Source organism: Trichosurus vulpecula, chromosome 2 (genome assembly GCF_011100635.1).
Source record: "Trichosurus vulpecula isolate mTriVul1 chromosome 2, mTriVul1.pri, whole genome shotgun sequence".
Lineage (NCBI taxonomy): Eukaryota > Metazoa > Chordata > Mammalia > Diprotodontia > Phalangeridae > Trichosurus > Trichosurus vulpecula.
Window position 1 is genome coordinate 178679576 of NC_050574.1, and position 72089 is coordinate 178751664.

General features: G+C 35.1%; 1 protein-coding gene across 1 annotated transcript; it reads right to left on the reverse strand.

Moving 5' to 3' along the window:
• Nucleotides 1-1276: 1276 nt before the first annotated feature.
• On the reverse strand, nucleotides 1277-58910 carry PSPC1 (paraspeckle component 1). The gene is made up of 9 exons (XM_036747816.1): nucleotides 58230-58910; nucleotides 53234-53535; nucleotides 44936-45031; nucleotides 43884-44080; nucleotides 31893-31977; nucleotides 29805-29910; nucleotides 10147-10204; nucleotides 6616-6785; nucleotides 1277-4192 (listed from the first exon to the last, which is right to left on the reverse strand). The coding sequence occupies exons 1-9, from the start codon at nucleotides 58908-58910 to the stop codon at nucleotides 4007-4009; spliced, it is 1881 nt and encodes a 626-aa protein (XP_036603711.1). The 3' UTR covers nucleotides 1277-4006.
• Between the last annotated feature and the right edge of the window lie 13179 nt (nucleotides 58911-72089).

Here is a 72089-nt window from a genome sequence, read left to right on the forward strand (position 1 = left end):
TAACCAGTTAGTAGCAGAGTTTAGACAGTAAGCTGAATATAGAATCTTAATACAAACTCCTTAAGTTCATACTTATTTTGAGAATACTGAAAAAAACTAAAAGCCAAAATAACTAAAATATTATATGAAATAAAATGTGTATTTTTATATTATTCAAGACAACCAAAAAACAAGAGATCTTGACATATAACAGAATGTTTAAATTTAAACCTAAAAATTACCTTGATGAATTAACAATGATATGTATCAGTTATAAAATGAAATCAAAATCAATCTTGCAGTAGTATTTAAACACTTCATCATATCTTATGCAGGGATGAAAAAATACACCATAATATGCAGATGTTATTTTAAACAGATGTCTTGAAATAAATTAATATAAATCAAAAATCACTGTTTTAACATTAGGACCTATAAATCTAGAATAGGGGCTTTTTGAAAGTGAATGCCACCCTACTTTATCTTTAATGTAAATCTATACTGTTATATCCTATGCTACTCTATAAACATTTTATGAAGATAACGAATTTTACCATTTTTGGCTATTTCAAGCATCAATGTTTACATTTCAGAAAATTTCAAGACAGCCGTAGACATATACATTACAACCACCCCATGGCTCTCCTAACTGCTACCCTTAAAAACTACTTGTATTTTGTCTATTTGACCACTCAATTTCAGGCATTTTTTCATTTCCACTCGAACATCTGCAGCACTCTCACTCATCAACTACATTCTTTTTAATCTACATGTCCCTTAGTCACACTGGACTAGACGCAAGGTCAACCCAGACCTTCCTGGTTCAATTGGCTACTGTTGATCACAGTAATAATTAAGTAAATTTCAGGCTCTTCATATAGATAAATATAATAGCTAAAATATAAACTTTATACCTTCATTACAGATATGATCTTGAACTAAATGTCAAAGGAAACTTTAAAGGACAACTTAAGAGGAAATACACCATACAAACAGCAGAGCCCTTATTAAAGTAGCCACTGATATTAATTACTATTTCTGGGGAACTCATCTAAGAAAGTCCTACTTATGAAAAATTTAGTAAAATTTTGATGCTGTAGGCAAGCAGTTAATGTGAACTGAATCTGCAAAGTTTTTGTTCCCAGTATCGACACGCTCACTTTTTTCTGATTTCCAGGAAATTAAATTATTAAAAGGCCAAAAAATTGGTGACCCTTCACGCAAAAAAAAAAAAAAATTGCATTTACACACACAAAAATGATTTTAATGTCAAAAGTAACAAACAACACAGGAAACATTTTTTCCACCTAAAATAAAATAGTGAGAAGAATGGATGTATGTTTATTTTGACCATGTTAATTATTACAAAATGTAAAAAAAGCTGTATATTTCAAACTTTAGAACACAACTACTACAAAGTACACAAAGAAAAGAACTGCCACACTATGCCAAAATTTGATTTATCTCCTTTAGTAAGTAGGAAGGAATGTTGGCAGCAGATAACAAATTCAAGTGACACTTTAAGTTAACATTGCTAAATTTTCTATTTCTATACTATCACTTCTTACAACTAAAAGACAAAGGCAAACAAAATAAGTCCTTAATTCCACACATTTTACTAATTCAGGAAGAAGATAAAAATTTAACAATAAAGTTATTCAATTATACAAGGAGGTGGGTAACGATCCTAAAAATGCATAAACTAAAAGTTCATGGGTGCTCCACTGGACTGGCACTCAGACGCAGACTGTCCCCAGGATAAACTTGGTAAGTACTGAAGAAGGACTTTCTCCGTGAAGGGCCACAGGCTGTGAAGAACTCTACTCCGGAAGCCATACTTGAGCCCAGACATTATGATGTTCAGGAGATGTAACACCCACTTTTTGCATTGGCTTTCAAATGTTCTTGATCAAATCATACAGAATCTCAAAGAATGGCACCCAGGCTGACCTGGTACTTAACAGCCAGGAACAGAATTTCACCCCACCCTTAATAAAATAAGACACTCACAAAATCACCTGGTATATAACAAACGCATGCAAACAATAAGGTATGTTTAAATGCAAGAGTATTATAATTAAGACAAAGCTTTAAGGAAAAAAACTTCTAAAGTAAACAATTGCCCTTTCTTCATACCTAGAGAAAATAACCCAAGTGGTAAATATGTTTGGCTAGTATCACTTATATTTCTTATCCATCAATGTGTTCAAATAATTGTCTAAGACAAAGTGTTTGCAGACAATCCTAGTGCACACTTACAAAAAAATGTTTCAACTATTCAACAGGGCCTGAATATTAAAATTAAGAAAAAGAACATGACATTTTTAATTGCCAAGAAAAGTTTAAAGCACAAGAGCAATGGATCTCAAATGTATCTTTTTTTACTAACTACATTTAAAAAGTTGATAGACCTCTTCCGAAAAGTCAGCTTAAAGTTTAAATCATATAAAGAATCAAATGGAAAAAATCATTCCATTTCTAAAACTGCTATAGAGGGTGGCTCAAAAGGCTTAAGTTTTGATAGATTAAAATTACATTAAGAATTTTGGGCCACCCTATACAATGATATGATACTGCAAATACCATGAAATAAAAGCCAGTAGGTTAAGGGATTAGAATTTTTTGGTATATGATTTGTTATTCCCAAAACTCAACTTTTTTTCAAAAGCAAGAAAAAAAATCATTCTGAAACACATTAAAAAGTTGTTTTACAAGCACCTATTTAAGCAGTTGTAAACCTACCATTTTAAGCAAATATTTAAATTTAAAATGAAAGCAATATTTTGTAGTAGGATAGGCTCTTGTAAATTTGATTACAAAATTGAAAATGATCTAAATGGCAAGATGACATAAGAGCTGACCATTTCCCAGGTATGGTTGAAGGCATTCGTAGACACTAAGATCATTTATCACAACAGTACATTATTAAAGTACTGGACACCATTATTTAAGACCCTGCCAGTCTTAAAAACAAAATGCTCAAAATCAAATGCTTTCAGTACCCAATAGTATAAATAGACTTGATATAAATCCAATTATGATCTATCAAGAAAGTTTGTTCTAATCAAAGATCTAATTGAAATTTTTCATAGCAAACCCTGAAACTACCTCCCATCTTAACCTCTCCTCAATCCTTGACAAAGCCAAACCTTTTTTCTTTTTTTTGGGTGTTGGTGGTGGTGAAATTGCTGCATTTGCTATGTACACAATTTGTTTTTAACAAATGCTGAAGTGTTGACATTGACATAAAGTTAATTATTACAGGACCAAATATATTTTCTAGATTAAAACTAAATTTATCTATATAAGCAAAGGAGATTGGCCTTCAAGCAGCTTTAGCCAAGAATCAAAATATTTATTTGGAAAATTGAACACAGGACAAAGATTTTCTTGATATTTCTAGTCTAGTCTAACTTTTAAACCACAGACAGCATAACCTTGATTTTACAGAACACATTAATGGTTTATACAAATGTATACTTCTTCAGTTGTTGCACTATCCATCTTTCAACCCCTTTAATGTTCAACCCCTTAATACATCAGGTATTAACCACATATCTTGCAAAGTTCAGTACTACTTGCTAGTTTACAACTAAAAAGCATGAAATCTTCTTGCTTTTTGAATAGATGGCATTATTAAGTTAAAGCAAACAAAAAGTTATTAGTACAGCAAAGTTTGATAATACTTTAAAGGAGTATACTACTAATAATATTTCAAATTATTCAAAGTGATTTCTTTATTGAGATCAAGTTATCTGCACAAGTTTTACAGTACGATCGCATGTTTATATTTAGCTAAAGTCACAAACACATTTGACTTTCACAATGATGAGCATCATCATTTCCACTAGACTACAGAGCTTATGTAAGACTAAAGAAAAAAAAATACAAAAACTTCAGGTTTTACAAAAGAAACTTTGAAAAGACTACATTAACAATAAAACCATTTCTTTCAGAAAACAGGTAAAATTATAAAGGCATACCACTAAATTTTCTTCTCTCTAAATTGCAAGGACTGAAAGATTCTTTAGTATCTGCGACGTTTGTTAGGTCCTTCAAAGTTTCCCCCTTGGCTTCCTCTACCAAAGCCACCAGGACCACCACTCACAGGACCTACACCACTCATTGGGGTCTGAGGGGTTTCAGTACCTGTTCTACTTCCCATAGGTGAACCCATCTGAGAGGGTGGTCCTTGGGAAAATCTATCATTATGCTATTGCACCACATAATAAACATCAAGTCCATTTAGAATACAATAAATATTAAGGTATGAGAAAATTATCATAATCCCAAGTGGTGGTGTCATGAAGTTCAGCAGAAAGTCCAGCAGAATCAGGATCACACATAGAAGGAAGAAAGGAGCATTTTAATTAGTCACTATGCAAAAGGCAGCTGAAGAATTACACATTGCTAATTCTTTGCCCCAATTTCATTAAACAGAAGAAAATGAATTTTTACGATGCATGGAATACTAACTTCATACTTAAAATTATTTCCTTCAAAATAGGCTTACAAGACATCTCTTAATGTAAGAGAAATCTGTATTTCTGAGAGTCAACAGAGCAAAAAGTAAAAAAGTATTTTGTAAATAAATGATCAAAAATACTTCATTATATATTCTATTTAAGTAAAAATCACTTCAACCCCCCCTATGTATCATAATAAATAGTAAAGCCTAAAGCATATGGCATTTCTCAAAAACTACTGAAAAATTAATTGACAAAAATACCTAGTAGTTAGTAATTTCTACACTAAAATCTGTATCACATGCTGTCACATTTCTATGTTAAAATAAAACAAAACAAAAAACAACAACAACAAAAAACACCCCAGCATACAAACACATTTTAAACACTAATGCTGGAAAGTATAGTCTTGAATACTACCTTGGCCTGGATAGAAAAAAAAGATTTAAGACGACCAAGGCAATGTAACACTTAGGATTAGAAGCTGTCCAACTAAAGGCAAAAAAAGAAAACAAAACAAAAAAAAAAAAAACCAAACCCACAAACCTAAAAATGGCTCTTATGCTACTGAATACAACACTTAGTTCCTATAGTTCCAGGCATATTAAAAGTTCACTCAACACATCAATTATGTTTCATTATACAGAGGCATCATAGTATAATGCAAAGACTAGACTAGGAGCCAGAAACAATTGGGTTCAAACCCTGCCTCAGAGACTTAAAAATTATCTGAGGCAAGTGGGTGATGCAATGGATGGAGTGCTAGATCTAGAAATCAGAAAGACCTAAGTTCAAATTCAGCCAGAGACACTTACTAGCTATGTGACCCTGGGCAAATACTTAACCTTTATTTACCTCAGTTTCTTCAACTATAAAATGTGACAGTATCTACCTCACAGAGTTGTTGTGACAATGGAATGAGAAAATATCCGTAAAGTGCTTTAGCAAAGTGCTTAGCACTTGTATGTGCTTAAAAAAAAATTATGTGACCACAGGTAAGTCACACCCTCTCTCAGTCTCTGTTTCTTTAACTATAAAATAGGAGTAAAAAGAGCAACTCTACCTCAAACAAGATACCTGCAATGTGCTTTGTAAACTTTAAAGCACCATAAAAATACTAGCTATTATTACAGTAATGCAGCACAACTTAAATGCATAAATTACAAAAAAAAAAATTAAGTATTATAATATGCACTGTGCCTGCATAAGGATATACGGAGCACTGTTAATACTACAAAAATGATGCTTTTGACTGGTTGCAATTTTGGCACAGAATAACCTTTATTTTGTGTTGATAAGAACTATACCATTTCAGAAAAGTCTATCAGCATACCCTAACCAATCCTGTTAATGCAAATTTCCCTTATCAAATACATGTTTTATACCTATACTGATCTAGAATAAACTAAAACCATCAAATTAATTCTCTCAAAAATAAGTTTTAAAATAAAGTATGTATATTCTGGTTACTATTGTGAACATGTAATAAAAATGGCAACAAATGAAATTAAAATTTTAAGCCCACCCAAAGATATCTTCACACTCTAATGCTTGAAAACATTAAAATCATATTCTTTAAAATTTACTCAAATATAATTAAGAGTAAGAAATGCAACAATAGTAACATACAATCTACATGTCCAAGTAAAAAAAAAAACAACAGTTAATTCATATTCTAATATGAATATCAAAAATAGTTTCAAGTTATTCTAAATATACTCTTTTGGTCCCGCAACAAAAGTAAAGGCTATTTGTTGACAGATTAATAAAAATATGGTCAAGTAAAACTCTTAAAATACTTGTCCATTATTTTTTGATATAATGGAAATGTTTTAAATGAGAGTAACAGGCCCCATTATATTTACAGTAAAATGTATATGTAACAAGGTAATTCTAGTCTTCTTCATTGCTACACAGGACTTCTGATATGCACATGCAAGATACTATAGCACAATAGTCAATCTCATTTAAAGAGCACCTATTAGAACTGCTACTTTCTTAACAGTATTGGAATAATTAACATTCTAAAATTATTTTGCCAAATTTGCCTGTCCAAAAAAAAAAATTAAAAAAAAAAGATGCCAAATTATGTTAAGTGTGAAGTTATCTTTGGTGCAGAAGTGTATCATGATATAGCTGAATAGTTAAAATAATTTTTATGATACATTACCACTGCTCCATTATCTGGCATCATTGGAGTTCCCATATTTGCAGCTCCTTCTGGTCCCAAGGCAGGACCAGGACCCAGAGGTGGGCCAGGTATAGTTCCTCTGTTGTTCATATTCATACCCATCATTGGAGGAGGACCTTGGTTACCAGCAGGTGCTGGGCTAAACGCATCTATGCAAAACAATCTATACTTAGAGCTGTCCTATCTTAGATTTTACATGCATTTAAAATAAAGAGATCTACAAATTGAAATTTTTTTATCGATCAAAACCATTTTTCTTCAGAGGTTTGAAGTTTAGCTCAATTATTTGCTCTGAAATGGATTTTTTCCCCTCAATTATTGCCTCCAATGTAAAGAAAGCTAATCAAGCATCAAATTTATTGAAAACTAAAATGCAGTGCAGCAGCAAGAAACTCCCTTATTTAAAAGACAGCATATAACATTATGTGAGTTTCCCCATTTTAGTAAATTTCCTACAAGTAGCACCAACACAATTTTCTAACAGTAGTTAAGGTACATTAAAGTAATAGCAAAATAATATCAAGTATCCACTTCATACATCTTACATACTATGTGGGAAATATGTTTTAGAGGCATAACAATGGAGGCAAATTACTGGGAAAAAATTACCATGACCTAAGATATCTAACAGGCAAAACAAATTTCTGACTAGAAAGTATCAAAAATAATGCTATTTTTATGGTAATTGCATAATATTATTAGAAAACAATCTAAGTACAGCCACACTGGAGTTCAAAAGTAACAAGTGATTTTTGTGAATGATATGGGAAAAAAATACTATATCCTACATAAAGCTTAAAAAAAATCTGACAGAATTTCAGGCGAGTTTCTAAGTTTATTTAAATAAGCTATAGACAAATACAAATGAAATATTAATGTAACCAACTCATCAAAAGGCCCATAGTTGCAAACTCTTTTCTTCTCATGGAATCCAAGATAGCACATATTACTAGAAATGTGTTAAAATCTGGGGCTTGTAATTTTTATGTTACATAGTTATTGCCATAATAGATTGCCATAGAATTTAAGCTATAAGTGAGGTATAATAACTATACCCCAGAACTGTAAATACAAGGACTACATACAGATATAATATTCTGTTTGTTATCCTTTCCTTTTGTAAAACGTATAAAGAGACTTCTATTAAATACTGACAATATAGGCAGTTCCCAACTTACAGGTAAAGGTCTATTAGTCAATCAAATGATACTGACATGATTTTCCTTTATAAACAGCAGTAAAGAGGTTTTCAGGATAGCTCTCCAAAATAACCTATTTCAGACCCCATGTATAACTGCTATAAATTAGAATATTAATATTAATTGTGGGTACTACTTTTAGTGTGAACTCCTCTCATTCCTAGACCTATTAAAACAATCCTTGTCCCACTCTTCCCCAGAGAGCTATTGTAATAGCAATTTGAACTAATTTACAAATTTATGATCTGAAAGACTACAGCCACTGTCCTATTATCTAAACTAGAAGTATTTTCATTTTAAAAACATAATCGTTAACCTAGTGAAGCAATAGGGATATTTCAGGCTGTAAAGCAAGTGAAAAAATAAAAACAGAAAACATGATTTAAACCTGGCACAGGATCAGATCAACTCCACCTAAATTATTGCTGCTTTCCTCAACTTTTTCACTCAACTCCACTTGGGAGCACAAAGATTCTTTAAAACATCCAATTATTTTCATTAAAGGTCAAATGGCACTGCAAGTAAGGTTTCCTGAAGCATAAGGAAGGACGAAGTTATACATTCTGGATAGGTTATTCTTTCTAACTTACAAGTAAATTAGGGACTGCCTATATTTTAATTTTAAAGAAAATACTGCTGAAAAATTTAAGAAATCAGATTCTCCTTCCTGACAACAAAGATCAGTGACCTATGTGGCATTTAAGAAATGGAAGAACTGATAAAGAATCTTATCTCTGTATTATTTTACCCTGTGGAGCTAAAAACAAGAGATTTTTATGGAAAAAAAGAAGCTCTTCTATAAAATTGAGCCCAATATTTTATATCACCTAGTCAATGAATCAAATGCAATTTGATACAAAGTTCCATTTGAAGTAATAGAATGTTACTATACTGAAGATGAAAGATTGCTTAAAAAATAGTCAGGAGTCACATCTCTACCAGACACAACCAGTCAGTAAAAAAGGCTCCCTAACAAAGAACTGCTATGAAACATAACTAGCAATTCATATTGTCTAAACTGACCAACTAAACTGAATTCTACAAACTACTATGTCAAATTTACTAGATATTTTCCTACTCTCCTGCCGTTAATCCTGTCAACCTAGTCAATGCTAATGGGCTATAATATATGAACACTTCAAGAGGAATTCTGACAGACTGTACTAGGTTTAAAAAAAAACAAAGAACTAGAAGTGCTTACAAAAGTATTTACTTACAAAAATAGAAAATCTAAATTTTAATATCCAAGAAATAGATTATAATAGAATATAATATAATAGAATATGATAGAATAGAATAGAATAGAAAAAGATCTTAGATTTTTTGTATTTTTGTGTATTTATTTTATATATTGTGCTATTCATCCCACCTATTAAAAACAATTTCAAAGAAACAAAATCTTCACTATTTCAGGGGCCTCTGCATTTTCCAAGGTTATCTAATATTAACAACTTGAATTTATAATGCAGTCTCATCTTAAGGTCCATAATGATCTGTCCCTCAACAAATTCTGAAATCAGCCTCCATTTCAAAATTAATCTTACTGTATTATGTAACTGTAAAACACAATTTTTTTGTTATTTTATATTCTTCTTTTTCTCAAGCTCTAACAGGAAAATAAAGTTCCCCAAGGAAAGGGTCCAATAAATAGGTTTTCAATTGACTCTGGATGACAGGTTTTTAATAAGCAATAGCAATAGTGTTATGATACAAAGCTACTTAAGAGTCAAAAAGAAGTAACAAGACAATTCTCGACTATGAACTTAATTCAATTTGAAATTGATGAATTTACAGGTTCTCAGAAGGATCGCAGTAGGACTTGCTCGTCCCAACAGAAAAGATCAAAAAAGGGAGGCTGAATGTAAAGACTATCTGAACTCCATCCCATAAACCCTGGAAGACTTAACTAATGTTACCAGAAAATATTTATGTAGATTTGTCATTTATAATTTATTTTTTAGAAAAGTTATATAGTCAACTTAATTGCTTTCAGAAGGTTAGAGGAACTAAACTGTATGAAAATGAAAGCTTGTAAGAACTACTGAAGCCCACCACCTCCCCCCCCCAAAAACTGATTCATTGCTTTTCAATTTAAACAAAATGCATTGTTTTCTTCTGGGTATATTACCTTAAAACATTTAATTGCAATTGATTGTTTAGGAAATACACCTGATTTCACTCTCAACACAAGAGTACTAATTTCATGAACTTATTAAATAGTCTGTCATTAAAAAGTAAACACCATAAATAACAAATACAGTCCCAAAGAATTTTAAGTAAGTTACAGAAGCCTTTTGCTTCAAATCCCTACCTCCCATGTTTATTGCTCCACGGGGACCCAAATCACCCATTCTCATTTCCTGTTCTCTCTGTAAGTAAACATAGTTGTCACAGTCAACCTATCGTTCTTATGATTTTATATTTCCCATCTAAAATAAAACAAAAGATTAAATTGGGACAGCATTTTCCATTAACAAAAGTACAAAAAATATTTGCAGTCAATTACTATTAGAATCACTAATTAAACCTAAAAAAAAAATTCTAAGATTTTAATACACATTATTGCAAATGCCAATATATTGTTCACACTACAAGAATAATTCCATGAAAATGTCAACATCCTCTCAATTAGTTTTCCTACTGCTACAATGCTCACTTTTTCTAATCACTCCAAAACTTATTTCCTTCCTTCTCATGCAATGCAAAACCAACTATTGTTTAGTAGTAGGAACTTCCATTACAAGTCACGGAAGTAAAATTGGAAATCCCTGATTCCATGCTTAAATTTAAAAAATTGACATACAACAAAAATATTCTCTAAGCACTAACTTGAAAACAAAATCCCTTAAAATTTTAAAAGAAATAGAATTTATCCCTTAGCTTTACTTCAACTATCTTTTTCAGCTAAGGAGAATGATCATGATTCTTCCCTCTTGTAAAAAGTTAAATGAATAATACTTTAAAGATAGATTTTCAAGATTTTGTTCCCTTCGATATGCTGAGATTTATTTGCACCACTAAAATATAGTGTAGCCAACCACAATAACACGGGAATCTGTGGGTGCTCAGCTATTGCAGAGCAAGTCATAGAAACATGTGATTAATTTTGAAAGGTGCAAGTACCAGACAGAAAACCCTTCAAAAGGAACACTAGATCAAAGGAAGGAAGCAGCCAGCACAATTCCTTGCTGTGCTTCAGCTTTGCTGGTTAAGTCTAGACATATGACAGGAATAAATCTTCCAGACCAACTTTTCCTTTCAAAATATGCAGGAAACTATCTAACAACACCATTTGTGTACTGGACTCCAGTGATACTAAATTTGTGTCATTTATCTAGTTACAGAATAACTATCTACAAAGCCCTTTCATATTAGGCCATAAGACAGACATCATTTTTTGTACCGTAGCTACACGGGGCCAAAATACTTGAAAACCAGCCTCCATAAAGCAATCCCCTCCAAAATTCCATTTCATATGAAAAATGGCTTAAAACAGCAGTCATGCATAGATGTTTATACATTTCCAGTGATGTACTAAAGGAGCTACTGCATTTAAAATGCTCTAATTTCTAGAAATTTTCTTCCCATAAAATACACAGGTAATATGTATCAAATACTCAATAGAGCCTAGCAGGGACTCCAACCAAGGTCATAGTCTATTGGTAGAAGAGCATGGTTAATACATCATTTATTTAGCATCATAGAGGAACAATGTATTTAGATAGCCATCATTTTTCAAGAGTGCATAATAAAGTAATGAGCCTTTTAAGAAATATTTTTAGTAACTTTCTTGAAGTGTTTCCTAATTACTTCTGTGGGTACACTGAACAAAATTTAACATTTATATAAAGACACAGTCATCAGTTGTTAAATATTACATGGTACAATGTGTGACTAAAAATAAGACTTTTAGTGTTTTGATTTAAAATTGAAAAGATTAAAAAAAATTTTTACTGCCTATATCAGCTACCCCTGTCACCCAGAAGAGAAATAAACTAGAGAATAAAGGAATCAACTCCTTTGCACTCCAGAAAATATAAAATGTATGGGACTTATAAAAAGGAATTTCTTAAGAATCAAAAGCTTTTTCACGTACAGTTTTGCAACAGTAAAAAGTTTGACAGGGGTAGAAGTGTATTTTTCATTAATTCATTTATTATTGCTCTATTTTTCAACTTTATTAATTTTTTAGGAAAAAAAATTTTGTATTTATTTCCTAGGACCTAGTATTTTCTTTGATCAATTCTTAAACCTATTATCAATAAGGACTCTTAATGACAGAAAGTATTGAATTTTGTGAAAAATCTCGTTACCTTTACACGTATGCTTGACATCTTAAAAAACTCTTTTCCTTAGACTTTTTAAACTTAGATATTACCATATTTAGTTTTTAACTATATAGAAAAGATATAGAAATATGAAGTTTTACAGATAATACATTTTTCTTATGACAAAGGAACCAGGACTGACTGCAATAATTTCAATGTAGATTCGTCATGCAGGTCTTTAAACTGGTTTGTTTACAACAGTATTCCCTTATGAAATTCAATATTTTGTTTTGAATGCAGATATAAATAACTAACTTGAATCGTTACGTCCCATTATATCTAAGGATGTCCAAAACTAAGTCTTCAAAGTAAATAAGCCTAATTTCTGGCAAAAATTTACTGAGAAGAAAAAGTTTAGATGATAGCTATTTTACAGAGAATCACCCTAAGCAAAATCAATAGTATATAATAACTATAATTCTAAATCATTTTATACTTGTTTAATATCCACAAAACCAAGAAAAAGCCAATCCTCCTTCTGCTAATATCATTTAATTAGTCCTCTTCAAGGCTAATGGCCACTTCTCTAAGTGGATTGCTGCAGGATACTTTTTGGTAACCTGGAAAGGGGACAGAGTACAAGTATTGAGTTCAAGTGCTTTTCATCTGGGATAAACACCTATCTAGCTATAAAATAGGAAATTTCATCAAGCAGGAGTTGAAAGTGTTTTTCATTACATGTAGGAATTTAAGTCAAAGCTATTCCTAATGTGCATTATACAAAAGCTAAGAAACAATTCTATTTTTAGTAGTGGACCTGCATGACATACACCCAATACTTAAATTCTCAGAGGCCTTTATCATCATTTTTTTTCCTTTAGTACTTACGCTTTTCAAAGTTTGTTAAATTAAGATGTAATCTGCAACACTTTTTTTTTTTACAATGAACAACTGAATGACAAACTATTAAATGTTTTCATCATCTTTCCAATTCTCAACAGTGAGAATCAGACCAAAAAGACTGCCCTTTTACAAGTAAGAAAGCTGTAATTAAAAGAAAAATACTTCCAGGGGGCACACAAATTCCATGCTGAAATAGCAAGCTGAGAAGAAAATTCAAGATGACAGGTTATTTGTCAGACAACACAATAGCTGAAAATAATGGGGGAAGGAGGGGAAAAGCCTCAAAAATTATTTTAAAGGTCAGTTAACATTGCTACATTGTTAAATTTATAATCAAGGGGCTGCAAATGGTATGAATGTACCAGAAAGATTCAGAATCACTAAAATCTTTTTACACCTTAATTCAAATTACTGAATACAGAAAGCACCCCCATAAGGCTACTTGACCATCATTTTTATAGCAATTTTAACATCACATTTTGAATAACAAAAAGCCTCATGTCAAGCAACTGAAAACAACAAAAAAACCCCCAAAACTTTTCAAATGTAATACAGATTTTCAAAACAAAATATCACAAGCAAACCAGAAATACTACATTGGGTAGTTATTAAAGATTTTGCTCATCTTCAAGCTTTTGTTATTAACAGAACTCTCAATACTACTTATTATAAGACTCTGAACAATATTAGCTTCTTATTTACTTTATAGGAAGCCTGTCTATATTATTATTCTGACAAGGCTTAGGGAGCTTCAGAACGGTTGCTATACACTCATGGTAACAAATCAAGACTGCTCTCGACTGTCAGTGGCAAAAAAGTCAAAACACCTACGAAATGATGGGCAAGTTGTATGAATTCCATATGTAACAAGAGACATTTAGTTACTGAAAAAAAAAAATCAGAGCTTGATTCCAACTCAAACTACTCAATTTTTATGCTAGTGACTTCAAAAAAAACCTTTATTAATAAATGTATCAATATCTCAGAAGTAATACATGTGCCCGCAATTACTACAATCTTCACTTACGTAGACTACGTGGTAAGTTTAGGGTACTTAATCTACTTGTCTTTTCTTCTTTAAGGAATTAAAATTTAAGAGGAAGAAAACACGATCAGGACTATTATAGGAATTTGAGGTCAAAGAACAGAAATGAAAAATCTTTAATACTAAACAAGATCCTGCAGACCTATAAAGAATGCTCTCCCCCATCCACTTAAAAAAGCAATAAAAGGGGGCAGCTAGGTGGCGCAGTCAGTAGAGCACCGGCCCTGGAGTCAGGAGGACCTGAGTTCAAATCCGGCCTCAGACACTTGACACATGTACTAGCTGTGTGACCTTGGGCAAGTCACTTAACCCCAACTGCCCTGCCAAAAAGCAAAAAAAAAAAAAAAAAAAAAAAAAAAAAAAAGCAATAAAAATTTTCATCAGAAAAGAGCAAAAGTACTACTCTATAATATACTCTATATCAATGTGAAGAAAAACTATTATTCTGTGTTAAAACAGGTGGATCATCAATACAACTCAACTCACCTTTCTCATGAGAAGTTATCAAAGGATAAAAAACTGAGAAATAATGAATAGTAAACTGGGGGCAATGTTTTATAAGCTAAAAATACCTAAGTAAAATCATTGTATGGGCACAAGTCAAATAACATGCCTATTGCTAGCCAAACCAAACTTGTACATAGAAAATTCTTTACTTATCAAAATATTATAAAGCAAACTTTCTGAAAAACAAAACACTCTACCAACTTTGGCATTACATCTCACCCCATTCAAAAAAAAATTAAAGAGACGACAAGTTAATGTCTTATTTCCATATTCATACTAGGAATTCTATCTAACAGGATAAAGAACCACTGGAAAATAACCCCATACAATATGCGTAAACCCCACGATTTGATTTGAAAATAATCATATTTAAAGTAGGGTTTAAAGTCCATACCTGTCAAAATGGAAGAGTAGAGATGGACAATTCTGTCAAGCAGAACTGCATCTTGCCCCACCCCCTACAAAAATAATTACTTACCCATCTACAATTTTTGCCACTTGCTTCCTTGTTACACCATGAAGGAGAAATAGAGCCACCCAATAGAAAAGAAATTGGAGAGGACTAAGGAGCGCAAAGTCAGCTATTCTGCTTGACTTATAACATAAGAATCTAGTACATGAATAAATAGGGAAAGGAAGATTTTCACACTCAGTGGTAAACCAGAAAGAGAAGGCTAAGCACATTAAGTATGTTACACAAAAAAGTTGTAGGCATAATTAGAAATATCACGCTTGTATGTTACTTGGACTGAAAAAACACATTTTCTTTCAGGAAAAAAACCCTTACATATTTTTAGTTTTGATAGTTAAATTTTTTCATTAATTGGTTTATTAAAATAATTACACAAAAATATTAGAAATCCGTAGGCATTTCTACAGACAAAACTAAGCCTATCTTATGGTGGTTTTTCTTCCAACTTTTTGATTATGTCAACTGAGTTTAGTAAATAAAATCACCCACTTCCTGACACAGCTAAATTAATACTACTATCAAAAAAATTATTCTTTAAAACAGATAGCATTTATCTTCTAAATATGAAAATTATGTTATCAATCTGCATTCTGAAGGCAATGCTTGGTACCAAGTCACGAAAATAAGCTTAGAGTAGGGAAAAAAAATTGTTTTAGTAAAATTATGACTTAGAATCAACCCTAATATAAACAATTTATTTTATATCATGAAGGAAAATAAGCACTTAAGGCAAAACAATTTCAAAAACAAATTCTTGATTTTTGAAGTAATTCTAATGAATAATATTAATGGCTTCTCTCAAAGACCAGTATGTATCCTTATACCACTGATGCAGAAGTAGTGACTGTTTGCATTTTATGATATTCAGTTACTTTTTTTAAATTTCGTTGAATTACTAGATGTCTCACAAGGATTAAGTTTCAAGGCTACAGTAATGTAAATGAATAAAATTATTCTGCTCTAGTTAATGAAGATGCAGGTCTCTAAATAGAAGGCATGATGGTAAGCTTATTCTGGACCACTTTCAAAGGAAATCAGAGTAATGCTACTATAAGAAATATACAATTCACTGCACCTGGAATTGAATGATAAATGTTTACTTTAGTTACTTTAATAAGTAACAGTATGAAATTTGTTCTTAGCACTTATTTCTAAGTATTAATAGAAACAGGAAAAGTACATACCATAAAGCAAATAAATGGTGATTTTTAGCAAAATTACAATTCCATTAGTTTAAAAGACTTTAAAAAAAAGTAAAGTTTTTTAAAAAAAAAATCTTATGAAATAAAATCTACACCCAAATTATAAAATGTGACAAAAAAGTATTATCTCACAAAGAGATTTTCCATACAAGTATGCTAATAATAGGGAAGGAGGGAAAAAGAACAGACACAAATTTTTTTTATGAATCTTGTCCACACACCTTAGGAAATAAGAAAACGTATAAGTGGATACAAAAACATTCTTACCCACTTTTATTTTAAAATAACACCTATTCATTTAACTATTCCTATAAATATTGGCTCATTGTTAACCCTCTCCAAATTGTTACCCTCCCCAAATTTACTAGCCATCTTCCCACTTAATATTATTAGACTATTCTCTACTCTCTTCATTTCTTACCTACAAAGTCAGGTAGTAGCCAGAAAGCTTTCAAGTTACCTTTGCTTGTGTAAGAAATGACACTTGACAGAACAACTCAATTTCCAATTTAGTTTATAAAGTTAGGAAAACTTTTCATCTACATAAATTGGGTTTTATAGACACACACATATATATAAAAATATATATTTATACATATACATACACATATATATTGTGTATGTATATATATATAGATATTTGTGGGGGACAGGGGTGCACCTAGTTCTGAGGTTTCATTGGCATAGGGAAACTCCTTGTGCCAAAGCAGACTGTCACTACTCTTAAACAATAATTTTAAAGAGCAATTTGGAGTATCTGAAGGTTAAATGACTTGCCCAGGCTCACACAGCCAGTATGAGTCAAAAGGCAAAACTTGAACCAAAGTATTCTTCATTCCCAAACTGGCTCAATTTGCAATACTGCCTCTCAACTTAATAAACTACAGTGCCCCTCAAAAGGATAAAAATATAAAATATAAACTAGCCAAAGTATATTAATAATATTACTGCTGCAATAAAGGTGTTTTTCCCCTAAAAAATGAATTAGAATATGTAAATTTATAAACTAAATTAAACTTTAATTACCAAATACATATGTTTTACAAGCACAGGAGCACTACAAAAAAACATCAGCTAACTATCTGGCTGTAGTGAAATGCTTAAACAAGAATTTGCAATACTGATGAATACTTATTCATAATCATGTGACATTTATGAAGTCAATAGCTCTTAAGTACAATTAAAAAGCCAACTCCTATTCCCCCCACCTAAGATTTGACATTATTCACAATTTACAACATGATAATACTATACCATCAATAAGGGATATCCACTATCTACAATCATCCAACATAGCTTCTTATTCCTCTTAAATCTCATTATTGACACATTAGGAGTGACACTATAGTGTCATCTTCAAGTTGTAAATGCTGTGGATGATGTTGAAAATGGAAGAAAAGATGTTATGTTTGAAACAGCCTTAGAGGGAAAAAAATGTATTTTGAATTATTAATCAACATTTCCACAAAAGGCTAAGCAACTTCAAATCATAAGACAACATTTACCATAAATCAAGTTAAGTGAAATATTAAAGAAATGAAACCCTACTATACTGTATTCACATTTAAGTATCTACATTTTACAAAAGTGACCAAGTAATTTTTGAATTTTCTTTAAAAAGCCTAATTTCAAAAAGGAGTTAGCAGGTGTTCCCTTCAACTGTATCATTTTCAGAGTTATTATTTAAACACTAAAAATATCCTTCCAACTCTTTGAAATAAGCTGAGTCTACACAATGTTCTCTGAGCTGTCTTCAGTGGTGGTAAGCAAATCACCCAAAAGTAGGAGAAAATTTTGTCAACAGCCAAAATCCTTTCAGAAGCAAACATTCTTAAGTAAGTGTTAAATATAAATCATGATATTATTTAAAAAAAATTAAAAATTAAAGTAATAACTGGTTTTCTTTTATAGACTGTACAGGGGCTCTGAAGACAATTTGAATGAGCAATTACCAAACTGTTTTGAGCAACAACTCTCTGTTGAAACAGAAGAAAACATTATTTCACATAAATGTGAATTGTTAGTTCTCTTCTGTTTCTTCATCCATGTCATGTCCATTAATCTTGGGTTTCCCCAAATTTCTGGACCCCCTTCTTTTGTGACTATTTTGTCTAACCATGCAGATGTTTCACAGGTAAGATAGACATCCAGCCCTAGACCCTCTCCTGAGTTATAGTCATGCATCACCAACTTCTTTTTCAACATTTTGACCTGACTGTCCTGTAATTGCCCCTTTCAAAATAGACTTCATTACCTTTCCCCAAAACATTATCCTTTCTGCAAAGATTCCTTATTTTTGTCAAGGATACCCACCACCTTTCCTCCAAGTCATCAAGGTATGCAAACTTTTGTGTCATCATCACACAGCTACTTTTAAAGTCCAGGTTCTTACCACCCCCTCACCTCAATTACAAATGATGTCTATAAGTGACCTCCCTAACCAGTCTCTCCCTACCAAATCCATCTTTCATTGGGTTGCCAATGAGATTTCCCGTAAGTGAAGATCTCACAGACTGATGTTTTTTTAACAAGGTAAAAGAGGCCATTTTTGGCCTCATTTCTTACCTAGCCTTAACCAATGATTGGGCATTGCTTCAGTCAAATTGAGACCTGTTAAAGACCTCAGCTTAAAAAGGCCATCTCCAGTCATCCTGATCTATATCCCACCATCAGACCCAGATGGCTCCAGAGGAGAAAGTGAGGCTGGTGACTCTGCACAGCCCTCCTCCATTTGAAGTCACAGCATTACCTCCCTAATGTCATGGTCCTCTTCGGGAACAAAACACTGCCCACTGGGGAACAAACTTCCTATTGGGCAGCACGGCTTCTCTTTCTTTCTTTATTCTCCATAGGTGTTCTGCCCAAATTTTGCTTTTTTTCTGAAAAACCAGCCTTAACCCTAAATCACTCTGGCTCTCCTTGATTGGCCAACAGTAAGTCCCAGGCCAAGGCCTATATGGTCATTAATGGTATAGGCCCTGACTGACTCAGAATGAATATAAACAATAATTGTTTCTATTTTGGACAGAAACCCTGGGAATCTCCCCCTCATTTCTTATTAAGCCTTAACCACTGAATGAGTGCTGCCTAAGTCAAACTGAGACTTGTTAAAGACCTTAGCTTAAAAAGGTCTCCCACTTCATCCAAGGCCATCTCCAGTGGTCCTGATCTATATCTGGCCACTGTGCCCAGTTGAGAGGATAAAGTGAGGCTGGTTACTTTGAACAGCCCTCCCTCATTTAAATCCAATTTACTTCCATGTCATGGCATTACCTCGCTGATGTCATGGTCTTCTTCAAGAACGAAGGAAAAACAGAAGCAGCAGACCTCACTAAGCTCAATAAGATACAATGTAACCCTATGACCTCTAGGATCAAATATCAATTCCCCTTCATTTGAGAGTTTTCTAATCTACCCCCATCACCACCTTTTTCAGTCTCTTATACCGTACTCTCTTCCACACACTCTACAATCCAACTATCCTGGCGGACTTGCTTTTTTCTCCTCACTTTCTTCAAAACCCAATTCAGATCTCACCTTCTGTAGGAAGCCTATCCTAGTCTCTCAAGTTGCTACAACTTTCCTGAGAGCTCCTTCCATCTTTTTTATATGTATCTTATTTACATATTGCCTACCCTCCATCCACCCAATTTGAATGTGAGTTCCTTAAGAATTTGAATTGTTTTTGCTTTTTTTTTTTTTTTTGCATTCCCAGTGTTTACAACAGTGCCTAGCACTACACTAAACGCTTGTTTACTAACTAGGAAATGAAATGTTTAAGTAGCTTACCTACAGAACTTCATCCAAACTATGGCAAAAGCTGAAAGTCCAGTATTAAACATTGATGATCATCAGAAACTAAACTGTATATTATCAAAAGGGGGGTGGAGGGACTCCTTGGGGCAGCTAGGTGGCAGAGTAGAACATGAGCCCTGGAATCAGGAGGACCTGAGTTCAAATCAGGACTCAGACACTTGACACACTAGCTGTATGACCTTGGGCAAGTCACATAACCCCAACTGCTCTGCCTTCCCCCCTCCAAAAAAAACACCAACCAAAAAAACCCATATTTTTATGCATACCCATAATGGCCCTTATTAACATATATTTTGATTGATTTCAAGTTCCAAGGTATTCACACATTCAAGTGTCACAAGTGTTTATTATTCATTAAAATGTAATAATGTTAGTATACCAAAATGGGGTTTGCAGGAAATATTTATTATAGTGTTGATTTCCCAGAAAAAGTCAATAGTCATTTTTAGTGATAAAAGTAATTAAACACAAGTTTTGTGAGCATTTGTTTTTCTTCAATTTCAGGACATTAATCTGAAGTTGAGAGTCATTTAAATTGAAAAAAACAAACTATATGAAGGAACACAAGACACTATAAAAAGTTTGACTGTTTTGACTTTTGTTTTAAGAGATAGGTAACATAAGCCTTACCTTAAAACAGCGAACTCACACAAAACAGAAAGACTCAATAAACGTAGGGACCAAGAATATTTAGTCTAGAAAACAAGTAAAGATAAAAGCTGCACCATTCATATTTGCAATAAGAGCTTTCACTTGAGATATTTAAAAAATGAATTATAAAATCAAAAAAACATGCAAAACTTTCTTTGAAAATTTACTATCTGGGGAAAAACTGCAATACAGAGCCAAAATTATTACCAGATTATCTTTCTGCAACAATATACATATATCACTTAACTCAGCTACATCTATCCTAGCTATTACTGAAGAAAGTTCGCAAGTTCTAAATCAAATTCTTTCTTTTAAAGTTCTAAATCTTTCCTGGCTATATTACTGATACACTAAACTCTCAGATAAATTAGTACTATAAACGATTAAGTCTCTTTCAAGACAATGATATTTAACATCTTCCTTATAAACATATTCATATATCACAGAAACTTTAGGATCATTTAACAGCTATAATCAGGATTTGAAGTAGGGCAAAAAAAAAAAAACTGAAATGTGCAAAAACTTTTTCTCACTTAAGTCTTAACCAAGTTCTTGTGAGTCAGTTTAAAATCAGGAGAAAAAGTGAAAGGGAGAACACTGGAGAAGAAAGTAAGAGAACTAAAAATGAACCAGAATCTCACAAAATTCCCATTTTTTCCTAGTTCTAAAATCCTATTAAGAGTCTGTACAGGAAACTTAGGTTCACAGAATTCAATTACGTTAGCCAACCAATGAAACACCCAGGTAGGAGTAGAGCCAAAGTTCTCTTAAGACTCTTAGAACACTACTTAACTAAAATTATCATTTACCTACCCCACAAGCGGATATAAATAAGTCAGGTTTAGAGGGCCTAACACTAAAATACAAATGAATTTCCACATTAACTGATAAAGTGTAGACTGTGATAATAGTCCTGGCAGCCTCCTCTTATACTGTATGGTTAAACTCTTCACTGTAAAAAAAAAAACCAAAAAACAACAAAACTGCATCAAGTCCAAATTCCTGTCTACATTTCAAATCCCTCAGTAAGTCATGCCCCTACAAAATAGCTATTTGTACTACTTTACAAGACAAAATGTGTATTCCAATAAAGCTAGACTCCTCAGTTTCTTAAAACTATAGTATTTATTTATTTCTTCCCTCTGCACCATTGCAAAAACCACTACTCTACTATCCTCCTTCTCACTGGGCTTCTATAAAATATTCTTCATTCAATATCTAAGTTATTACCTTCTTCATGAGACTTCTCCAAGTACTCTAGCTCCCACCAATTTCTTTCTACTTTTTCAGTATTTTAATTAGTACCTCAATTTAACAAATTAGTAATTGTACATTAGTAATTGTATTTCATCACGCTCCCCACTTAAGAGTTTTAAAATTCTAGACACCTTTTATTATAGCAGGCATTTTAACTAATTTCTGGCACATTTAAATGGATAACAGGGGTCTTCTAAGTTACTTTACTTTATTACAAAGTAAAAGTCTAATACACTAATATAATCACATCATTTTCAATTTAACAAAAAATTTACTATTTATGCTCCAGTCCTATAGTCAAATGAAATTGTAAATCAGATACTTTTTATGCAAGCCTTGTTTTCAAATAAAATGTCATAAATTTATTATCCATCCTTTAGTGCTGTTGGTGGTGCCTTAAATATAGCTCCAACTAGTCTTGGATCCATTCTGTCATTCAGAATTGTCATTAAAAGCTCCAGAAATATCATATTCACAGATTTTTAGTTATATATGACTTCAAGGTTTCCAAGGAGTTTTACATACTTTCTCAAGCTCTATGAGAATAGGGATTATTTCACTCTTTGTAAATGCATACCAAATACCTAACAGTACCTGGCACATAGAAAATGTTTAGCTTATTGAAAGATCTATTCTAAGAACCAACCTGTGAGCTAGGTACTTGGCTGGTATTATAATCTCATTTTACAGATGACACAACTGAGGAACAAAAAGTTAATGTAATTATTTGATTTGTCCACGGTCACAAAGAAATTAAGTATCAGGAGACACAAATCTCCCCTGCCTGAATCCAAATACAGCACTCTTTGCATTGTATCATGCTGCCTTTCTGATGCTTTATAAAATCTGTAAGAGGTCATCTTCAATATAGATCAGAAAAAAAAAATTAAGCCCCAACTGTAAAGATGTGATATATTTCACTGAATCTGCCAAGGGAATAGCCATTAGAATGATTATGTGCTATGAATATAGGGAAGTAGAGGAACAGGACAGAAGTCTGACTAAATACGGTATAAGGTTAGAAGAGAATGAGAAAGATAGAAAAAGTGTAATAATTATTCCTGAGTTTATCTTCCTGGGATTATAAATTTTTTTAACAGTACAGAAGATAATATGATCGTATCTTTTAAGGTCAAGTAATCAAACCTTAAAGACTTTTACCACAGATAATTACCACTGGATAATTAAAAAATAGTATAAAAATAATCTTTTTTTTCCTTGGGAAAATATTTATGCTGAATTTGACTTTTTACAACTACGTTTCCCCATCTCATCCAAGATATAGGGGAAATCTAATGGACAGCCAAGTCACAAAGATTCACCATAATGATGCTGAACTTAGTTCAGCCACACAATGAGCACAGCCCACTGAATCTCGAGAGATCTTTTAGCCTGAGTCTCCTAGATAGCTGGGATTACAAGCCACACAACTAAGTTTGAAAATTGCCTAAGCTTCTCATTTTATCTCTTTCAGTATCCTCGCTAGGCCCTTACAAGTTAGAGAACAGAACAAGGTCCAATCAAATGTATTTTAAAGACTGTCATAATTCTCATCACATAAAGCATCTACCCTGGAATTTAGAAAACTAGAAGGAACACATTTAAATAAACAAGTTGCACATGACAATTATTTTTCATTCTTCTTCATTCACCTACTTCAAGGTGTTCCTGTGGCATTCTGTCCCTTATGCCCTACATGTACCTACATGTTATACCTATGGGAAGTACACCCCTTTAATTCTCTTGTCAAGGTGAGATTCGGTGCTGTCCACTATTTAATAGCATCAGAAAATTGAGAGCTGAAATGCAACCAGAAATGAAATGGAATTTACAAAATGGTGAAAAGAAAAAGAGGAGACTTTAAATCACTAGCTCGAGTCAAATAATTAAGTAGAAAGTCAGAAGTCCAGGACTTCTAACCACAGTTTTTTCTACTGTAGTATATATAAAGGATGAGGATTTTCTGCTATGCACATCCAGAAAAAGAACTAAGGAATCAGAATGCAGATCGAGGCATACATACTATTTGCTTTCTTTTTAGTTTCTCCTTTCTCGTGAGTTCCTTCCTTCCATTGGTTCTAATCCTTTACAACATGGTTAATGTGCAAATATGTTCAATATGAACATATATGTAGAGCCTGTATCAGATTGCACATAATCTTAGGGAGGGAGGAGAGAAAATTTAGAACTCAAAATCTTATGGAAGGAAATGCAGAAAACCAAAAATTATTAAGTTGCTTTTTTTTAAAAAAAAAAAGGATGAGCATTTTTCATTGTTGCTATTTGATTTCTTTCCCCAAGTGTTCCCAAATTCATCAAGTATTGAATCAAACTAAAGTCTCCTATTCTTCAACACATATCCTCTTAACAAATTTGTTATAATTAACATTGCCAAAATTTAAATATTCCTAATTCACAATCTCCAGAAACCATTAATTTGTCTTCCTAAATCCCTAATATGTAGAATTTACTATTAAGTTAGGACTAGTTGAATAAGTTATCAGAAGAACCAGAGGTAGGGAAAAAGACATTTTTGGTGTTCTGAAATTACACACCACAAGCAAATGAAGTCACAAATGTAAAGGTCTATGAATCCTTCAGCCATGTTGCCCAACCCAAACTAAAAGTGGTTAGGATCACTGTTGACCATAGGAACAAAGTACAGCTCTCTCACAAATTTGATGATTCATCTCTTGCCTGAAAGGAGGTAATTATTGTGTCAAAGAAGTCCTTTTCTCACAGCTCCTGTTAAGACTAAATAAAAATCTTGTTTATGTTAAAGTATATAATTAGACAGATAACATCATTAAAAATTTCAAAAATTAGCCAACAGATATCCTACTAGTAAAAAAACTTGGGAATAAAAAGAAAAGATACATTTGGACTCTATTATTTTGGATTTAAATAAACTGCTCTTTTTCTAAATCAATATTAACATGTGAAAGGCATTTCATGAGATCAAACTGTACTATATGAACTCTATATATACACACACACACAACATATACATACATATACACATGTATATGTATGTGTATGTATTTAAAACTACAGCAAAAACAAAAACACTTTTTAGAAGGTAGAGGGATCATAGGACCAAAACTGAGCAAGGCAACAATTCTACTTTGTATTGTCAACATCGTTATTTTTCCACTCACCCACCCCAAAATTCGACTTTTACAAATACCACTTGACTAGAGTCTTAGGATCTCAATGACTACTGAGACAGGAATATTGATACTAATTACAGTAACATTAAGGCTCAGTGCTCAGCTTCTCATTTCCAAGAGCTAGTTTCAAATTTTACACATCCAACTAAAGTTTATTTATCACAAATTACAAATTAAAGTTAGAAACCTACGATGAACTATTCTATTAGTTAAGAACCTCTAAAAAGTTTGACACACCTCTAAAAGACTGCTTTATGCTTTACCATTTGTCCTCAATTTAATGTTTCAAATTGTATAGAAAATAAAAGGTGAAGATATTCTCAAAGACAATTTTTGGCAAGTTACGTTTGAAGTCAATTGCTATTTGTGTCTCAACAACAATCCCTTCAAAAATGTTTCCTGCTCAAAAATTCAAAGGAAAAATATTTTAAGTATATGAATGCCAGAAACAATAAACAATGAAAATGATAAAATGTTAAGCTTCAGTCATGTTTTATATAAGTAAACCATTAAAAAAGTACTTACCCTTAACTATACTTTTATAGCAGGAGATATGCACATTAAAATATTACTCAGCTCTCTCAGAGTTTCTGGGAAAATGCATCTAAATAAGTTGTAGAGCATATCTAGCATAGCTTTACTTTAATTCTATTCCAATGACTAACTTACTATGACAGAGACTGAGCTCTCAAAGCCCATGTAAAGGGCCTACGTTATGACAACATGAACCTTAGAAAAATACAGGTCCTGAGATGGATTTCATTCTCTGTTGTTCCATGACCAGCATCATTTGAGAGTTTCCACTAATCCATAAAAATTAACTACAAAGCGATAGATTTTTGGAGGGGATGAGTGGTAGGGGAACAATGAAATTTCTAAAGATGGGGTTGATGGGAAATTGTGCCAGAATCAATGAAATTAGATTGTTGAATTAATATCTAAAATATAATAGTTGTCTGACAAACAACAATGCAGAAGAAAAAGGTCCAACTGGTCCTCATTCTTGTATATAGTTAAGTAATTCTTGACAACCTTCTATGACATAATAGAACATAAAAGATTATTCTGTCAGAAGGTTTTTTCAAATTTTCCCCAAAGAGGACAACTGCTATAGCTTCCAAGATCTATAAAAATAGCTATCAACTTAAACTGTGACCTGTCCACATAAATGTGGTGATTTCTTCAAAATAATATATAATTTCAGACGAAGCAATGTATAGCCACTAATAAAAGGATTAAATCTCTTACCAACAAATAGGGCTAGAAACTCAAAAGAGAAATGTATTTGACTTATAAAACACACACTTGTAAACTGGAAGATGAGCTAATATTCTCCTCACTGCTGAAAAAAACCAAATGATAGGGAGTATCTCCATCATAAGCTTTTATCATGTCAAAAATAAACTATCCTTACTCCCTCTACAGCTTTTTAATGGAGCACGAGAGCTCCATCCATATAATTCTGGCATTTCATGTGAAAATGCTAATTTACAAGTATATTATCTTTATTGTTAATGTAGTTTTTGCTAACACTACTTTTGCCAATTAAAAAGGCACTACAAGAATGCTCATTTCCCAGGATCAAAATGCCCTTTCTTCCCTTTCCCTTATAATATCCTCCCATAATTCCCCACCACAAAGCCCTCAGTTTCCAAATAGGTTCAATGCTTCAAACACACTGGGTATAAACAAGCATGTTATAGGTTTAATACATACACCACAAGATTAATGTTGCAGGAAACCATTCTTTAAGAGACCTTACACTTACAGAATACCTGTATTTTTGCAAAATCATATGAAACTAGTAAAATTTAATTAGAAATCTGATTCAAATCACTCATCACTGTGGGAAAAGTTGTCAGAGAACAGGAAATAAGGAAAAAATTCTCATCACTGAGCCAACACCATGAAACCTAGAATTATGCTTTTTTTGTCCAAGAGAAATTGAGATGTTTTACATATAATTCCTAAAAAGTTGCTTACACTCAAGAGATAAAACCTTGGACATTTCCCTGGGTTATAAAAAATTTAAAATATGACATAACTTAGGAATAGGACAAAGCTTTTACTTATCTTTGAGACCTCATTCAAATCTTCAAAATATCTGTGACAACCTTTCAAAATACAGTCACTGAAAAACATGAAACCGCGGCTTGAAAAGACCAACAGTGCAGGCCATCAAAAAAAAATTGGGGGCGAGGGGAAGTAATTTGTGAGGATTTTTACTGTCCCTCACTACCTCAAAAGGAAAAATACAAGTTAGAGAGACAGATGGTACCTGTAAGAAATTAGGTTTCAGTTACTTATATTGTGAAAGTTTAATACCACAATTAAGACAATCTATAGACATTTCTGCACCACAAAGTACAATTCAAAGTACTACTTTACAAGAGGAATAAGTTATACATTTTTAAAAAGGGAAAGAGGCTTATTATATAAAACAAAAACAAAGCCTATTTGGAGGTTTTAACTCAATCTGAGAACTTACCATTTGGTTCCTCTCCTTTTAAAACTGAACAATGAAGAAATAAGATAGCACATGAGGGCCTATTTTCAAAGTTTTAAAAAATAAAAGCATTCAAAACACTTACCAATTCTTTTCAAATACAATTTTTCCATAACGAGCCAACAGTAGATATAAAAACTGTACACATCTTTTTCTTGGTGAGAAACTTAGAAGATCTTGTAATTATTGTTAGCTACAGAAAATACTCTCCATTCAAAAGATAACGGTACCAGGGCAGAGAAAAAAAATGACCCAAATGATACACATGAAGTTAAATATTCACTTTTAATAATACAGAAAAAACTAAGACCAGAATTCCCTATTTAATTCTAATGTCATAACACAGCATTAAAATTAAATCATAATTATATACTACGGAAAATACTGTTTAGTCAGAAAATTTTTATGGGAATGTATTTCAAACATTTCAATGACTAAATATGCATGATTGTATATTTATACATACTCACAAATGAGGCTATTTTAGTCAAGAAAATGAATGAGGCTAAAGAAGTGAATATGGTTCTAAAAGTGTTTTTATGAATGTATATGCTATACAAAGGCACATACACTAATGCAAAATTATGCTCATATGCAAAACAGTAATTGAATGATCTCTAAGAGAATCACTATTTAAATGTCTGTATAGAGAAATTTCCTTTTTTTTAAATAGAAATGATAGCTAATGCCATGTGTTCGATATTAAAATGTTTAAATTATTATGCTTTCACACTTCAAATAAGTATAATTTCTGTTTTTTTCAATCTTAATACAATTGAAAAAAATGTACAACTATATCCTCATTTAACTATATTGTTTTAGCAAAACATCAAAATGATAACCCCCTCGAAATAATATATTATTTGTAAACTGTCCTTAGCCACAAATTTTAAGTATGCAAATTTTTTTAAAATTCTAGATTTTATTAGTTTAAGGTCATAATACATTGAGCCAGCTTAAAGCTGAATAAATTAACATTAGTTTAAAGCCCATCAGATGTTAGTACTATTTATACCATTGCGTTCTATTTTTAGACAATATTCAAATACTGCTTCGATATCTTTTCCAAATGCTAAATAACATCCTCACAACTATCACTTATTGTCAACAATGACAAACTTAATTGATGTTACCACTTCTGAAACGCCTTAAGATAGGATTCAAGAAAATCAAATAAAAAGATAAAACTATACATATCAAGTATCAATCACATTTTAAGTGGTTTATGGCTGATTATTTTAGGTTTTGACTAAAAAGACAGCATTTACTTTTCCAAAATGTAATTTTAAAAAATTAACAAAAAAGTACTGCCTTCCTTGCTTGTATATTACCATCTTTACTTTGATTTAAAATTATTAAAAAGTAACCACTTACATGTTTTTCTCCTCACATCAAAAAGAAAAATTTGAAAAACCTAATAAATTATCTATGATAATATATCTAAGCTTCCTTTCTACAGATGCTGTATATTTTTTAAAAACACAATAAAAAGACCTGTAAAAGTATTAAAATGTTACCTCAGTTGAATAATATGGACTTGATAAAAAAACTACACTGGTAAGACATTAACTATGTATTTAGCTACAAAGAGCCCCCAAGCAGCCTCTAAATTTACAGTCCATTAGCAAAAGTCTTCAAAGTCATGATATAGCCAATATTTTATTAAATTAAAATTTATTTCTATGAAATTAGCAACATATGGAGTAATTTCACTTTTAAAACACAAATAGTTTGAAGGAGTCAAAATATAAAACAATGTGTTTAGTGGTTTTTAATTCATATTAAATTCTGTCAAAGAAAAGCCTATAGAATTGTTGAGTGGAACAGCCAAAAACGGACTTTTAATCGATGTTATGTCTGGTAAGTAATAAACAAAGCAAGTAGAAAAGAGTACCTCTGCACAACTACATAAAAAGTAATACTAGTTTATAGTGGAAATCAGTAAAATGCTGTAAATTCAACTTGTAATAAGTCATGTAAAGAGATGCATAATAAAGAAAATAGCACACCACCCTTGTAAAAGTATTTTCATTGAAACACTGGGAAAAAAATTTACTTCTAGCTATAAATAAATACCTATTCATGGAATAAACCAGGTATTATACAGCATGATCAAGTGTATCCTCCAGTCAGATGAAGATTACCATTTTAATTAACTAGTATTCTACTTACATTTTCCAAGTAGTTTGGTTTAAATCCTTCTTGCTGTCTTCGAAGTTCCTCTTGTTCTCTATGACGTATCATTTCTTCTTCACGGCGGCGATGTTCTTCTTCGTGTCTAAAGGAATTCACATATTTATCTCTTAATACTGTGAATTCTATCTCATGATTTAACATTTCATCTGAACATTACATCTTGTAGCAATGCAATTCTATCACTTGGTATGTATTCCTTTACTCTGGTGACTCAAAGGAACTATAGCACTCATTAAGCACAGAACTATTGAATAAACAGCCTCTCTACTTATAAGGAAAAATTACATGCCCACAATTGAAGGTGGAAAACACACACACTTATTCTCCTCATTCTCAATTCCTCAAAACTCTCTATTTTGTTACTACCATCATTTCCCAATATTCACATCGAATTTAACATTATCTTTAACTCTTCCCCCTCCCCCTCGTAACTAAAATACAATCAGCGTCTAAGATTTATGCTACATTTCTACATCTTTGCAATCATTCCTCTCTTCCTCATTATTCAACTAGCTGGGAATTCTAGTTCTACGGGAAATAAAATCTTACATGTACAAAATACTATTAGCTCCTGGTCTTAAAATAGTTGATTTTGATGATTTCAAATAGGTCCTTTTCCAGGTCTTTGCTTTTGAGATTTTTAACAAAAATGTATGTTTTCTTTTGTCATGGCACCTCTTGATACTATGTTGTGATTTTTAAAAAATTACTGATATGCCTATTTATGCTAGTTGACTCCCTAATGTTCAGTCATCACTATAAATGCCAAACTGCACCATTTAAAAAGAATGTAGAAAGGCATCAGACCAGGGTTACTACTGTGAATACTAAGGACTAGTCATATCAGGCAAAGAAAATCAACCATATGTTAATTCATGGAGAATATTCCTTTGGACTAGATGAATACAACACCACTTCAATCACACAGAGGAATAAAGCATGTTTTCTTCCATCATGATAGCAATCAAGTAAAAATTTCCCTCTACGTATTTGGTTAAACTTGTTCTCCACCGAGTGTGTAGAAAGTTGAATTTTATATGTAAGAACTATATTACGGAAGCATTCAACCAGTTGTTAGAATAATGTTCTTTCCAGTATTTCACAATACATGACATGAATGAAGGAAAGATGGGAAAAGACTGAAGGGTCGTAGAGGATAAAGAGAAAGAACTACCAACACAGTGACCTAAAGGAAACGTAGCAAGCAAATGTAGCTTAAGATTAACTATAGACTTATCACCCATCATGACACTTATAAGAACTTCACACTTGCCAAAATGAAGTAAATGGGAGCTGTACTTTTCCATACCTCCATGCCTTTGCTTAAGTATTTCTCTTCTTCCGCCCTTACCTAGTTGTCCTTTCAAGTTCCTGCACAAATAAATCCTTCTTCCCACCTTCCCCTAAGCCTGTAATAATCTTTCCCTTACCTCTCTAAACATTTTTTGCCTGACCAATGGTACTTAATATATTTAATCTTACATTATAACTGAACATGTAAACTTCCAAGATACTACTATGACATCAGGGAACATTTATTATTTATTTCTGTCATCACTGAAAACAAATGGGTATTAAATACAACGAAATGCAGCCTTTGCCAATTTCCTCAAAAAGCCAAAGTACTCAAAAAGATATCAAAATTCCCTTAAATCTTTCAAATAAATAACTTGATGATACAATAGCCAATGTTCCTATGGTATTTTAAAGTCTTAGTAATTTAACACGCAATTCATATACATCATTTGTCATAGCAAAAAGAAAAAATATTTTAAACCTTTAATTCAAAAATCTGAGAAATTAATTTATAAACATGAACCGATGTCAAGAATCTCATCCTTATCACTTATTTTTCATTTCTTTCAAGCCAGAAAATGAATCAAGGGCAGACTTCACTACTATCTACACAATTCCTTTATCCCTTAAAGCATTACTTTACCCAAATTTTGCAAGCAGATTTTACATAGTATTTTTACTTTCTAAAAATATTCAAGCATATTTTAAAGTTCAAATATTATGTTGAAGTAGGAATTCATTGGTTTAAAAAAAAAAATCACCATTTACCTCAACTGTATCTGCTTGCGTTTCTGAAGCTCTTGATTTCGAAGTTCTTCCAAGCGTCTCAGTTCTTCCTGGCGCCTCATAAGATCTATAAAATATTCATTTTAAAATTATCTATTATGTACAGTCAAGAAGTGATTGTAAATTCAATAAAATTTAATTGTATAAAATCAGTTTTATCATTCAAAAGCACTAGAATAAGCAACTAGAATTTTTAAAAAATTATGATACAACCTTCACACTTGTTCCATTTTTCTCAGCACAATGCTCTGCACAAAGCAAAAACTCAGTAAAAGCTTAGTTCTTAGTAAAATTTTTGTCTCCAATAGCTTAACGTGAATTACATCAATTCTAACCAGCTTGAAGATTCAATCATATTCACCTCACATAAAATTGTTTTTTGTCAAATCATAAGGATAACAGATAGGACTAGATGACTTTCTAAAGTTCTTTCAAGTCCATTTTCTTTAATTTATTTTATGTTTTTATTTAAGTGTGCCCAGAAACATTACTTTCAAATTAATTTCAAATTTAATATTAGAGTGATTAATTTTGATAATTCCTTTCTATGAGCTACTCATTAACTGAGTAACCCAGCCAAAGATAGCAAGTTAGGAGAATAAGAAAAAAATCTACTACCCATGAACGCAATGAAGGCGAAACTTTAGAGCTGACCTCCAATATAACGAGAAACCAAGAAAAATGACAACTATTAATTCCAAAATTATTTTAGTAAAATTTATCTATGCTTTCTACAAAACATAACAATAAGAATCTTTTCATTAATTGACAATCTGTTTTCTTTGTAAAATTCCTTTACAGATTCCTAAGATTAGAAATGGTGCTAAACATATGGGCCTCAGCAGGTATAGAGGAGACATCAGCGTTCATAACTTCCAGAAAAGATAATATACTATTGAACCAAATTGACCTTGTCACTGAAAACTACCCTACCATGAATGAAAAAGAAAATAGCTTTTAAACATCTGTATTTCTGACTGGATTCCTTAAACTTACCTTGCCAGCTTATACTTTACATTTTTGTATTCTTGCCATTTAAAGCCCTATTTTACAAGTCAACTAAAAAAAATCTTTTTAATCAACAAGCACCTCTGATACGGGCTTGATATCCAAGATTTATAGACAATAGACATATATCCAAAAGCCATTTTCCAATAATGAAATGGTCAAAAATAAACACTTTTCAACAGGAGAAGTGCAAGCTGCGTAACAACCATATAAAAAAATGCTCTGAATCACCAATAAGGTAATGCAAAGCAAAATAATTCTAAGGTTTCACCTCACATTTGGCTAACTGGCAAAGATGACAAAAGATAAAATAGTTAATGTTTGAAGAATTGCGAAAAGACAGGTATACCAATGTATTCTTGATGGAGTTGTGGATTAACAGAACCATTATGGAAAACAATTTTTGGAATTAGGTAAATAAAGTGAGTAAAATGTTCATACCCCTTGATCCTGAGTCCAATGTTATGAACACCCCCCTCTCCCCCCAGTCATTGACAAAAAGGTTCCATATACACCAAAATATTTATAGCAGCATTTTTTGTGGTAGCAACGAAGTGGAAACATAAATACCCATCAAGGTAAAGCAAAATAAACTATGGGTATACAAACTTAACAGAAAAACTTTAAATGGAAAGAATATCCACCATAAAACAACTGAACATGAAAGCTGTGAAATTATAAATTATAAATAAGTTCGGCCCTGAAGAGATGAATTATGGTTTCCTCTCTCCTCCATCTTCATCACAAGAATGCTGGCCTACTTGCATTCCCTCAAACATTATGCCCCATTTCTAGTTTTCATGCCTTGGTACTCACTGTCCCTCATTCTAGGAATGCTTTTCCTTCTCACTTCTTGACTCTAAAATTTCTCTTACTTCCTTCAAGGATCAGCTAAAATCCCACCTATTTCAGGAGGTCTTTCCCATCACCTCAGCCACTAATGCTTTTTCTTCTCTATCCATTCCCCCTACACCAATCCATCTATATACTGTATGTATCATTTTCTATGTAATTCCTAGTTCCTCCTTCCTGTCCCACCTGATGCTAATGCCTTGCTGAGGAGGGGGGGAATGTGTGTGTAACTAGTTGTTTACATATTGTCTCCAACATTGGAATGTAAGCTCCATGAGGGCAAGGAATCCTGTTTTACTTTTCTACTTCTAGTGCTTGGCATACATTTAATAAACACCTGTTCACTGAAATTTGAGAAGAAATCTCCTCTTATCCCCGAACTTTTGCAAAGGTAGGGATTAAAAAAAACATACAATATTATATAAAAGTCAGATTTTTTTTGATGAGTCAACTGGTTTCAATAAATTTTCTCTCAAAAGAAAATTTATTATAAGCAATGACTACCTAGAAGAGGAGAAAAGGGATGCAAGGTGAAATACAAGAGATATAAAAACAAAAACTATAAAAAAAAATTTTTAATTCTTCTGACATATAAAATAACATCATACAGAAGGATAATTTTCTGTTCCTTTTCACATTTAATCAAGACTTTTCTTTAATAGTGGAAACAAAAAGTTACCCCAAAATAATCATTTCATGATTGGATGATGCAATAATAGGAAAGATTTGGCACAAACAAACCTGATGCAAGACAAACTCATTTAACGTTGACATTCACTCATAACTAAACTAGTATAGTTTCAATTAATAATACAAACTATCCATATAAATTCAAAATTTACTTAAATAGTACCTTGTTTTTCAATTCTATTTTGAGAGTTTACTAAGTATACCTACATAAGACAGTTAATTATAAAGCTCTTAAAAAAAATCTAAGTAAGTTTCAAATGCTCTAACAATGGTTTGAAAAGGACAAGTTTGATTTATTCATAATGCTTAAAAGGTATTATTAGCTCATGAAAACAAAATTAACTTTTCCTCAAAATGGGAAAATTCCAAACATTCACAACAATGAGGAACTTAATAGAACTGGTAATTTTACTGGGATAACACTAAGGATTTTTCTCTTCAATGATGACTAAAAACAGTATTTACACAAAGTAACCTCTAATGTATCCACTCATATTTGTCATCTGTTGTTGTTGAGTCATTTCAGCTGTGATCAACTTTTGTTGATCCCATTTGGGGTCTTCTTGGCAAAGATACTGGAGTGGTATGCCATTTCTTTCTCAACTTGATTTTACAGATGAGGAAACTAAGGCAAACAGGGTTAAATGACTTGCTCAGGTTCATACAGGTAGTAGTGTCTGATGCTGGATCTGAACTCGGGTTTTCCTGACTCTTATTCACTAAGCTACCTAGCTGCCTCACTTTACATAAATCAAATTCTAAATGTTGTAGATTCAAAGTCAAAGTCTCTCTCATTACTTATTTCCAATCACACAATTACTAGGTTGTTTCAAGGCCCTCATCACCTGAGGGCTGGTGAGTCAACATGGACTACTACAACAGTACCCCACTCAGTTTCTCAACTTGGAGTCTCTCCCCTGTACAATCCGTCTTCCACATTGGTGTCAAGGTAATTTTCCTAAAACACAGGTCTGATCATGTCACAGCATTCCATTACTCAAACCGTTCTGAAGTCCTTTCCGTAGCTGAACTGCTAAGCATTCAAGCCCTACTGCAGAGAGCACAACTCGAATGGGCTGGCCTCACTGTTCAAATGACAAATATTAAGTTTTCCTAAAAGACCATTTTACTGAGAAATCACACAAGGCAGGCACTCACATGATGGTCAGAAGGAGCAACACAAGATCTCTCTGAAGAACTTTGGTATTAATTGTGAGACATGGGAAATACTGGTAGATAATCATCCAGCATGGCGTGCCCACATCCAAGGTGCTATGCTCTACGAGCAAAGCGGAAGTGCAGTAGCTCAAAAGAAATGAGAGATGCACAAATTTAGAGACATCTCTCCTACAAAAGGTCATATAGACTATTTGTACCAGACTTGCAGTAAAGCTTTTCAAACTCAGATTGGTATGACCATCCACAGCTGGACACGCTATAAACTGACTCTGACGTCGTCCTATCATTTTGGTCCTCTTCAGTACAAAGGACAAACGACAACAACCACCTTGGATTGCATTCCCTACCAATCAACGCCTCTTAGAATTCCTACTTTCTTTTAGAGCTCTACTCAAGATCGGGCCTTCTACTGAAAGTCTTTCCTGGTTCCCCCAGCTATTGTTCCTTCTCTCAAGAATTGTTCTCTGACAGGTTTGTTCTCTGATTGTATTCACAAGCACCTTGTAAGCAATGATTGTTTCATTTTTGTATCTTCAGCATTGAGAACAGTCCCTGGCTCATGGTACGTGATTAATACTTGCTGAATGTTTACTAACAACAGCTATCATTCTTATTGAACTTGAAGTGTTTTACAAACACCTCACTTAAAAAGCAAGAAGTGCAAAATATTAGCATCTTTGAATCAGTCATACTGCTTAGTTCATTTTATGCTTCTATATAATGTGACCACAAAACTACTATAAAACAACAAATATTTTAATGATACATATTAAATAAAACTATAATATAAAAGTATAAAAAATAAGATAAGCAAGTATTTAAGCAAATCAACTAGAGAGGAATAATTAAGAAAAACAGGCAACAACTATAATAGCACTAGAAGGTATGGAAATAATTTTCCTCAAAAATACTCTGTAAACAAGGCAATGAAAGTATTAACCCCATTTTGAAGACAAATTCAGGATGTGATCTGTTCAAGAGCATCCAACTATATAGCAGCAAGAGAATTCAAACCTCTATTTCATGACTCCAAATCCAGTTCTCTTGGTAAAATATGAAGAGAACTGTAGAACTGAAGCATCTCTGCCAGTGACCAACAGAGAACTGCGTGCAGGAGCGCCTCAGCTCCAAAGTGATCATCATTCTGAATAATGTTCTATGTACATGGATAAAAATGAGGAAAATACCTATGGTAACAAGACCAGTTCTCTGGATTCACTGTGCTAAGTTTAGTATTTCTTGATCCATACTTATGGACCACCAAAGGGCAACTAAGAACAAACTAGAATAGCATGGAATCTGGAGACTCAAGAAGAGCTTTGACAGTAAATGAAAATTAAAACAACTCTAATATTTTCCCTGCATATTCATTAGGTGGACAAAGAAGACAAAAGGTAAAAATGGTAAATGGTGGAAGGGATATGAAATAGCCACTGATAAAAAACACAAGTTCAAGCTAAGGTAGCACAACCAAAAGGAAAAAAGAAAGCCTAGATATCACATTTCAAGAAATCATAAATGAAAAATTCCCAAACCTAATAAAACCAGAGGGCAAAGTAAAAACAGACTCTACCAGTCTCCTCCTTAAACCACAAAATGCAAATTCCAAGAATGTCATAGCCAAAATCTAGAGCTCCAGGTGAACACTGCATACAACCACAAAGGAAGAGCTCATGCACCAAGAAGTCAGGATTATGCAAGAACTGGCAGCTAATCCTCCAAAAGGAAAGGAGACCTTGAGATGCAATATTCCAAAAGATAAAAGTTTAAAACCAAAATTATCTTACCCCACACAAAACTACATAATCCTACAAGGGGAAAACCAAAAAACTACACCTCCCCCCACCCCCAGCCTACATTTTTAATAGAACTTTCAGGCATTCTTTGAAGCATCAGTGTATATATAGCATGAGACTTAGCTTTAAGGAAGACCTGAGCTTGAAACCAGCTTTGGACACCTAACTTTGTGACCTTGAGTCACTTAACTTCTTTCAAGCTAGGTTGATTCACCTGCAAAACGAGGGTAATAACAGGATCTAGCTCACAAGGTTTTAGTGATAATCAAGTAAGATAAATTATGCAAAGAGCGTTAGGGTGGACCTTTATAAAGCTTATCTATAATTCCTGCTAGAAAAGAGCAAAGTTAAGTTTAAATCTGAAATGAAAACTAGAAAGATATATACATTTGAGCATTCAAAGGGACTATATATACACTGATGACATGTTTACATTCTAATACAAGAAGAAGAAATGAATGAACCTTTAGAACCCTGACTTCATCAAGGATCAAAGAGGAGAGTTAAATAAGATTGGAGGATTGGGGAGTGGACAGGTAGAGGTGTGATGATAATTGCTTTTGGAAGTATTGAAAATAAAAGGAAGGAAAAAGAAATATACTAGGGAACAAATGAAAAGGAAGGGGAAGGTATTCATTATCTCACAAAACGGAGTACCTAAGTTTAAAAAATATGCAAATATGGAGAAAAGAATGAATCTCACTTTTTTTTTTGGAGGGGGAAGGCAGGGCAATTGTGGTTAAGTGACTTGCCCAAGGTCACACAGCTAGTAATTGTGTCAAGTTTCTGAGGCCAGATTTGAACTCAGGTCCTCCTGACTCCAGGACTGGTGCTTTACTCACTGAGCCACCTAGCCGCCCCATGAATCTCACTTTCATCTGAACTAAAATAGAGTTGAACACACTCATATATTAAGAGTTTGGTGTAGAAATACATTAAACTCAACAGAAAAATAGGAGTAGACAGACAAGAGAGGGAGAAAGAAGGGTTAGATTAGTTTTAAGTAAAACTACAAACTACAAAGTTGGAGGCATGAAGGGATGATCAAACTTTTTTAAAACTGAAAGAGTAGAGGCACAGAAACACATGGCTTCAAATATTGCTCACACCATCCTCCTTTGTAAAGAAGAAGAAGCAGAGGAAAAGGAAAAAGTACAAGACTGAGAGACACATAATTACAATCATTATCATGATATGGGATGGCTCTCTGGGAGGGAAAAGGATAAGGAAAAACTTTAAGTCATGTAAAAACAAAAGCTATTAATAAAAAAGGTTATTACTTTGAAGGTGAATGGGTTAAACTTAAACCTCTGTAGATGAAATAGAAGGCAGACTCCCATTAGAATGTTAACTCCTTCTTATGATTCACGTAAATTTACCTTTCTAGAGTTCTTTTGAATATTGTTTGTATTTCAAAGATTCTACTCAGCTCTAGCCTTTTCCTCAGAAATCCTTGAAAAGTCATCTAGTCCATTAAAAGTTTTCTTCCCTGTAGAATTATATTCCACTTTGCAGAGTAAATTATTCTTGGTTGTAAGCCCACCTCTTTTGCCTTATGGAATGTTATATAATATTCTATAAGAAATGATGAGCAGGTAGATTTCAGAAAAACCTGCAAAGACTTACTTGAATTAATGCTGAGCGAAGTGCACAGTAACAGCAACACTGGATGATGATCAACTCTCTCAGCAATACAATGATCCAAGACAACTCCAAAAGACTCATGATGGAAAATGCTATCCACATCCAGAGAAAGAACTATGGAGTCTGAATGCAGATCAGTTAAAGCAAACTATTTTCACTTTTTTTTGTTTTTTCTTCCTTGTGGTTATTCCCTTTTGTTCTGATTCTTCTTTTATAACATGACTAATGGTGCAATATATTTAACATGATTGTACATGTATAACCTATATCAGATTACCTGCTGTCTTGGGGAGAAGGAAAGAGAAAAACTTGGAATTCAGAATTTTACAAAAATGAATATTGAAAATTATATATGTAATAGGAAAAAAAGATAAAAGACTATTAAGCGTAAAAAAAAATAAAAAGAAATAGAAGAAAAAAAGAATATTGTATTCCAAGAATTTATAGTGGTAACTACCAAAAAAAAAATAATCGTAACTACCAGACTATGATCTTTACTTGACAAAAGACTTGAACTATTTCTTCTTTCTAGGATGCTTGCAGTATTTCTTTGACATAGGAGCTCTGGTTTTGAGAAGTCACCAATGGATTCTGTGTTCACTTCATCCTCTGGTTCTAATAGATCCGGGCAAGTTTCATTTGTTACGTCATAAAATAGTGTTTGTCAGCCTTTTTGTGGTCATAATTTACAGGGGTCTAAAGGTGGTGTCCAATTAGCTCAAACTCTTTTTTCTCCTTTACAGGTCGGTCATTCTTGATAGCAGGTATCTTACGTTTTCACCTAATTTTTTTAATCTTATGATTTTGTTCTCTCTCTACCCTAGGCATTGATTTGTTTGATCTATTCTAGTATTCCAGAAATCTCTTACTTGGATAAGGTTTGCCACACTTTTTCCAATTTTTCCTCCACTGCTTTCATCTCGTTTTTTTAATCTCTTGCTTCATGCTTCTCAGTGGTCATGTAGTCCATACTGAAAATCTATTTTCACCTTTGAGTAGCTTGTAATCATTATAGATTTACTCTTATTGGGGAAATCTCTAGATTTACAATAATTTTTATGCTGCTTGTTGTTTTCTTTGACTTACTCATCTCTCCAGCTTTAGTTTCTGAACTGGGTCTTTGTGACAAAGCCAAGTCCTCCTCCCTGCAGGGCTTTTGGGTTGGAGGGGTTGGCCCTGAAGTTCACCTGTGTAACCTGAGTTTCTGCAATGATAACCACTTACTTGGATTATGTTCCCCTGTATTTTTGAAGTTCACATCCCTGGATTTTTAGGGTCCTGTATGTCATTTCAATACAGAGAACTACAGTCTTTGGAGCCTGGGCTGTCCCAATCTAAGCACCACTGCAGCTGTTGCTGCTCTTTACTCCATAGGGCTTCCAAGATCCCCATTTTGGTGCTTTCTGTCTTCCTTGATTTTTTTTTGGGGCAATCTCTGCTTTTGCTACCTCCAAACACAGGATGCGCCTTGAAGATTATAGCTATCTGTGGAGTATCACTGGTCAGGCTGGGAAGGTGAATGCTTATAAGTTTTAATCCCCACAGCCAAGAAAAATGGGGCATCACATGAAAAGAAACCAATCAATACAATCTCCTTTCCCTGCTGGCAGTTACCTAACTAGCTGGATTAAAATGGAATTCCTTCGATTCAGTGGCAGTCTCCAGAATCTAAGTCATTAACAACTGCTTGTATCAAACAAAGTCCCCTTTAAACAGCAGAGTAAAAAATGGGTCATCTGTCAATACAGATAAAGGATTAGCTAGCCAGTAGCCATGTCCTTTCTGATATGAGCCACCCCTAAGAATGTTATTATTGAGTTCATTAAACACATTCATGATTCAAGTCCACATGGAAAGGAATCATTACTGCTGCTACATCATGTGCTAATGGTGATGGCAGATCTAAAACAGAGTTTAGCTTCTAACATGCTGAAGATTTTTCAATGGATGGCAATATTAAAGTATATATTCCGTATCAAATCAGGACAAAATGAAAACTACTAAACAAAGTTAAAGGCTACCCTCATATAACTTAAACTCTCCCTATAATGGTGACATCAAAATTTCATGGCCACCGTAGGTAATTCTAAATCAACCTACAGAAACTATTTTTATCCCTGTGATTTATAAAAATACCCTGAAAAATATGCTTTTTAAAGCTGCTTTGTATCTATAACTCTTGATGCTTTACAGAAATACTAAAATGCTGAAATGCAAAGATGGATGTGATATACATTTTTAAAGGCAATAAAATATTCTGAGCTTTTATGAACAGAAAAATCAATCACATAAAAAATATATCAGAGACTAAACTAGATAGCACTGTTCTGTACAATTAGTGATTTACAGTTGGGAAGAGCAGAATATCAAAATGGACTTCTAGGTAAAGAGTTACATTCCCAAAGTAGCTATGCCTTACATGACTGAAGAAAGAAAATGATTCAGGCTATCAAAAATGAGGCAAAAATAACTATGGCAAACCATAGAATATGCTTTTAGGGATATTTTTGCAAAATGGGAATAACCATTTTGAGGGTATTTTCGGACATATGTTCTGTAAATAAAAAAAAAAAGCTCAACAATTTAAAGTAAAAGACACACAAGTAGAACCACTCCAAGATAAAGAAGCAGATGTTTCCCACAGTACCCATTCTGTAAGTGCCCTTACAAGGAAAGCCAAATAGGAAAACTGAATTCCTTCTATGCCACAAGGGCTCCAAAGATGAAGAATATAATAGTATTGTCCCCTTAGGTAAATCAAAGCACATTAACCCTCCCAGATTGCAAGTTTTGGGATTGCCTGCATTACAGAAGGCTACCTCTGCTTGAATACAGCCCATTTCTCTCTCTCTCTCTCTCTCTCTCTCTCTCTCTCACACACACACACACACACACACAAACCAGTAACATCACAGCAATCTTCTAGAAAACAAAACGCACCTTAGATATGCTAGCAACTGAGAGATTTCATGGAAAAAGTACTTATAAAAGCAGTTTCTACACTCAAGCACATAGTCAAAGCGTCAAACATATAAGGTCATCACAATTTAATACCTATGTGGGGAACAATAATGATTTAGTTTAACTATCTTCCCTCTACATATTTTTCTTTTTCCAGAATACCTATTTTACCACTGTGACACAGGCATAAGACTAAGAAAACCTATCATCACCTAGAAGAGTCTGTAAAGCAGCAAAAAGATGTTAGTTCTTGTCAAGTAGAAGTAGCCCTAGCTAAAAGGCAAAAGAAAATTGTCCCAAACTGCTTTATATCCTACAATGACCAAAGAATAGATTTTATCCAGAAGCAGGTACAAATCACTATTAGTTGTGCATTAGTCATTTCAAATGTCATCGATAAAAGCATATACTCCCTGGGAGTTCGCTGATGCAGTAAACTTGCCCTCAGAATTTTTTTGTTCTACTGAAGGTCATGCTCAAAGATTTAAAAAGCAAGCTAACTGGGGGGGAGGCGCCGCAGGAATTTTGGTTCTTACAGGTGACGTCACTGGTGTAAGGAACTCACCAGGAGAAAACACCGCTATCAATGACTGAGAACAGCTACTCAGCCGCTTAAGGAGAGACTCAATTACTAGACCACTAGACCCACAGTCATGTGTGTCAGGCAGAAAGGGGAACTTCACACATTCTCTGACTCTGGGCTGGCCCTCTATCCACTCAATCACAATGTTGCAGAGCAAATATAAAATGTTTAAATGAAAATTATTTTCAACATAAAATTTAGTAAGTTAACTAAGAATATACTTATTCCATAGCAATTAAGGGGGATTAGGCAATAGATGTGGAAAAAAAGCAAAAGCAGAGAAGAGTATAGGTAAAGGAGAAGGAAAGAGTGAGAAAGAGAAATGGAAGGAGAAATAAAATGAGAAAAGTAATTTCTGAAGTGAGTATATACTCTTCTTGTTCATGTGTCAACTAGCTAAAAATAGATAGATATTCTTAGATAGATAGGCTTCTCCGTTTTTCTTGTTATTTGTTTTAACATCAAATTCATTTGCAAATATTCATTTCCCTCCCCACAGAGCAATTCATTTTATGCAAATGGCTTCTCTCCCAATGAAACATACAGTCATATTAAAGAAACAACACCACAAAAACCATGTATGAAGGCAAGAATCACATCCAGCCTCCAGACTGAGAATTCCCACTTCATCAAATCAATCTCTATTTATTTATATATGTACTAATAGGCAAGAGATTTAGAATACTATAAGGCAGAAGTAAAATAGATTTAATACTGCATGACACCCCAAAATGAAAAGGAAACTTAAATCAACTTCAATCCAGCCTTGCAGACTATAATTGTGCCATACGCCATGGACTCAAAGAAAGGAGTGCTTTAATCCTGAGTTCAAAAGGCAAAATATTTCAAAAGTTCACTTTCTAATATGACAATCTTTAAATAGAAAGATGTACTACTCTTTCAGATGCCATAAAAAATCTTATCTTCCACAAATTAAAATGTTCCTATCAATCCATTATCTGTATAACAACAGTTTTTCCAAATGGGAAGCAAAGATTTTGCATCGATTCATTAAAACATTCTCGTCCATAAACATTTTCTTGTCAGACCATGAGAATACAAGACTAGCTGTAGTTAGGGATATGGTTTATGCTTATACAATACAGTGGTTTAAACAGGGACTAAAAACCTATAACCTATAGCCCCACACTCTTTAGCATTTGTACAATTAGGTGCAGCTTTTTGTTTGCCAGATAATACCCCAAGTCTGAACTTCCGTAAACAAAGCTAGTTACACTGAAACTAGGAAAAAACTATTACCTTGCCTCATCAACATTAACTGATGTTCATGTCTAGCGGCTTCCATTTCTGCCTCTAGTTTCTCTTTGGCTTCTCTGATGTTTCTGTCAACCTGCTCCCGCTGCTGTTTTTCCATTTCATCCAGTGCCTTCCATCGTGATGCATACTCAAATTCAAAGGTCCCAGGTTGAGCAAACCGGGGAGGCTGTTCTCTCTCCCTAAAATAAAATTACATTTAAAAACACACAAACATAGGCTTAAATAAAAGGTTGCACTATCAAAATGCTTTCCTCAAAAATGCTTCTGATTTTAATTCAAATCCATTTATATCCAGGTAGCTCCCAAATTCTGAATTGATTTTGGCTTTCTACAAATTAAATTTTTGAACTTGGAAAAGATTTTCTATAGAAACTAAGTCACAAATGGTAATTAAGATTTTAAGCTAGCTGACACATACCTAATTAATCATACCTGAAGCATAATACCTATTTTTTAACTAGTACTAACAGTTATGACCTATTTCTATATTAAGATCTACTTCCTGTCTCAACCAAGTATGGCAGGAAGCCACTTCCCACCTCGCTTAGCTTCCACCTCCACTCCTCCCATCAACCACCCTAACAGCAGAATGAGGGACTCAATCGGTTTATATATTTCTTCAGCTCACTAAGACCTAAGTTAAACTAGAGCTTCTATTCATTAGATATGCATTATCCATTTAAGTGACTAAACAGGAACACAAGAGTAATAAAAGTAAAATACTGATTCATTTGGCATTCTGGAAGCTAGAAATTCTTATTAACTAGCACATCTGCACATGAATACACAAAATGATAACCATAACGACCAAAGCATTCTATTATCCTGAAGTGACTATGAATCAAATAAAAATTTAATGTCTTCAATATAGTTTGTTTAAATGTGCTTAGTCCTACTCTAATTTTCTGAAAATCTGGCAGCCCAATGGGATGTGTAAATAACTCTGTATTAACCAAATTATCTTATTAACCAACTATGCATTACACAAAGAGTGTAATAAAAACATCATTAGTTGCTTTTTTCAAGTAGCTTACTTATGATATTGTTGTGTCTTTTGCATTAGTTTCTCTGGTAGTCCATCTTCATCATCAAATTGTTCCATGGGTTCCACAATGACTGGCCGAGGTGTTCTGGGGGGTAGAAAACATTTTTTAAAATGTAACTGAAGGTACCTAAAATGAGCTTTCTCTGAAAATTTACTTTGTTTCATGGAAATTTTCTTATCAACACATTTACTTCTAGTATCTCAGAAGAAACCATGTTAAAAAAAAAAGAAAAAGATTTATTCAGATTTATATGGGCACTTAATTATTCAAGGTGGATTAGAAACATATTTTATAATAACTGTAACAAGCTTTTTAAAATTAGCATTAGATATTTGTTTTTACAATAAGGATACATATAGTCTCTTCTCGTGACTTTCCTAACCCACTACCAAAGCATATTTCATCATTTCACAGCTCACTGGTGAAATTCGGAATGAGTGGCTAAAAATAATTCTTTTTTCTATTTCTGGTCAGCTAATATTACTGTGCATAATTATTCGCAACATTAATAGTAATAACAAATTTCCCTTATACGTAATGCAAAAAAATTTGGGGAAATTGACATTAAGCAGATCACCAGAAAGCTAAATTTATTTTATACTCTTCCATATTCCTAAATTAACTCCCCATCCCTAAACCAGACTCAAATATACATTTAATAATAGTTGTTTGAGTAATACCTCCACATTCTTCCTAGCCTAAAATCTATACATCTCTGTTCAAAGACCAAACCTGTAGAACAAAAATCAGGGAATCTCCAACACAAACCAACTAACCTTGCATATGGCAGGAAAGCAATAAATAAATATTTGAATGATTGGTAATAATTCTCTGAACACAAAATCTTCATTGTTTCAGATCCAAACTCATGACACATATTTAGCATGAGGCCCTATACTATCATTTGATTTCTATCTTAACCCCGCAACAGGATAACAAAGTCTTTTCCTCCTTCCTCATAAAAACCACTTATTCCCAAGGTCCAGAACTCAAGCTATAACTATTAGCTAACTCAAACATACTGAGCATTAAAAATGGCTTTTGTGAGCTAATCCTGGGAGCCCTAAGTACCACGTGTAACAATAGTCACTAAGCATTTATTAAGCACCTACTATATGCAAAGCACTGTGTTGAGCACATTTAAGTTGGAAAAAGAACTCATTTCCAAACAACTAAATTTTAAGTTGCTTTCTTCAAAAAGAATTCCAGCTTTCCACAACAGCATATCCCAGATATTTGTCAAATGCTTTTCCAAAACCCAGACCAACTATATTGACAGCATTACACCTTACCTACCAATGAGGTTAACACTTCTTGAAACCTTACTCAACAAACCTACAAATCTAAAATCTCTTGTGAAATCCTCTAATATTTATTTATAGCATTCATTTATTAATTTGCACAATTACTTTGCATCATTATTTATTTTGAGTAATATATCCTATTTGTACTGTTATTTATTTCTTGAGTAATATGTTCCGAAGATGGTAAGGACTGGCAGCTAGCTGACATACTGATAGTGTTGGACTTGGGAATCAATCCCACTTATCAGCTGTGTGACTCAGGGAGTCATTTAAAATTGAAAAGCCCCATTTCTTCACCTGTAAAAATGAGAGAAATAACAGCAACTATTTGAGAGGATGGTTGTGAAGGTGAGCTTCATAAATATATTATTATGATTATTAGGAAATATTTATGATCAAGAAAATAATATAGTGACTTTGAGCAAACAATTACAACATTTGCGCTCAGGTACAAGAGTTAGAAAAATAAGATGGCAAAATATCACAGAAGTTAAAATTGGCCTAAGTAGATAAAATGAACAAAGATATCCTACTAGGAAAGCCAGCTGACAAAACATAAGAGGCAAAGAAGTTTAAGAGACCTGATAAATCTTTAAACATAGAGAAAGGGGAAAAAAGGATGACAATTTGGTTAGATCAAGAACTGTTCAAAATTCTCAAAAACTAAGTACTAATGAAGAATACAAATAAATATTGAGGAAATTCCAACCTCAACAAGTCCACAGGACAGTTAATTTACTTTTACTGTAGTGCAATTTTATTATGCAGGGGCAGCTAGATGGCACAATGAATAGAGTGCTAGACCTGGAGTCAGGAAGACCAAGTTCAAATCTGGCCTCAGATACTAGCTGTGTGGCCCCGGGCAATTCCCTTATCCCTGATTGTCTCAGTTTTCTCATCTGTAAAATGAAATGGAGAAGGAAATGGTAAACCACTCCAGTATCTTTGTCAAGAAAACTCCAAAAGGAATCAAAAAGAGTTGGACACCACCGAAAACACTAAACAAAAACCAGCCATTTTATTAAGCAGGCTGCCACATCATAATCACATTGTTTTGTTGTATTAAAGTATTGTCAAAGTTCAACACTAAAAATCTAAGCTCCAGTCAGCAAGAGTTATAAATGCCAACAACTGACATCCAGTCTTTCCACTGCAAATTTTGAAGTAAAAAAATTATACTGCAGACCCAGAAGGTCAAAGTAAGGATTTCAATGTGCATCTCTTCACTCTGCTTGTTTTGCAGTACCTACTAGGGACATTAAGTTCTTTCAGAAGAGCTAAGTTCCAAATAACCAATTTACATTTTTTTAAACTGATATTTTCAGAAAGGATTTCAACTTTGATCACCTTTTCAAGGTGTCAAAATAATACAAGCACAGCACGGCATCTTTGAGATCAAAAAAACAAATGCAGTACAGGAAAATAAAAACAAGGCTCTGATCTAAATACAAAGAAAGAGAGCAGATCATGACAGTACATTAAGGAACACTACTAAACCCAACTGAATAATGGTTTTCCAAAATAATTTGCTCAGAACACTTTAAATTTTAAATACCGAGAGAACATGTATATGTTGGTCTTGGGTATATGGAATACATTCGGAATAATGGGGGTGCATATAATGTGGGAAAAAAATATGTAGCAGATACAGTGTACAAGAGGAATATGCAAGAAATCTGTATAAAAGGAATCCACAGTATAACAAGAAATTAAGAAAAATGATGAAGAGTGAATATGTGAACACAGGGTATCAAGATGAGAAGAAATGTTAATAAAAGGTAAAGAGGAATGCAAAGGGGAAAGAGAAAGAATAAGACATCTTAAGAGGAGCACAATAACCATTTGGTGGAAGTGAGAGAATAGGGCTTAAGTAGTTCGAAATGGATAAAACATTAGAATGTTAGGGGAACAGGTCAGGGTGTAGAATCCAGAGGGCACAGAGAATATTCTACATATCCCTTTCCCAATAAAGAGTAGTTACCTACATGAAAGGTTTGAGTTCCTAAGTATCCTTCCCCTACCTCATTCATCCTTTTCTATCAGAAGACAGAAAGGATCAAATCAAAGAAAAAAAAATGAAAATAGGTGATAAAACATTACCAAAGTAAGGTTGAAATGGGATAAAGGTTGTTTAACCTAAAAAGAAAAGGGAACCCAAAGGATCAATGATGAATTCAAGATGCAAAAGGAAACATATTTCTGGGTATGACCAATGTGAGAACTTGGTTTTACCTAACTACAAATAACTGTTAGAACAGTTTTGCTATTTTTATTTTTTCCCAATTGGGAAGGGAAAGTGGAGAAGGATTAATTATAAAAATAAATTAATTTTTAAAAACAGGCAAAACAAAGAACAATACCTACCTGATATTAAAAAAAAAATGTAAGATGAATTGTGCTTAAACCAAAGCAACAGTATAGTTAGACTGAAAGAATGAACTTCCAAACCACAATCAATTTGTAACTCCTGAGAGCACAATTTTCTTCCCTGGAGGTCAGAATTATAAAATTGAAAGACACAGACAGAAGAGCTAGAAGAGATCTCAGAGGACATCTACTACAACCCTCTCATTTTCCAAAGGAGGAGACTAAGCCTAGGAAGATCAGATTACTTGCTCAAGGTCACCAAAGTATTAACTGTCAAGAAGTAGATTTGAATGCAGGACAGCACTCTTTCTATTGTACCTTACTGATTTTTCCATTAGCAGAGAGCTAATGCAGGATTACCTCTTGACTTATCTTCTAGTTCTAGAATTCCTAAGCTTTAGAAAAAAAGGAAAATCTTTTACCTACCTATAATCTCACCATTGTCCAGTCATTTGGTTATTCTAAAGGCTACAGAAAATAGCTTGCCATTCATTAGTTCTAGGCTGAAAGGAATTCTGCACAATGAAAAATAAAGCAATTTCTCCATAGAATGCAGTTTTACTATTAAAATAGTACCAGTTAAAACCTCTCATACAAGTTGTTTGAAAAGATGTGTATATTCTTACACATTTATGTAAATTCTCAGTGTATTTTGGATATAAGATTGTGGACATTTAGTGATGCTTTCTGTACTGATTTTTCATTTTTTAAATAAATTTAAACTAGCATGAGCATTTCCATGTATAAAACAGAAAGAGGATTGTGTATGAAAGTTAATTTCTACTCTCTGCAGCCTGTTTTGAAGTTCACACAATAGTATCCACACTGCCCTGCTTGTCCATGTTCCCTTCTGAACTCCTTACTTTGTTTTTGCAGCCCATATTACTACTATCTACCCTACCCCAACATTACAGAAGTTGATAATTTTTATTTACTCAACTGAAAAATTTATTGATCAACTAGCTATGGGTTTGGTTGTTTTTTTTTTAATTAATAATTTTGCTTCCTCTCCAACAAGAGGCATCAAACTTGTGGCCTGAGGGTTCAGGCCCACAAAACTCCCCTAACTAAATTAAAATGTAACTGGTAAATATTTAACAAAATAACTATACAATGTAACCTAAGTAATGTTAATTTGTGGCACTCTAAGTCAATAGGCAGCTGGTGGGGATCCCCTTCTACTTGAGTTTGACTCTACACCAATGTTTATACTCTAGTTCCTGTTTCTATCATTGCTATAGCTAGGATTTCTAATGTCAAGTAATAATGGTAACAGAAGGCCTTTTTGCTTTACTCTTAATATTACACACAGGGCAAATTAGTGTTTCTCCATCAGATATAATATTAGGTGCTGGTTATCGAGAAATACTTTTGTTAAAGTCTTATTAAGGGTTAAATCTTTTAATTACCCAAGGTTTCTCCCAGAAACTAAAAATCATCTTTTAATACCAGCATTTTTCTGGTGATTATTTTTATGTCTAAGTTATGGAACACTAACCTTAAGAGCAATGAAAAGGCACATGATGGACCTGAGCTGGCAGCTACATATTACAAAAAAAGTAAAATTACACAGAAAAGATACAAAGGATACAAAAGTAATGTTTGTACAAAAAAAGATGTGGCAGTCAAATCGCAAGAGTATGGGAAAAATCATAGCAGACAGATCCACTGTAAGTAAAAATGCTATCCTTGGTAGGTGGAAACTTATATGACTTTCTTACCAGTCACATTCAACTCAACCCTTTGAAATCTGGTTTCTCCACCGTGGGTATCACAAAGGAATTCTATTGACAGATTCAATGGCTTTCCTTCAATTCCAATCTTTCTTGATCTCACTTCAGCATTTGATGCTGTTGTTCTCATACTACCTCCATGCCCACTGCTCAAGCCATTCCCTATACTAGGAATGCTATCCTCTTTTCTTTATCTTTCAAATCCTAAGCCAAATGCCATTTCTTTCAGGGAAGTGAGTGCACTTTAATAATCTGCTATTTCTGTTGATCATATTCTACTACTAAGCTATCAAATTCACAAAAGGGCCTAAGCTTTCTATCTTTCCCCCAACTTAACACTAAGTACTAAATGTTTGCTGCAAGACTCTTTCACCTTTTAAAGCCGCCAGAAACTTGGTCCCAAACTATCTTACCAATCTCATTATACATTATTCCCCCCCCATTCCTTTACTCTTCCACCCAGCTATAAACGACCCTTCCCAGTTCCTCAAGGACACTGACTATCCCTCATGTCTAGAGTATACTTCCTTTCTCACCTCATGGAATTCCTCTCATCAAATCAATCATGCACCACACAAAGCCTTTCTTGATACCCAAAATGTTAATGCTCTCCCTCCCAAATAACCTATCACACACACACTTTCTCTCACAAACACACACACACACACAGCACCCCCACCCCCCATAAAATACAAACTTCTTGAGTTATGCCCAGCACCTGGTGAGAATGGCTCATTGACTGGATGCCCCTCTCACTGTATGGTTCCTAATCATTCCCCTGGCCCTTAAACGTGGTTTTCCAAGGCTATCATGAGATCTCGTTTTTTTTTAACTAATCCACTTCTGTAGCTTCTATAATCACCAAAATACTGCTAATGACCACGTTTTTATCTTCATAATCTACCTCTCTCCAAAGCTCCAGCAGTTAAGACATTATGTTTTATAATCAAGGAAACAACTCACATATATGGGTTATGTCATACCCACCATGGGGGTGGGGGGGTGGGGGCGAAGAAGGAATGGAGAACATTTTGTTAACATTTTGAGTCAACTCTCCACAGGAAGCCAATAAGTGTGCAAGTGGTAGAGTAAAACTCCCAGTTTTGGGAATGCTATTTTATTTTTGTCCTAACTATGCCTTTCCAGTAAATATGCCTTTATAAAAGCTTAAAAAAAAAAAGCTACTTGAACTCTCTTCTCATGCCCTGTATCCAATCAGTGATTAAATCTTTTCAATTCTGTCTCTAAAATCTCTTTCCAATCTGTGGCCTCTACGTATAATCTGTGGGACTCCAACTGCATGCCACCCTAGTTCAGGCCTCTAACGCCTCTTCCCTGCCAAATTAACCTTGGAGGGTGGGGGGGCCCAGAAAGTATCTGTGTGTGATTCTGATCCTATCACTTGACCCAAAATGCCAAGCTGCCGATAATCTGGTTCTGACCTACCCTTCTGACCTTTCCACTATTTGAACTAAATTGGATTCTATTCCTCAATCTCAACCACCCCACTTACATTTAACAAGCTTTTGCTTTCATATACTATTAGCCATGCCTGGACTGGAACCCCACTCCCAAAATCTCAAACTCCCTTCCCTATTCCCTTTCCTTTAAGGAGTAACTCTGGGGCCACCTTAAAGACTACAATCCTCCAAGCTCATGGACACCTTTGGACAGGCTGGTAAAGACTCCTCAAGATACTGTTTTCAAATGCACAAATAAAGAGGATCACAAATGAAACCAATTATATTGAAAAAATTAAAGTATTTTTAAAAACAATTTATTCATTTATTATTCATTTATCAATAATTATATGTAAATAATAAATAAAGAATCCTTACCCTAGCTGAAAATATTACAGAATCTCAGAACTGTAAGGGCACTCAGAAGTCATTTAGTCCACTCCGTTTGTGCTGTTAAGAGTACTTTGTCTGAACCTCTTTTCTGTACTCAACAAAATCGACTTTAAATCATAGATTTGTGTGTGTGTGTGTGTGTGTGTGTGTGTGTGTATCCTTTCCTCAATTTGATAAGCTTGAGGACACAGACTGTTTTTATATCCCTAGAGCAGTATCTTGCAAATAACACTTAAAATAATTGTATGTTGAATTCAGTAGTGCAACTTATCCAGATCCACCATTTTCTGAAAATTGAAGAAAAGGTTGTTTGTTTTTTTTTTCCGGCATCAAAAATTAGCTAATTCTATTCGATAGTAGTCCAGAAGGATGAATGAGAATTTGAGGATCGTGGTGATATACCAAATGATTACAAAGATCAAGATTTTAATAATGAACAAAGGAAGAAGAGAATCCACGGGTTCAAGGGGAATGGCTGGGCAACTGCTCTGGATTACTAGATGAAATGTTTGGTTATTCAAGTGACAAACCTTGCATCATCATAAAACTCAACTGAGTTCTAGACTTCAAATGTAAGCTTCCAAAAAAAACCAATTTCCTGGACAAGGATCTGATGATACAATATAATCCAAAAGTCTTTCATGTTCATTGTGCTGACAAGAGAGAGGAAGATAAGCATAAAGTTGGAACCACAGAATGCTTGGATGGTTATTCTGCTGTTGTAGTGGTTTTCCACTGCAATATTACCCAATATTAGGACTTCCTTGTTTGCAACACAGAACTATAATATTTCAATAATCTGGTGTGTATTCAATTATTTTGTGAGCTGTTAGATGTAATCAAAATTTCGCCTTTGAATATTTGTATTTATTCACTCACAAGAAAAATGTATTCAGTATCCATCGTTTGGTAGGGACAAGGACATGATACAAAGATATAGAACTGTCTACACGGAATTTCAGTGATCTAAGATCACACTGTCTTTATTTGAAAGTAGATTCATTAATAGAAAGGATAACATTAACTTACGTGGTTAGCAAGAATGCTCCATCACCACATCTTTCCAGGGCCTTTCTTGCTGGTGGTTTTGCAGCAAATTCTACAAAACCTTTTCCCGTTGCTCGTCCACGATCATCCACTACTACAACAGCTTTCTCCACAGGACCAAATTGAGAAAATGCTTGCTCTAGAAGCTCATTAGAAACCACAGGGGAAAGGTTCTTGACAGTTAAGGCAGCTCCATGAGTAGCAAATCGAATTCGGAGTGGTCTGCTTTTCAAAATAGTGCCATCCAGCTCTGCTTTTGCAATTTCAGCCAGAGTTCTAGACTCCTTTTGGGGGGGAAAAAAGAGTTTACAAATGATCGTACACATTTTTAAATCCACTGTCATGCTGAAAAGGCATTGTTTAAAAAATTGTTTTGCACACACACACACCCAATTCAACATTTGTTTGCTTAATACAAAGGACAGTTTTATGAAAAGTAGCTAATTGACATCCCTCTCTAGTCATCATTTCTATTTTTCTAATGTTTTTATAGCCTTTAGCCTAGCCTATAAAATGCATGGGGGGGGCCCCCCCTGCGGGAAGTGTGTCTGAAGTAGAATCTACCTATCTTATGATAAACAGATGAACCTAAGCCATTTAAGGCCTCTTCAAAATCATCAGAACAAAGTCTGTAAATGTACTAGACTTCAGAATCAAAAAAATCTTAAAATCCTATTCCCATGTTTTGCCAGTTGTATGATCTTATTATGGCTGAGATGCAAATTGGCTGAACCTTAATCAATCCATTTATAAAATCAGAACAGATCTTTCAGAGCTTGAAACTAGAATTTTTTAAGTATCTGCAATTATTATGGAGTTCGCATTGTTTTGCTTTTTCTACTTAGTCTAAGTCAAAAATAAATAGGCATTTTTGAAGTGTTTAGTTCTAAATCTTTGGTTTTAAATAGCCCTAATGATCATCCAGAACAATTACCTTAGTTTAAGGATTCTGAAGGGCAGAAGTTAAAAAGATCACAGAATCCAAGCACTTGAAAGAATCCCTCAATAACATGGAACCCATTTCATCAAAAGTAATCTATTCCATTTTTGCAACATCAATTTTAATAAGTTTTCTAATGAAACAATATTTGACTAAATTCTACACACTAGTCAAAGACCCATCTTCTGGATCCAAGGAATATAAGACTCTTTTCTCTTCCATAAAAAAATGGCAAATTTTTCCTGTTTCACTTAGTTTTCTCTTATCCAGGCTAACTGCTTTTCTCAACTGTACTTCTTATGGCCTGATACCCTCCTGTTATTAACCAAAGCCACAAAGCCCTGGGGCTCCAACTTACATTTCTTATTTCCCAATGCAAAGCTTTCTAGTACACCTCATTCCCAGACTTCTACTATTTTATATTATTTGTTTAAATATCCCTATAGACTGAACAAAAATAAATTAATTGCTTTGACAAATGTATAGTAAAACGAAGGCAAAAACTGGCTTATTGCCAACAAAAAAGTTTGGGTCAAATTAAAAGAACCTGAATGAACTCTGCTTGCCACTGACTGGGTAAACTGATCTGGCCAAAACTAGTTTTTGAACTAGTCAAGAGACATATTAATTATCGGATTCTTTCCTAGTTTTGGCTTTGCATGTTTTGGTGAATTTTTTTCAAAATCTCTGAATATCCCCTCAAAAACAGGCCAAATATGTGGAATTTTTCTTTTAAATGATTCCATTCCCAAAGAAGAAATACAGCTACGAAAATCACTTCAATTCCTTTCCCAATTAACATAAACATCAACCCACCAAAAACTACTTCACATAAGTGTACAATTCAGACCTGAAAGGGAACCTAAGAGATAATCTAGTCTAGCATTCCCATTTTACTTCCATTATTAACATTTTCCAAGATAAGGCATAGAGAACAAAAATCATACTTTATAATTGGATCATCCCATCATGATTTAAGAGCTAGAAAGAACCTTAAGGGCTATCAAGTTCAATCCTTTCATTTTACAGATGAGGAACTGAAGCCAAGAAAAGTTAAATGACTTGCCTAGTCACAGAAGTAGTGACTAAGGTCTGTTCTGAACCCAAGGCTTCCTGATTCCAAATCCAGAACACTATTCCACTACACCATGCTACTATTTATCATCAAACATAAGAATTTTATCTTCATTTGTAACATCAGTGGTATTTTTTTTCCATAGTGTATTGCTGAAATGTAGCTGGACACAATCTACCACACAAAAAAGCAAGATTTTTCTTAGTACATTAACAAAATACAAGATAGCTAATTGTCTGCTAACTCATACAAGCATTTTTCAATTATAAAGGCAAATGAATTTCTAAACAAACTCATACAAGCATTTTTCAATTATAAAAGTAAACGCATTTCTAAGCAAACAAACTTTCTTAATGGCTTTCATTATGAAAATGGGGAAATTTCCAGAAGGAAAAAAAAATTTGCTAAAATAACATCTACCTCCCCCAAAATTAACTACACCAGCTGCTTCCCTCAACCATCGACAACTACCAGCAGAACCATGGAGAACTGTTCAACTCTAGACACGCTATATCTGGATCTACTTACTTTTAAGACAGTATTTGGCGGACAGACCCTTTTTAACCTATGAGCCTATTAAATAAATAACATGCCTTGGCCATTCCAATACCAGTTCTGATGGTCACATAGAAAGGTGTTTTAAAATTAGCTTTAAGAAATAGATTTTTGAAGTATAAAAAACAGAGAAAGTTAAAACAGTGTGACAAAAAGCTATGCTAAATCTATGACTGCCATAGTTGCTCTTTTATTTGCCTTCTCCCAATAATCAGAGGAAATGAAAGAATTAGTAGTTATCAATGAGTCTGATTCACTGTAGCTGGAGAACAGACAACAATGGCAGGGTGTGGAAGTGAGAAAAAGCAGAAGTCTATCTCCATTCATCTAAGCAAAATTTATTTTTAAAGAAAAAAAGGTGATTTCTATAGCAGAGTGGGAAATACCACCAGTTCCACTTTTTCAAAAAAAACTGCAACCTCAGAGTGATCAGAGGAAGCATAAGGACAAAGGGAACATGAAATTTTTGCCGTCTTATCTTCAGATAGCTCCTGTGCCCAATTATGCTCACTGTACAACATAAGGGGCTAAGGAAAAGTTTTAATTTTTTAATTCTACAAATATATACTGTTTTCCCAAAATTCTAACATCAGTATTATAAACTGACATGGTTTGATTTGTTTGCATTCTGTAAAAGCAAGCTAATACATTGCTTGATGCTAAACTTAGTTTTTAAACTACTTCTAACAAAACTCCAAATTTACAACAAATAATAAACTCATTTTTAAAATTTCACTAACACAACTAGTTCATTTAATAGCTGACTCCTATTTTGACAGACAGTTGTTAAATTTAAATATACTCAGGGCATGCATGTTTCATCATATATTCACTATACATCATGAATTTTCCATTTATTGCATGCCACTGCTTTTAGCAGCTATTAGAATTGCCTAATATCACAAGTTGGAGTAATGAAACTCACTTTTCTGACAATGAAAGCTTATTTGAAGACCAGTCTATGAAAAAATTGGGAAAAGACAATATAGTACTTCAAAATGTTATTCGCTAAGAAAACCACCATGTTGTAGAAAATAGATCATGTTCAACAAACTTTTAAATTATAAAACCATATGCTACAGACCTAACATTGATAAAGTCACCAAGCTTAAAAACAGAAGGCCCACCTCAAACCAACTGAGAAATTTTCTATCTTTAAAAAATGCACAAAAAATTAAGATTTACAAATGCTATTAATACAGTGACTCCAGATGCTAATTAATACAGTGACTCCAGAAGCCTTAAGATGAAACACACCTTTCACTGTTCTGAGTAGTGACCCCTAAGTGTGGAAGAAGACATCCCTAACCATACCTGGATAACGTGTAAATGTATTTAACTGTACTTTGTGACAGTGTCTTCAAGGTGGAAGTGCGGGGTGGGGAAAGATGAGAGTGAAAATGATAACCATATAAAAAGAAAAGCATTAATAAAGCTTTTTTTAAAATGGTAAACCCTATCAAGTTTTTTCCTCCCCAACTCTTCATAACACTACGTCATTCCTCCAGGCTACACTGTACTACACGGTAACATCACAGCTTAAAGCTTTAGAAATTTAAGTCTTTATTTGTACCAGAGAAAAGTTAAAACTATTGAAGATTTCGGTGAATAGTTCTGTTCTTTAAAATAGCATCCACCTCCCCCAAAATTAACTACACCGGTCAGTCACTTCCCTCAACCACTGGCAGCTACCAGCGGAACCATGGACAGCTAGCTGTTCAACACTAGATAGGCTGTATCTGGACTGACTTACTTTTAAAACAAAATATTTCTAAGACAGACCCTTTTTAAACCTCTGAGCCTATTAAATAACGTGCCTTGGGCATTCCAATAGCAGTTCTGATGGTCACATAGGTGTTTTAAGTGGAAACATGAAAGAAATCGTCCTTTTCTCGTTAAGAAATTTCCTGGTAAAGACTGGATCTTTTAGTGAACCTTACTCTTCCCCAGCCCCTCACCCCTCTCCACGCGGCTTCATCAATGATTTATTTCTGTGTCAACCATCCGAAAGAGACCCCTTCTTCTCCCACTACAAAGAAAGCCCGGCCTGAGGCGCCTCCTACTGGACAACGAGGGCAAAGGCGCTCCCTTGGGGACCGGGTGAAAAAGTGAAATCTAGAACAGACCGAAAACGGGATCTTAAACCGCGACAAGGATGGCTGCAGGGAGCCGTCGGGACTCGAGCCCGAGGTAACTGCCCAGCACGGAGTGGACGGTCATGGGGAAGGCCGGGGGCACCCGGCAGGGCCGGAAGAGGCCCGACGCACCGCGGAGCAGCACGCGGCTGCTAACGTAGGGGCGGCCATGGCGCCGGCCCCTGGGGACCCTCGGGGAGCTGGGGGAGGGGAGGGGTGCGCGCGTGTGACTGGGGAGGGCGCCGAGGCCCCGGATCTGTCCCTCTGTCTCACCAGACGTATGAAGCCAAAGCCACGGTCCCGGTTAATGAAGACCTCGCTGGGCTCCCCGTAGCGCTCGAAGAGCCGCTTGAAGTCCTCCTCCGTGATATCCGTGGGTAGGTTCCCCACAAAGAGGCGGCAGCGCTGCGTGTAGGTTTTCTCTCCGGGCTTCAGGAAGCTCTTGATGTCGATGGTGAAGCCCATCTCTTCCTCCTGGTGGTCCTCCTGGGGAGCCGAGGGGGGCGGCGCCTGCTCCCCGGCCAGAGCGAGCGCCATGGCAGCCGCAGCCGCCGTCTCGCTCTCCCCCGCCGCCGACTCCAAGGCCCGCAGGCGGGCTGGGTTTTTCTCGATCCGCACTTGCTTCAGATTTCCCCTCAACATGATCGCTCCCCCAAATTCGCTGTAAGTCTGGGAAAAAAAGATGTCCGCAGAATGGAAATGAAGGCCGGGAAAGCCGCAAGACCGACCCAGGCGTTCAGCAAATACTCCACACGCCCGATCCGCGGCAACAGCGCTTTCAAAATGGCGCTGCCAGAAGCTGCAGCTAGTTGTAACGTTGCCGAGCCCAAGGCCCGCCCCCGCCGTGTGCTGCGGCGCCGCGCCCTCCGCGCCTGCGCAGTTCAATCCCTGGCTCGAACTTTTCGAGAATGTCTCGTTTTGAGCGATACTAAGAATTAGCCTCTTCTTGCACATGCGCGGACGGCTGCGCTCGGACTGCCTTAATCTCTGTGATTATCTGTGAGAATCTGGTTGTGCAGGCCACGCGAACCTTTGTGGTGCATTTGCGAGAAAAGTTAACTTTTGCCTTTGCTAGCAGTGTGAGAAAACACATAGATGGGGGATGAGCTTTATTGTTTGGTCAACCAGGATCTTAGTCAAAATGAAGAATTTAAAATTTACACTTATAATGTGAGATTTGCTTATAATGGCCATGGATAGCTATAATACAGTTAGTATTAATGATTCATGTTTATATAGCACTCTAAGGCCCAGATAGTACAGATGAGGAAACTGAGGCCCATCATTTGTCAGCTAGTAATTATGCATCGATGTAAAGTTTGCAAAGTATGAAATCTCTGCTTCTCACCTCAGCGCTATTATCATCCTCATTTTACACATGAGAAAACCAAGGCAGGGGTTAATTGAGGTTAATTGCCCAGGGTCACACAGCTAGTAAGTACCTGAGATTGGGTGTTCACTCAGGTCTTCCTGACTCCAGGCCCACTTCAACACCTACAAATGAAAAAACCTCCCATCTCTTCCAGCTAATGTGTAATAGAGGCTGGAAAGGGAGGAGCAGGCTAGGTTTTGAACACTAAGCAAAAGATTTCATATTTGATCCTGGCAGTGATAGGGAGCCACTGGAGTTTATTGATTAGGGAGTGATGAAATCAGACCTGTGCTTTAGTAAAATCACTTGGGCGGCTGAATGGAGGGTGGATTGAAGTGGGGAGAGTTTGGAGGCAAGGAGGCCCACCAGCTGCTACTGCAGTAGTCCCAGTATGAGGTGATGCACCAGAGTGATAGCACAGGCAGAAAAAGGGGGAGATATTGCAAAAGTAACATCAATAGGCTTTGGCAATAAAATGATGGGAGTAAGGGACAGTGAGGAGTCAAGGATGATTCCCATAGAGGATGAGAGGTAATAAGGAGTCCAAAATGACTCCTGGTTTAGGAGCCTGAGGGCTTGAGAGGATGTTGCTGCCTGCTACTGTAAGGGGGCGAAGGGGGGGAGGCAGGAGACCAGGTTAGGAGGAAAAATGATGAGTTCCATTTTGGACTTGTTAACTTTGGACAAAATAGTGAAATATATATTTTATATATTATACATATATATATTTATACTTTTATACATTTGTCTCTCTGGAGCTACTCACCTAACCTATACCCCTTCATGCTGGCAGGCTGGAAACCCAGAGCTCCTGGAGTATGTCTCCTAGGGTTCTAGGAGAAGCCCTGAGGGTTGGGAGGTATCTTTCCAGTTTTCTAAGCTCACAAGCCTCCTAGCATGATTACAGGCTGATTATGATATTAGGCAACCAGGCTTAATTAGTTTTTTCTTAGAAAGGGACAATTAATTAAGGTGGTTTGGTTGGTATAGGCATACCTAGGAGATATCGTGGGTACAGTTCCAGACCACCAAAATAAAGCAAGTATCACAATAAAATGAGTCACATGATTTTTTTTTTAGTTTCCCAGATATAGTAGGAAGTTATGTTTATACTCTACTGTAGCCTATTAAATGTGCGATAGTATTATGTCATGAGAAAACCAATGTATATACCTTAATTAAAAAATACTTTATTGCTAAAAAATGCTAACTGTCATCTGAGCCTTCAGTGAGTCTCAATCTTTTTGCTGGTGGCCTAGAAAAAAAATAAGCTGATAGAAGACGTGGGGGACAAACACAGCTTCTGGAAACTGTTTTGTTAAAATCTTCAAGCTGTTCCCCATAGGTATGAAGTAACTTTTCTGTGGGGCTCTTGTTAGAGCCTTGAATCTCAGTCACAGGCTACTGTTTAGCTCATCAAGTGAAGCTCTAGGATGTGTGGGAGGGAGGGGAAGGAGAGGAGGAGTAATCTGAAACCAAAGCCCAGAGCTCTCCTCCTCCCACCCCCTCCTCCAGGGTTTAGTTGGAGCAATCTTTCCTTTCTGCTTCCTTTAATCTTTAGGCCTGAACTGGTTTGATATTTTATAAAGGACCCACAGAGCATGACTAAAATTCATCAGTCAATCCATTCTTGTCACTGTCCCTCTAGTTCCCATCCAAGGACAGTCTCAAGTCTTTGACTGATTAATTGCTTAAATGCTGGTCTGTAAACTTTGTTCACATCTCTGATTTGAATCTATCCAGGTGTATAAATGAAAAAGGGCTAAATGGAGTGGGGTGATATCAACTGCCTCCTAACATAAAGGTAAAGTAGATTGAGCCCAGAGCTTGGAGTCAGGAAGATCTGAGTTCAAATGCAGCCTCAGCCACTAGCTGTGTGACCCTGGGCAAGTCAGTTAACCTCTGTGTGGGATGGATTTTACGAATCCAAAAATTAACAACAGAGGCGTCTCAAGGTGAAAGTAGAAAGGAAAATTTATTACGATCCTGCAGGAAAGGGCAACCCGGACATCGAAAGGACTGGGGGTCCTCTCAGTGTCAGAGCGCGCTGGACACAGAAAATTGGGGTGTTTATATAGGTCCCTAACCGCAATTCCCACTCCCAACCTCTTTCCTCTCAGCTTGCAGACGTAAGCTTTGAGGGTACAATCTGGACGCGATAAATCTACCCAGGGACAATGGCAAGGAACAAACAGTATGGTTATTTTTGACAAGCAGGTGACGGACATGAACTTCCCACCATTCTTATCCCATTCTCCAATCAATCTGAAGTGATAAATCTATCTTAATGACAATAACAATGAACAAATAGTTTGGTTATCTGTGACAGGCAGAAGCCAGTTGTTGGTTACCTCATCTTCACATCTGTGGCAAACTAGCCTTTCCCATCACCCATACATCTGTGACGGATATCCCCAGCACCCTTACACCTTGTCTCCCATCATTCATACCTGACTGGTCTTGCACGTCTACATTGCACCTGGCTTTCCGGCTTTTCATTCATTTTTCTGCTGAGCTGAGGGTCCCTTATCCTGGGGTCAGTACACAGGGGGTGAGCATCCTGTGTCCTATCCTTGCTTTCAGAGGATTTTATGGTTGCTGACTTATTCACCTCAACCCTTCTTTCTTTCAGGCCTCTCGCCATTAGGTAAATACACAGGATGCGAGCATCCTGTGTCCTGTTCTTAACCTCGGGGGCCTTACGGTCACTAGCTAAGCTTGTGGAGGGGAAAACATCTAAGTAGAGAAATGGCTTTACAGAAAAGAAAATATCTAAGCAGAGAAATGGGACTCACTATCCTACTTATTTCTATTTATCTAATTTGTTCCCTTTTATGAGAGGTCTTCACTCGTCCCACACACCTCTGTCTGCCTGTTTCCTCAACTATAAAATGGGCATAATAACAGCACCTGCTTCCAGGGTTATTGTAAGGATCAAATAAGATTATGTTTCTAAAGCACTTAGCATAGTGCTTGGCATACAGTAGGCACTATATAAATGCTAATCCCTACTCCCCCATAGAAAAACCCATCAGTCAGTCAACGAATGTATAGTGAGCATTTTCTATGTGCTGGGCACTGAACCAAAATATTTTTCACAGCATTCCTTTAAACATTTTTCCTAATGCCTTTGAAATACAAGTTGATTTATAGCAATTAGATTTAATTCAGTTCAGTTTAGCAAGCATTTATTCAGTGCCTACTATATGTATTAGTACTATGCGAATCCAAAGGAATACTAAAAACTCACAGTTACATAGCTCTTTAAGATTTACACATCACTTTCCTCACAATAATCCTATAAAGGAGGGAGTTTATGTATTATTCCCATTTTACAAATAAGGCTGAGGCAGTCAGAAGCTAGTTGACCATTTAACAGGTGTGTTGTAGAGCAAATTCTTGTTTGGGTATAACCTGGACTAAAATGCCTCTCAAATCCTTTCCAGTTATGAATTCTATAATTATATGAAGTGACTTGCCCATAATTGTATAGCTAGCAAATATCAGAACTAGCATTTGAACTCAGGTCTTCTGACTCCAAGTACAGAATAATCTCTACTATACCGTGGATCTGAACAAAACAATACCTGCCCTCAAGGAAGCAGCAAATTACTATTGAATTTTGCATTTAACCTATCTCTCTTTCTCTCACAATCCCATCTATTTGAGTTCATTCAAACCTGGATTGACCTAGAAGACACCGTGGCCCTGGTTCCCTCTCAAGTACTGAATGTCCTCTCTCTCAGCCTGCCCCCATTCATCACTCCTTGGCCAGAGGCACACAAGCTCTGAACACTGGCATGTTCCTTATTACCTCAGTGCTACTTCCCAGACTTTTCTTCTAATGATATATGACCTTTCCTCCTTTCAGGTTCATTCTACCCATCTATAGTTCTCTATCCAGTACATTGTTTCTATTAAATACTAATTGCCAGGTCATTCTCTCTATCTCCAGGAATTCAACACTTAGCTTATAGTCTTACTTTCTTAGTTATTTACTTATACCATAAACCCATGCCTCAGACTTAAATCTTACATAGATTGATATCCCCTCAAAAGTCCTGTACTTCCAATACATCATCCTCTTGAATTCCTATGATCTTCCTCATTACTCCACCTCAGTTATGTGGACCATCCTTTCTTCATTCCTACTTCCATTCTGCTGAATAGCCCAAGAGAAAATCTCATAATCATGTTGATCAGGTCCACTTAAAATTTATGGAGAATGGCTCACCAGGTGAAATTGAATAGACAAAATGGGAAGTTCTGCCCAGATTTCAAAAATTTCCCAAGTATAGTGAGGCAAGTTTGCATTTAAAAAAAAAAAGATGTTAGGATTTTAGTGTTCTAAAAGTTATAAATGAATTAATGGTATGCCATGGCAGGAAAAAAAATAAGCTGATACCATCTCTAACCAGTAAGGAATAGTGTCAGAACCAAAGAGGTGGTAATCTTGCTATATCTACTTGATGAAACCATATCTAAAAAAAATTTGAAAGAAATTTTTATTGAAATATTTTGTTTTTACATCATTACATTTCTTAATGTATCCTTTCTTTCTCACCCACTCCCATCCCAGAGTAACAAAGCATTAAAACAAAGAGAAAAAAGAATTCACCAAAACTAAAAAATGTCTCAAAAAAATCTGATTCAGTGTTCCATATCTATAGTCCTCCACCTCTGCAAAGAAGGAGAGGGTGCCTTTTCATGGGTTTTCTTTGGGACCAAGCTTGGTCATTATAATTTTGCAGCTTTCAGTTTTAAATGATTTTGTTGTTGACATTAATGATGCCTAACATCTAAAAACTAAGTTTTGAGTTCCATTCAGACTTTTAAATTCTGATGAACTAAACATGATTTAGAAGAAAAATTAGCATAGGCATACCCTGTATAGTGTTTCAAGATGCTAGAAGACACCCTGTTTGCCAGAGCTGAGGCCCAGCAAACAAGCTGTTCCCTGAGCTTGGCATAACAACAATCCTTTGCACTCACCTTCTGTCCCTGAGCTCTGGCAAGCACCAGCAGGCCCAGATGTGAAGCCCTGCTGTGAATGGACTTTTTATCACTAGACAACCTTGCCTCACTGTTGCTGTTATACCTCACCATGCTTGATACACTACACTGTTTGACTCTTTGTCTAGCCACAAACATATATATCAAGGTTCAGCCACACTAAACTGGGTCCCCCTATCAGGGGTGGGGCCCTGGTACATGTGTCTAATCTGCCTCCTTGCTTGCAAGCTATTTCCCTCACTTTGAAATTAAACTTCTATTTGATTCCTGACTCTCCTGTCTCTAGCCTACTCTGTGCCACTCTGGCCATCTACAGGGTTAGAGGCCTGTTAAGTCTGGTTGACAAGTGCTACTCCAGTAGGGGGTTTTTAATTAAATTTTTACTTTTTTCAATCAATAAAAATCCTCCTTCTTTCTTCTTCGTCATTCCCCCTCCTCCAGAAAGAAAGAAAAATAAAACCCCTGTTACAAATATATATGGTTAAGCAAAACAAATATCCCCTTTGGCCACCTACTTCCCAATAGCACCAACCTCTCAGGGTTGTTATGAAAATCAAATGAGGTAATATTTGTAAAAGCACTTATCATGGCATCTGGCATATAGTAGGTGCTTAATAAATATTTATACTATTATTCCACATAACCCTAACCCTAATCCTAACACTCAAAAAATGTGGCTTAATTTGCATTCTGAATTCATCACCTCTCTATCAGAAATTGAGTAGCATGTTTCCTCATAAAGTGTCTGGAATTATGATTGGTCTTTTTGTTGATCAGAGTTTCCAGGTCTTTCAAAGTTGTTTGTCTTTATAATACTGTTGGTGCTATATAAATTGTTCTCCTAGTTCTGTTTCCTTTACTCTATATCAGTTCCTACAAGTCTTCCCAGGCCTCTCTGATACCATGCGCCTCATTGTTTCTTACAGCTCCATAGTAAGTAGAAAGTAATTTCAGGTAGGAGGGGAAATGGGAACTTTTTTCTTTTTTTTCCCCATCTTCATTAATACCCAATAATCCTTCCTTTCCTATCCCTGACCCACCAAGAATAATACTATTTTATGATAAATATGGAAACTCAAGAAACCAATTCAATACATTGCCCAAGAATGTACTGCATGTCTAGTGCTTCACAAAGGGGCCGCTAGATGGCTCAGTGGATAGAATGCCGGGCGTGGAGTCAGAAAGACCTGAATTTAAATTCGGCCTTAGACGCTTAGTAGCTATGTGACCTTGGGGAAGTTACTTAACCTGTTTGCCTTAATTCATTGGAGATGGAAATGGCAAACCGCTCTAGTATCTTTGCCAAGAAAACCCCATGGACAGTATGGTCTTATGCCTGAGAATGTCCTTATTAAAAAAAAAAAGGCGGAAGAGGTATAGCTAGGTGGCACAGTGAATACAGTATCAGGTATGAAGCAGAAAGACTCATCTTCCTGAGTTCAAATCCGTCTCAGACACTAGCTGTGTGACCCTGGGCAATTCATTTATCCCTGATTGCCTCAGTTTCCTTCTCTGTAAAAGGAGCTGGAGAAGGAAATGGCAAACCGCTCCAGTATATCTGCCAAGAAAACCCTAAATGGGGTCACAAACAGTCAGACACAACTATAACAAGTGAACAACAACTACTTCTTGCCAATATGTCTGGGTGAAAGGAGGCAGCCAACACCATCCCTCAAACACAATTCAAACAAAACCTAAAAAATCCCAATACATTGAATAAATATCAAGCAATCTAATAAGAAATTATAATAAATGACTGTTTCCACTTAAAACTACACAAAAATTCAGCCAAAATTATGTGAGCTATTGGAAAAGGGGCCTGCCAACAAAACCAATGCCAGGGCAAGCAAACTCACTAATAGTCTCCGAACACAACCAGAAGCTGACCAGAGTTGTCATAGCCCATGGAAGTCTGTATCCAGCAGTATCCAGAATGGAAGGGTCCCAAGAGAAAGCCCCAATGTAGTCAGAAACCCACAGTAGGAATCTTGGAAGCCACCCAAAGTAGCAGAGGTCAGTATGGTAAGCCTGCATTCGTAGGAGGGCTCATACTAGGACATCTAAGCCCCAGCAGCTCTGAACATTAGATGCCCTGTAGATTCAGTGCGCTAAAGAGGTCTGATCATAAAAGTTGAAGATCAGCAGAAAAACATGAGGTCCCAGAGCAAGATCAAGCAGGACAGACCCCTTCCACCCAAAGCACAGAAGGAGTAAGAGTCTGGCCCTGGAATAAGCCCAAATTCAGAGACAAAGGCTAGATAAACAAGTAAACTAAGAAGATATCACTACTATAAAGAATTATGACAGGTTCAAAGATATAAAAAAATTTAAACTAGAAGGAAAGGATAACTCCCTAACAATTCAAACAGAGACTTAAAGGAAAAAAAATGGACTGTCCGTATTGATAACCATAAATACCTAGAAGCAAAGAAGCAAGAGATTAAAAAAAAAAAACACTAAGGGTTTTGGAAGAAAGAACTGAAAGGAGAATGAATAACCTAGTAGAAAAAGTAGTAAACCCTACCAAGTGACAGACTACTTGAGAATTTGAATAGACCAAACGGAAATTAACAATTCCATGAGGCAGCAAGAAATCAAAAGATTGAAAATATAGGGGGAAAAAAAGGTAAGGTACCTGCTATTAAAAAAATTAACTGATGGGGGGGTGGAGCCAAGATGGCGGCTCGAAAGCAGGGACTTGCGTGAGCTCCCCACCAGATCCTTCCAAAAACCTATAAAAAATGGCTCTGAACAAATTCTAGAACTGCAGAACCCACAAAATAGCAGAGGGAAGCAGGGATCCAGCCCAGGATAGTCTGGATAGTCGCTGGGTGAGGTCTATCGTGCACAGAGCTGGGAGCGGAGGGGATGGGAGCCCAGCATGGGCGGCAGCAGAACCAACCAGACCAGGAGCCGGGTAGAACAGGCCCTAGTGCCCTGAATCAGTGAGCTGTGGTAGTCACCACACTTCTCAACCCACAAACACCAAAGACAACAGAGAAGGTTAGTGGGAAAAGCTGCGGGTGACGGAGTGAAAAGAGGCCACCGCCCCAGGGGAAGCAGAGGTGGTGCACCTACAGAACTACAGCTGCAGTTACTTCCAGCCCCAGGCCCACGTGGTGGGAGGAATTAAGTAGCGGATCAGAGCAGGAGTGCAGAGCCAGCTTAAGATCTGAGTCAGGTCCGGGTTGGTGGTTCTTGGGGAAGGAGGCTAGTGTGGCAGAGCTGGCTGTATAGAAATAGCTCTGAAAACAACAGCGCATCCCCTCAAGCTTGGAACAAAGTACTCTTTACTGTACAAGCAGTCATACCCCACGAAAAACTCAAGGGTCAAGTAAGTTGGCTGGGAACACGGCCAGGCAGCAAAAACAGACAAAGATTCAATCTCAGACTTTGAAATCTTTCTTCGGAGACAAAGAAGACCAAAACATACAGCCAGAAGAAGTCAACAAAGTCAAAGAGCCTACATCAAAAGCCTCCAAGAAAAACATGAAGTGGTCCCAGGCCATGGAAGAGCTCAAAAAGGATTTGGAAAAGCAAGTTAGAGAAGTAGAGGAAAAATTGGGAAGAGAAATGAGAATGATGCGAGAAAACCATGAAAAACAAGTCAATGACTTGCTAACCGAGACCCAAAAAAATATGGAAAAAAATAGTGAGGAAAACAACACCTTAAAAAATAGACTAACTCAAATGGCAAAAGAGCTCTAAAAAGCCAATGAGGAGAAGAATGCCTTGAAAGGCAGAATTACCCATATGGAAAAGAAGGTCCAAAAGACCACTGAAGAAAATACTACCTTAAAAATTAGATTGGAGCAAGTGGAAGCTAGTGAACTTTATGAGAAACCAAGATATTATAAAACAGAACCAAAGGAATGAAAAAGTGGAAGACAATGCCAAGTATCTCATTGGAAAAACCACTGACCTGGAAAATAGATCCAGGAGAGATAATTTAAAAATTATTGGACTACCTGAAAGCCATGATCAAAAAAAAAGCCTAGGTATCATCTTTCAAGAAATTATCAAGGAGAACTGCCCTGATATTCTAGAGCCAGAGGGCAAAATAGAAATTGAAAGAATCCAACCATCGCCTCCTGAAAAAGATCCCAAAAAGAAAACTCCTAGGAATATTGTCGCCAAATTCCAGAGCTCCCAGATCAGGGAGAATATACTGCAAGCAGCCAGAAAGAAACAATTTGAGTATTGTGGAAAAACAATCAGGATAACACAAGATCCAGCAGCTTCTACATTAAGGGATCTAAGGGCTCGGAATACGATATTCTGGAGGTCAATGGCTAGGATTAAAACCAAGAATCACCTACCCAGCAAAACTGAGTATCATGCTCCAAGGCAAAATATGAATTTTCAATAAAATAGAGGACTTTCAAGCTTTCTCAATGAAAAGACCAGAGCTGAATAGAAAATTTGACTTTCAAACACAAGAATCAAGAGAAGCACCAAAAGGTAAACAAGAAAGAGAAATCATAAGGGACTTACTAAAGTTGAACTGTTTTGTTTACATTCCTACATGGAAAGATGATGTGTATGATTCATGAGACATCAGTATTAGAGTAGTTGAAAGGAATATGCATATATATGTATGTATATATATTTGTAGGTGTATATATATATATATACACACCTAGGGCACAGGGTGAGTTGAATATGAAGGCACGATATCTAAAAAAAAATCAAATTAAGGGATGAGAGAGGAATATACTGAGAGAGGGAGAAAGGGAGAGATAGAATGGGGTAAATTGTCTCACATAAAAGTGGCAAGAAAAAGCAGTTCTGTTGAAAGGGAAGAGGGGGCAGGTGAGGGGGAATGAGTGAATCTTGCTCTCATCGGATTTGACCTGAGGAGGGAATACCATACACACTCAACTGGGTATCTTACCCCGCAGGAAAGAAGGAGGAAGAAGATAAAAAAGGGGGGGCGATAGAAGGGAGGGTAGATGGGGGAGAAGGTAATCAAAAACAAACACTTTCAAAAAGGAACAGGGTCAAGGGAGAAATAAGGGGGATAGGTTAGGAAGGAGCAAAATATAGTTAGTCTTTCACAACATGAGTATTGTGGAAGGGTTTTACATAATGATACACATGTGCCCTATGTTGAATTGCTCGCCTTCTTAGGGAGGGTGGCGGTGGGGGGGAGGTGTGGCGTGGAGGGAAGAGGGGAGAGAATTTGTAATTCAAAGTTTTAAAAACAGACGTTCAAAAACAAAAAAAAAAGTTTTTGCATGCAACTAGGAAATAAGATACATAGGCAATGGGGCGTAGAAATTTATCTTGCCCTACAAGAGAAGAAGGGAAAAGGGATGGGAGGGGAGCGGGGTGACAGAAGGGAGGGCTGACTGGGGAACAGGGCAACCAGAATATATGCCATCTTGGAGTGGGTGGGAGGGTAGAAATGGGGAGAAAATTTGTAATTCAAACTCTTGTGAAAATCAATGATGAAAACTAAATACATTAAATAAATTAACTAAAATTAAAAAAAAATCAACTGACCTGGAAAACAAGTCAAGGAGAAATAATTTAAGAATCATCAAATTCCTTGAAAACTATGATTTAAAAAAACCTATCTTTCAAGAAATTATAAATGAAAATTGACCAGATCTATTAGATCAAGAGGGCAAAGTAAATATATAATTAATCTACTGATCACCTCTTAAAAGAAAATCCAAAAGGAAAAGTTCCAAGAATGCCATAATCCAAACCCAGAGCTTCCACATTAAGGAAAAATACTGTAAGCAGTCTGAAAGAAAAAGTTCAGATACAAAAGAACCATAGTCATGATTGTGCAGGGTCTGATAGTTTCACCTACAAATAAGTGGAGATTTTGGGATGTTGTATTCCAAAAGGCACAAAATAAGAGAGTTACTACCAGAATAAGTTACTCTGCAAAGTTGAATATAATCCTACGAAGAAAAAATGGATCTTTAATGGAATAGAAGACTTTCAAACATTCCTGATGAAAAAATCAGAGCTGAGTAAGAACTTTGAAGTATAAACAACAAAGTCCAAAGAAGCCAAAAATAATAAATTTAGTTGAGCAATTATTAAGGGCTGAATAATGAAGGGAAAATATCCTTATAAAAAGAGAAGTGTCCCATTTAGACTTAGCCACGATTTTTAGCTCCCTTCTCCTATTGGTGACTTTCTCCCAGAACCTCCTTCATGAGCAAGCATCCAGACCAGCCATCATTCATTCTTCAGACATTTTCACTATGCCCACTCCCAGTACTCTTCCCCTTTCCCTTTTCCGGTTCCCTCTCTTTTTTTTTTTTTAAAGTAAGTTTTATAGATGCTTTCTGCTTTTAACATCACATCCCATGTATTGAAGAAATTCATAGATTAATAAGGCTCTATTAGTAGTTATCATTTATTGATAGATAATTTAAAATACTTATATATCTTTATAGGAATAAAGTAAACACAGGATTAAGTTAGATATTATAGGATTCTTTACTAAAGGTTAAGCTGACAGCTAGAGGGTTGGGTTTGACTTCTAGCTTATGCACTATAACTTCCTCTTTTAGTCTTGGTGGTTAAATTCCTCTTTTCATGAACTCCCTGAAATAAGGTCCCCTTTTTAGTGGCTGAAAAATTATATTGGTCAATCTATAGGTTCCTTAAAAAGTACCATTTTTATTTTCAAAATGCTACAGCTGCAGGGCAAAGATTTCTAAACACAGGCCCTGATCTAACAGAATATCAGATTTAATAGATGTCCCACCCTAGAAAGTCCCAGTTATGTCCCTGACATGTCCACACTCCAAATGTCACCAACAGTAAGAATTTGGTTTAGGAAAGTCTGAGAGAAGTGGACCAGTCAGATGACCTGCCTTGTCTGCTTGAATTATGTTCAAAACAAGTTTTCTAAGATTGCTATAATTTTTAATTCCTTTTTTTCTGTTACAAAAATAAATTCTGTAAATCACTCCTTTGTCTCTGAGGAGTCAAATGACCTGATTTGACTGACAATAGTATACCTTTGTTAATTAAATCATTATACTAGGAAGTTTCGTGCCTCAGACTTTTTCCCTTTTTAGATTTAAAATCAATAGTACCGTCCCCTCTCACTGCTCAAGAGCATATGACAAATAGTATTTTTTAAGAGAAGAACAAAACAAATAGTCAACGCAACTGATTGATATGTTGATAAAGTCTGAAAACATATGCAATGCATAACACTTGTAGACCTTCCCATCTCCACAAAAGGGTGGGTTGGAGGTGTCTTCTCATATCTCTTCATTTGTGTTCCGCTCAATCTTTATAATTTTGTTACATTTACTTTTGATTTTTTCGTGGTTTGTTCTTTCCGTTTCCATTGTTTTAGTTAGTATGTATATTGTAGTTATTATGTATATTGTTTCTTTTGTTCTGCTTACTTCACTCTGCATCAGTTCATTTAGGTCTTTCCATGCTTTCCATTTATCACACACATCATTGCTTATAGTACAGTAGTATTCCATTATACTCATATACCACAATTTGTTTAGACATTCTCCAAATGTCTACTCTGTTTCTAATTCTCAGCTATCACAAAAAGTGCTGCTGTAAATAGTTTGAAGTATATGGGAACTTTCTAAATCACTGATGACTCCCTTAGTATATAAGCCCAGTAATGGAGTCTCTGGTTCAAAGGGTAAGGATATTTTAGTCACTTTATTTGCATAATTCCAAATTGCTTTCTGAAATGATTGTACCATTTCATAACTCCAACGATATATTAGTGTGTCTATCTTCTC

Coding starts and splice junctions, on each gene's coding strand:
- PSPC1 (XM_036747816.1), bottom strand. CDS start 58,910: ATGTGCAAGAAGAGGCTAATTCTTAGTATCGCTCAAAACGAGACATTC. Junction 53,536..58,229: donor GCTTTGGCTTCATACGTCTG/GTGAGACAGAGG, acceptor CCCCCCCAAAAG/GAGTCTAGAACTCTGGCTGA. Junction 4,193..6,615: donor TGCCAGATAATGGAGCAGTG/GTAATGTATCAT, acceptor GTGGTGCAATAG/CATAATGATAGATTTTCCCA.